This window comes from Haemorhous mexicanus, chromosome 18, assembly GCF_027477595.1.
Source record: "Haemorhous mexicanus isolate bHaeMex1 chromosome 18, bHaeMex1.pri, whole genome shotgun sequence".
NCBI classification, from domain to species: Eukaryota; Metazoa; Chordata; class Aves; order Passeriformes; family Fringillidae; genus Haemorhous; species Haemorhous mexicanus.
In genome coordinates, this window is record NC_082358.1 from 9,975,583 (window position 1) to 10,046,066 (window position 70,484).

The 70,484-nt window shown below is 47.6% G+C and overlaps 2 protein-coding genes across 5 annotated transcripts in view; both read right to left on the bottom strand.

Moving 5' to 3' along the window:
- Positions 1–3,506: 3,506 nt before the first annotated feature.
- On the bottom strand, positions 3,507–55,661 carry COL20A1 (collagen type XX alpha 1 chain). Its single transcript, XM_059862691.1, has 40 exons — positions 55,155–55,661; positions 51,455–51,539; positions 49,059–49,169; positions 47,325–47,468; positions 46,951–47,100; positions 45,854–46,054; positions 44,481–44,636; positions 43,374–43,493; positions 43,051–43,215; positions 41,216–41,380; positions 39,787–39,959; positions 39,091–39,220; positions 38,487–38,632; positions 36,726–36,849; positions 35,692–35,831; positions 34,984–35,113; positions 34,309–34,451; positions 33,148–33,280; positions 28,052–28,194; positions 27,355–27,484; positions 26,810–26,866; positions 23,860–23,898; positions 22,013–22,151; positions 19,694–19,836; positions 19,233–19,342; positions 18,382–18,540; positions 16,383–16,460; positions 15,674–15,760; positions 13,470–13,523; positions 12,548–12,643; positions 11,990–12,043; positions 11,571–11,624; positions 11,192–11,245; positions 9,758–9,829; positions 9,031–9,066; positions 7,689–7,755; positions 6,684–6,872; positions 5,303–5,380; positions 4,334–4,489; positions 3,507–3,841 (listed from the first exon to the last, which is right to left on the bottom strand). The coding sequence occupies exons 2-40, from the start codon at positions 51,525–51,527 to the stop codon at positions 3,828–3,830; spliced, it is 4,413 nt and encodes a 1,470-aa protein (XP_059718674.1). The 5' UTR covers positions 51,528–51,539; positions 55,155–55,661; the 3' UTR covers positions 3,507–3,827.
- A 2,230-nt stretch (positions 55,662–57,891) lies between these two features.
- The window catches only part of LOC132336013 (DEP domain-containing mTOR-interacting protein-like), a 16,989-nt gene continuing 4,396 nt past the window's right edge, over positions 57,892–70,484 (bottom strand). For 3 of the 4 annotated variants that reach the window (XM_059863064.1, XM_059863067.1, XM_059863066.1), the window contains exons 2-9: positions 67,992–68,170; positions 64,368–64,491; positions 62,952–63,130; positions 61,873–62,058; positions 61,382–61,522; positions 61,019–61,089; positions 59,310–59,414; positions 57,892–58,172 (exon numbers count right to left, since the gene is read on the bottom strand). In XM_059863064.1, the coding sequence (XP_059719047.1) occupies positions 58,047–58,172; positions 59,310–59,414; positions 61,019–61,089; positions 61,382–61,522; positions 61,873–62,058; positions 62,952–63,130; positions 64,368–64,491; positions 67,992–68,170 (1,111 nt within the window). In that variant the 3' untranslated portion in view covers positions 57,892–58,046. Of the gene's footprint in view, positions 58,173–59,309; positions 59,415–60,593; positions 60,732–61,018; positions 61,090–61,381; positions 61,523–61,872; positions 62,059–62,951; positions 63,131–64,367; positions 64,492–67,991; positions 68,171–70,484 lie in introns of those variants that run through there. The other variant, XR_009488785.1, reaches the window with a different exon arrangement.

Genomic DNA, 70,484 nt, shown 5'->3' on the forward strand with positions numbered 1-70,484 from the left:
AGGTGTTACTGGTGTCTGGGGAGAAGCTGGCATAGGGCAGGTCCCTGGCATCTTCTGCTTTGCTAATGTCACAGCAGTTTTCATACACTGATAACTACATTTCCTCACATGTTGCATAAGCAGTTTCCCGGGTTAAAGTTCAAATAAATTCTTGTTTTTGCTTCTGACATGCCTCCTTTTAAAGTCTAAGGGGAGAAATTAGGAAACAACATCTACTGCTCTTTCTCAGGCAGGTTATTCCATCTTAGAGGTTGTTTAGGAGGATGCTATCCCTCCATAGGATTCAGTGATCAGAAACTGGAATAAAACTGGGACATGAACCAGACTAGAACTGTAGAATAATGAATAATTGTGCTATTTCAAACCCCTGGAACACAAAGAGAGGTTTTAGCATATGAAAGACTCCAGGAAAATGCATGCAGCCAGACTGTTGGCATTTGTAATGCTCCCGGCTCAGAATTGATTCCCAGGACTTGAGTGAACAAGCTGACATCAGAAAAAGAGTGAGGAAGCAAGAGTGGGACACAACAAGAGCCCTAAAATGTCTTGGAAGAGATTCAGAGCTAAGTAAATGGTTTTCAGCTTCCAGGAGTGCAAAACTAAGCTCAGAGACCCCAAAGGCATCAAAGACAGCAGATATGGATGTTGATCTTTTCTGTCTTACTTGTGCAGGAGAGACTGAATCCTTACCATGGTATTTGATGCTTTCCCTCCAGTACAGCTCCTTTGGGCATGAATGGAACAAAACTGGCTGTACCAACCTCAGTTACCTCCATTGTTCTGTTTGTTTTTCCCCACATCTCCTTTCTCCTGCTTCCCTAGTGCTCACTTTGTCCAGATCATCTTCCCAGCCATAGAGGATGCAGGGTGTTTTATCTGCAGCTGGCTGGTAGGATGAGCTATGTAATCCCCATTTCCCCAGCATTTCCAGGGCTGATTTCCATCTCATTCCCCAATGAGCCAATCCACATAGCTCATAACACCTCCCTTTTGGAGAAGTTTCTCTAGACATTTATGAAGAAATTTGGCTCAAGGAAATTCACTGGTGTAGAGGGAGAGGCAGAGATGCAGATGAGAGATGCAAGATTCATGTGCAGTCCTAAGGAAAACACCCCCATAAGAGCTCCACCTTGCCCTCCCCCACTGCAGTGATGTCCATTAATGACACTTTATCCACTCCCAGGATATCTTTTTGTTTCCAACCCTTGAATTCTGATTCAGCCAAGCTGTTGAGTCATGGAGAAAAGGCTTAACAAGCTCTGCTGCTTATTAACAACATTGGTGGTTACTGCTGTGGTTTTATCTTACTCCTGAGACAGAGATAACACCTCAAAAAATGCTTGTTGCAAAAATATCTGTCACTGAAAGGTCCTCAACCTCTGCCAGAATCCACCTACACCAGGTGGGTCAAACTCTCAGTGCCTAAAATCTCTCAGCAGAAAAGCTCCTTGGCTTGAGGAATTGGGTTGCAAAGCACTGGCACAGGCTCTGTGACACTACATGGACTAAATAGCCTGACTTCAAGTAAATAAAACCACTCATGGGACAAAGTTTAGAAAGATAAATGGACAAGTTGTTTGTGCAGGTGGTCTGTCTCCTAATCAATAGCCCTGCTGGGACCCAATTTTGTTAAAGTCTGACTGCTGCTTTTGGATCTGAAATAACCAGACAAAAGCAAATGTCACTAGAAATTCCACCAAAATAGATCAAATCCCAAGACAGGCAGAGAGGGGATGTGAGCAATTTCCAAAAACAGTTGATAAAGAAACGTAAAGGAGCTCTGTCTCAAATCACCTGTGGTTACTAATTTTAACAGGCAGAACAGCAAATTCAGGACTGGGAATTTGGCTGCACTGGTTTAACTCAGAAAGGACACAGAATAACCTGCAAATGCAGATGTTCCTCATTGAACTGCTCACCTTCCCCACTCTGTGAGCATTTCATGGCAAAAATTTTCTTCCCACTGCTTTCACTGGCCAGTTGTCACAGCTTTGGAGTTTATGCTCAGTGCTAAATTCAGAACCATTCTGAGCCAACTTACTGTAGATTTGGCTGTTTTTTGGTTTGGTTTTTTTTTTTCCCCCCCAAGGAATCTGGAAAGCACAGTTCCAAAGCTCTTTGACCTGTATAAACAGAAACACTGCAACTCCCACCACCTGTGCAGGGTGTTCCTGTGCAGGTGTCTCTTCCAAACACAGTGTTCCTGCTGTGCTGCAGCCTTCAGCTCCTCTGACCTCTCCTTTTTCTTCTCACTGGAGCTTTGTCTGCAGCAACACTTCATCTGAGCTGAAAGGTTTCCATTTTATATGTCAAGGCAACTCTGGAGTGCTCCACAGTGAACAGAAATCAGAGTAGTATTTCTATGCATTTTCCTACATTTTCCAAAGTTATTGTATGTCATGCTGAAAATATTAATTCTTGGGAGTTTCTAGAGAATGAACACACATAAAGCCAAGGATGACTTTAAATACTTACAGGATGCACTAACCATATTTTATCTGACTTTTGTTGTAGGTTGGCTCCCACACAAGTCTGACATGTTCCAATATTCCTTTAGCAGAATTTCTTAACTCCATAGGATTTTTCCTTAATGACAAGAAGAAATAATATTTGGACTCCTTGTCTAAAAAAATTCAGTTCTCTTAAGGTAAACCTCTTTCTCCTTGGTATTGATGTGACAATCGACTCTCTAAGTGTATTTGCTGCTAAGATTTCAAAGGCTGGCTGTATGAACACCAGGCTGCCAGCCTGTATGTCACTGCAGAAATTACACATCTGAATAAATGTGGAGGAATGTGCATGATGCTCCATTTTTAACCTTTTAACAGCTCTGAAAAATCTGTACTGATACTTTTTGTGCCACTCTGCTTTAGGCTTAGGGTTTAATCAGAGTTCAGGAAGGTTTGTTTCTGCAGCAGGGGCAGGTTACAGGCAATGATCCAGCACAGCCTGAAGCAGTGATTGCAAAGAAGGAGGAACATTTTTATCAGTATCTGCATGGTACTGATAAAATACACATCTCAGCTGATGGCAAGGAAAGGGGTGTAACACAACAATTACCTCCATGTCATATGGGTAAAAGCCAGACTCAGAGCTGTTTAATATTCCACCTGATAAAATGCAAAGTAGCTACTCAGCCTGCAGGAGGGAGACATGGAAAAAGCAGCAGGTTAATCTCCAGCTCCTCTCAGCACAGGGTTGTGACTCATGTAAGGCTTTGCCTGAGTTACCAAGCCCCAGGGGTGTTGAACAGGGGTGTCACATCACAGTGAGGTGATCTCTGGCTGCAATGTTTGTGTACAAAACACCCCTGCAAGGAAACCATCAGCATTCTGCCAAAAGCAGATACAGCCAAGATGGTGCTAGACTTTGTTACCTTGGCAGCCAACAGAAAATGCAGCTGTGCTCCAGTGGATTGATTTGCTTCTTTGGTTGTGAGGTGCTGCTTTTCTCTGTGCTGGGGACACAGAACAACAACTGACAATGAGAAACCACAAGCAGACAAATGGGCAGAAATTATCTGTTATTTCTGAGCATTTCAATACAGTATTTCTTTTTCTTACAAGTCTGTCAGCCTGAGTATCCAGCTGTGCCTTTTTCTTGCTCTGGGATGTGAGTTTGAGCACTGCAGTTGTGCAGAGAGACAGCTCAGCCAGACACGGGCTGTGACTGTGGAGTTTGATTGACTTGTCCATACAGAAATGATGGGGCATTAAAAAAACATAACACATCTACTATTTGGGTTGCTGCTTCTTTTGGAGTTGTGGAGTTTTCTTCCAGAGATTTCCAGGGAAAAGCAATGTCTTCAGCTGCCTCCGCCCCAGCCATCAGGGGACAAAATCTGTGTGTGGAAAGGATGAGGCCATTGAGCAAATGAATAAATCAGTGTCAGGGTCTGAGAAGGAATGGCACAGAATTAATTCCTTTCCCTTGTAAACCTTTTGTTCCGTGCCAGTGAAATTCTTCATCACCCAGGTCTTTGTCCCACTGAGCCTCCATGAAATGCAAATGTAGGAACTGAGGAATTGTCCCTCTCTCCATCCCCCATGGAAACATTGCTGGGGACATGAAGAAGTGATCCCCCATGATCCCTCCCCACCTGCTTGACTAGTGCTGCATGATGTGTTAATCCATGAAGGATAGCTGAGGAGCAGCCCATGGAGCTGGCTTTTATCCATGTGGATTGCATGGGAATCACCCTGACTGCTCTGCAGAGGAGGCTTGGCAGGACTGATGGTGCCTGAAGGATCAGCAGAGGTCTCTTCCTGGCTCAAGAGAAGTAACCAGAGACCAGCCATACAATCATCTTTGTACTGACATAGCCAGGACTTACCTCTTCTATCAGCCCCATAACATCCAGAGATATCACAGCCCCCTGGCTGCCCAGGCTGCCCAGGCTGCCCTCTGACACCAGGGAAACCTGGAGGACCAGCATTCCCAGGGAAACCCTTGGGACCTGGTTTCCCCTGCACAACTTCTCCTGGTGGGCCTGCAGAAGGAGAAGCACAGAAAGCTGTAGCACATCTGCTTTAGCAGTGTAATTCCTCTGCTGTATTTTCCTCCAACTTACATGGTAAGTAATTTTCTGAGCATAGTTAACTCATTTTGGTGATAAACAGGACCTGCCTGTTGGAAAACCTGTTCTGAATCCCAGCACCTGAACCCCAGTATTCTTGACCTTAAGGGTGCACAGCTTGGCTAAAAATGGAGCCTGGCTATGAGAAGCCCAAATTCCACCTACATGTCAATGCAGAGAATTGCCTTAATCCCAGGATCCATCCCAGAGTCATTGGGGTTTGTGTCTTTATAGCTCTGCAGACAATTAAATGCAGAAGAATATGTTTGACCACACTCTTTTGACAGTGCCTGGTTTGCTATACCAGCGGCAAACTTCCCACAGGTCCCAAGTGCAGGGATCAGGGTGGAGGAGTACACCAAATCCTCACACATTACTCACAAACCCTTATGTTCCACAAGCTGAATTTTCAGAGCTTCTATCCCCCGAGCATCTGGTCTTGCATGCAAAAAAGGCAGAAAAACTAAAACTCCCTGGATGTGTCTCATGTCCTCAAAACACATCATCCCCTGGGAGTGGGTACCAGAGGGAAGAAGCTGCCTGGAGAAATCTCTTGCATATTAGCAGAGAGGAAACCATTGAGGATGCTGCCAGCAGGGCTGTGGTGGCATGGTGAGTCCAACCCTACCGCAGAGGTCCTTCAGCTGGATGATGCTTTGGATCTGAGAGCTGGTGGCCTTCCCATGGCCTTGCTGGATCAATAGACAGAAGTTGGGGTCACTCTACCTGTTCTGCCTCTGGGTCCTTGGCTGCCTTCCTCACTGGCTCCAGACATCCCTTTCTCTCCTTTGGGCCCTGGGGCACCTATTCACAGATAAGAGATAAGTGTTGCTTCACTGTATGTCGAATTTCACCCTGAATTGAGGCTCCTGCAGTCTCTCCACGAGTCAAAGAGGAGTCACAACCCTTGGCAACACCGAGAAACACCCATTTGCTTTCATTCAGTCTGGGCACCTGCTCTTGCTCTGACCAGCAGGGCACTGACTTCTTTGATCCAAGCAGCACAGTTTTGAAGCCCAGTAGGGGTGGGAATGAACATTTTTCACAGAGAAATTCATAGCAAGAGTGTTACTGCACCAGCCTGAGGGTCATGTCCAGCTCTGTGCTCTCCATGTGGATCAAACAAATCACAAAGCTGAGCTGTCTCTTTGACCAGGTGCTGGTTAGCCAGGTTTGATATTTTCCTGCTAAATTACTTGTGAAACTAGTACCTCTCAGAGAAAACAGGTACATTTTGACAAAATATGATTTTTCATTGTTTTAAGATGAAAATATTTTGATCAGCCATGTCCTTCAGGTGGTTTTTCACTAAGATCCATCTTCTGCCCTCTCCTGCTTGACAGGCTGGAAAAATCTGTTTTTACTCCCTTCTCTCTGAAGTGACATTTTGATGAGCTCTGCAGATACCAGCTAAGACTGACTACTGCAGGAGGAAGGAGTTAAACAGAACATTTCCAGTTACTCCGAGGTGTTAAGACACTGCTGAAACCAATGCTTTTCTTTTTATTTTGACAGACAATTACTTGAACCACTGACAAACATTGTCTGGGAATCCAAGCAAAACATCGTCCCACCTTTCACTCATTCATGTGCAATAACTGAGGCCACTTCTGAAATTGTATTAATTTATTTCTTTAGTAATGTCTGAGTCTTTCATTGTGAAACTACTGCTCCAAACACTTCCCTTTTGAAGATTGCTTCATCTGCCTCATGCCTTCCATCAGTGTTTCCCAATGCTCCTCCTTTCTGCCCAAAGCTGATCTGTTCCACCCCCATGTCTTCACCCAAATGACTGCTTTTCTGTAGAAAAAGCCTCCTGCCCCCTAAAATTAAACTCTCCATCCCCCCAAACCTACAAATGATGCTAAACTGGCCTTTCCTTCCATTCAAAGCTTAAAAATAGAGTGGGCTGCATCTGGCTTCTCCCTACTTGTCGAGATTTATAATTTGGGTGTCTCTTCCTAGAGTGGAGAAGTTCAAAAGGAAAACAGCAATGAAATGAGATAATATCATGGATTATCTATACAGTACTGCTTGAGGCACTGAGATGTTTAGTTAAAGTATCAAAGATGCAGTGAAAAGTGCATATGAACACTTCTGTCCATACCTCTCTCTCCTGGATACCCATCTTTGCCTGGCTGTCCAGGGCTGCCATTTTCTCCTCTTTCTCCACTGTTCCCAGGTGGGCCTGGAGGACCTGGTGGTCCTGGTTCTCCTGGTTTTAACCTTTCCTCCCAGATGGGAACTGGCTTCCTTGCATGTTCATGTATGAATGAGTCAAATTTCAACACATGAGCTGAGAAGGCAAGAGAGAAAATAAACATTTCCTTGGGTGGGAAATTCAGAAGAGAGATAAAAATCAAAGGATTTTGTCTAAAAAGGTACTTAGAATGATCAGCTAGTGCTAAAAAACTGTCAGTCCAAACTGAGAAAGGCAGGAGATGAAGATGGGCAGCTGAGTGATGACCTTGCTGCCTGACCTTGGACAAGGCACTGCTTCTCTCTGCACATCACAGGAGTTTTACAAAACTGCCTTGTCTCAGGAGGAATCAGGGAGGAATCAACATGTATTGCTGAAAGAATAATTTCTCTCAAATTAGTTTCAAGCTCTTCCATTTAAGGAATAAAGGAGGCTTTGCAAAACACCAAAGGGTTTTGCAAATAAATGTTTTGCAGGTCTTTTCTGTGCTAGTGGCACCCGATAAAGCCAAAGTAGCACTTGGAGCTGAGATGGGACATTTGCTGCTGGTGGAGCTGCTGGGATCACTACAGCTCCAGGCTGTCTCTCCTCTGGTTTTCCACCTCTGGAGAGTCTTAGGATCATAGAATCACAGACTGGTTTGGGTTGGAAGGGACCTTAAAGCTCATCTTGTTCCACCCACTGCCATGAGCAGGGACATTTTCCACCATCCCAGGTTGCTCCAAGCCCTGCCCAACCTGGCTTTGAACACCTGCAGGGATGGGGCAGCCACAGCCTCTCTGTGCCAGGGCCTCAGCACCCTCACAGGGATAATTTCAGATCTAATATAAATCCAATCCTTCAGCTCGAAGCCCTTCCCCCTTGTCCCATCACCACGTGAGCAGACTCAGGAGCTGGGTTGGTTTTACTCACTCTGAATCATCCGCTCACAGGCCTGGCTAACGAGCTGGTAAATGGTGGCCAAAGACTGTGGCTCCCCCTAAAAGGAAGCATTAAAAAAAATTAATAAAAATATGAAGTATTAATATCTTTTAGAAAGGATCAATCTCATAATGCATGATAGCTTTCAGCCCATTCATTTTCTCAGCTTGAGTTCCAGAGATATTAATTACTGTGAAATGCAGCTCTATTTATTTATCATGAAGCTCTGAAACCAGAAAATTGAAATTGGAAACATCAATAATTGCCTTTCTCCTGCACATCAAAAGGCCCAGACCAAATCTAAATAATTACCAAAAAAGGGAGAGCAAATTTCACCCTCAAATTTTATCAGAAAAGATGCTAAGTCTGTAACTCAGTGTTCTGTGATATGTAAAACATTTAGTATGATCAGATATTACACATTCCTATCTTTGACTCCATCTTCCATGAATATTGATTCTTACTGTATTTTGAATAAATCATATATTATGGGCCCTTCAGAAAGTTTTTGTAAAGTAGGGAAAAGCGATTAAAATGCAAAAACCTGCTTAAAAATAAACACTGACTGTGAAAATTCATACCTAATGCACCTGCTTCCAGAACTGTTTATAAAACATACATCTCTGGCTGGATCACAGTGCAGATAATCCAGGCTTAAAAAAACTGTTCTGTTCAACATCCAAAGGAGGGGGAAATAGACAGTTCCAATGTAAAAAAAAGTCTACAAAATGAAAACCTGGTGGAATTGGAAGGAAAATGCTCTTAAAAATTATAATTCTGCAGCATTAACTTGAGACAAAAGCACCTCATCCCTGGCTGAAGACAAATTTGCCTAAGTCAGTCTTGGCAATGACTCCTAGAAAGTCATGGCAGTTTAATTTAACCAGAAGTCAGGATGAGAAAAACTTGAAAAACTTCTTTTCCCAACAAAATTACCTTCCCAGGTGGTGTGGATGTCCTGGCTGCCAAGGTCTGTGCTGGGGCATGGACAATGATTATAACAAATGAGTTCCCTTTTGTAACACATTAAACCAGAACAAAGTGGAGCCAAGTGGGTTTGGTTTACCCTTCTCAGCAAAGAATGGATTTGCATTTGACATTTCTGCTTCATTACTACAAGTGACACTAAGGAGCTCCTGACTGCTGTGGGATTATTTATACCCCAGCAGCCCAGCCTGTGCAGGGGAGAGGAAAGGCAACAAGCAATAGGTACAACCAACTCTGGAGAGGTTTGGCTCGTAATTGTAAGTGAAAGTTGCAATTCAGGTTATCACACCCACTCTTTTGAGTGTATGATGCACTGACAGTGTCCCCCAGCACCAGAAAAACTCACTTTCTCTCCTCTTTCTCCTTTGGGACCTGGCAGCCCCTACAGGAAAAAAATAAATAAATAAGTCTAAGGAAAGGAAGAACAGAAAACAAACAAACAAATAAATTCACTGGGGGTGTGGGTTACATTAGTGGGAGCACAGTGATTGTTTCTCACACTCTTGTTGTTTCCTTGACCTCATGGCAGTGATTGTAAGAGCTTTAAGTCCACACTTAAGAATATGAACTCATACTCCAACAATTTGTTTTTAAAGAAAAAGAGTAATAAATCAGTAACTGGAGCAATGGGATAAACACCATACACAGGGATGCAGAAATTTCCCAGCTGAACTCTTAGAACAGATTTCCCAGCAGCACAGGTGGTTTTTAACATCTGAGGAGAAGAAATACCTGTGATATTTAGAGCTGTGGTTTCACCTACAAGCCCAAGGCTGGCTGCTCCAGCTCAGGAGTGACTTTCTTGCTTTATTCTATAATCTTACACCAGAAATCTGTTTAGATTCTCTGTAGCAGGTGAATCTGCAGAGGGTGAAGGGAGGTGGGATTTGTTGAATGCTTTATCAACAGATCAGTAGCCTGGGCTTTGAATGCCCAGACATCTCCTTAAGAAGGATGAGTGTGAATTTAAAACATTCTTCAGACTCTGAGGCAGAGCTGCTGTGGGAACAACTCATTCCCTCTCAATTATTCCATGTCTTGCCCTTCTTTGAGACCCAAAAGCAGAAACTTACTGTTGGCCCAACATCACCTGGAGGTCCCTTCTCACCACTGCTGCCTCGGGTGCCTGTGGCTCCTTGGAAACCCTGCAGACATTACAGATTAACAATCCTGTTATTCCCTAACTTTCTTTTTCTGTTCAAGGGCTCCAGGGGCACCCGTGGTGGGAGTTTAGAGGACTCAAGCAAGGGAACAGTAGCCCTAAGTTTCCTGCCCAGCCACGAGCCCACTGCTCAAAGCACACCGTGTGTGAGTCACGCTCACATCCTTTCCCATCACCATCTCAATTATGGCCAAGCCAGCAAAGCTGAGTTTTGCCAGCAAACTGCAGTGTAGTTCATGCCCTACAGGCTTTTGATCTTTCATTATATATTCAGATTTAGACATAGCCTAGAGCACAGCCCTCTTCTTCAGCCTCCCAACACCACGTGGTTGTTTCCTTTTTCCTTTAAAACCTGTGCTGGCCTCTAATACTTAACAACATCAACAGCAGCTTAGAGAGTGGGAAGTGCCTTCTCTGGTCATCTCCTCTTTGTGAGCTTTCTGTGCCTTTTGGAGCCATAAAGGGAAGAAAAAAATCAGCCAAAAACAACTAGCAGAAATACTTTGGTTTAGAATTTTCCAACTATTACATTTGAATTCAGTAGATATTAGCAACTTTTCTGAACAGTGAAAATGAGAAAAGTTTTCAAGGCAGCACCAGAACAGCTTTCAGAGCCTGCTCTGGAGGTGACAGTGCTTTCCTCATATTTAAAAAGCTGAGGCTCAATGCTGCCAGCTCCACATATTCCCAGGATGAACAAGTCAAAGTTATGAGCCTAATTCAGCCTTGGCTCCTATAAATAACTTAGCACAACCACTGCCAAACTCCTTATAATTCAGCAGTGAGACTCAGCTGTGAGAATCAGTAACTTATCAGGTCCACCAGCCATCAACTACCCCCAAATTTGGTTCAATTTCCCAAGTAAAATGAAGTGTTCCTGTGGTGCCTTCCAATTAGGAGCTGTGAATCAACAGGTCTTAAAGTTCTGCTACCCTGGGCATGACTGAGTGCAAGCACACCCCTCTACATCCAGCCCTGGCAGCAAATGCTGGCTGTGATGTGGGGGGAAACCTTTCACACTGCCTGCATCCTCCAGCTCCTGCTGAGTTCAGTCTAACAAATCAAATCCCTTCCAACTCAACCAACAGCTGGAAAACTGCAGTGTCAGGAAAGTGAAAACAGCACAATAAGAATCTCCTGGCTGGGATGAATCTTCCTCAGGACTTGCCAGAGGAAGCAAAGGATTTTCTTCTTACACTGAGGGGTGGCAGGGAAAGGGGGCACCTGCACCAGGTGTTCCCTGGGGTAGCCTGGGAAGGGGGCTTGCCCTGACACTTCCAGGTGAAAGCATAAAACTCTGCTGAGGAACAGATTTCAGAGTGCATCACTCACAGGGAGTACTCACCCTCGGTCCAGGAGGTCCTGGAGGCCCAGCTGTGCCTTCTAGTCCCCTCACCCCCTGCAAAGCCAAATCCAGTCATTCACTAACAAGAGGATTCTGAGACCTCATCAGCAGTGAGATGCTTTTCCATGTGCTGCTTTCAGCAGGAACTTGCTAAATTGGGTAAGAAAAGCATCTGTTGAGCAGCAAGAGGGGTGGGATCTGCTCAAATTTGGCCGAACCTGACACAATCCCATTTTTTCCCCCCTCAATCCATCTGGCTTTCTGAAAAGACCATTCACTTCTGCACTGAGTGCACTGGGAGGTTTGGGATCTCTGCTGGGATGCTCCTAGCAGAATTTTAGGCACCCATGCATAAAACCTCAGGGGTGAGGTGTTTTACCTTTGCACCTTGAAGTCCATCCCTGCCCGGAGCTCCCTGCACACCAGGAATGCCCTGTAAATCAGAAATGCTGGGTAAAGTCAGCATCTGGTTATCCTTGCCCTAATCCATCTTGGAACAGAGGACAGAAGAGAAAGGCCAAAGAAGAGAGAGAGTTATTCATCACATACACCAAAGACTGTTACCCCAGCTTTAATTCCATCATATCCAGCTTCCAGATAGGTCTATCTGCCTTACACCAGGTGACTCAGTTTCCTTGGGAAAGTGATGGCATTCCAAAATGACAGTTCCCAAGCAGACAAGAGCAACAACTTTTCAGACTTGCTTAAAGTAGTTACTCAGAAGGAAAAAAAAAAAAAAGGGGGTGGAGCAGGGGGCAAATCTTTGGGACAAGCAGAAGGAGTGGTGTTTACCATTACCTGCATGCCAGGGATTCCAGTGTCTCCTTTCTCTCCTTTAATTCCTGGTGGCCCCTTGGATTAAAACAGAAGCACACAGTTGGGTGTGTGGCAGAATCCTTAAAGGCAACGAGCATCCTGCAGCTCCACATGCATGTCCCAGGTTGTTCCTGCTCCCTGCAGTGTTCCAGGGTAATTTACAGCCACAGCATGTGCACAGGGATTCTGCCATCCCAGACATGTGGCAGCCCTTGCCACTACTCCCTGCCAAGCAATGATGATCACTGGAAAGAGAAATGCCTGAATATTCATAGGATATCCTGATTTGGAAGGGACCCCACTGGGCTGCTGGAAATAAAAGCCCATTAAGGAGAGTCTGGACAAAAGCAGGCTTTGGCCAGAATAATTAAGTGCAGGGCCTCGTCAGCAGAAACCCACTGATTGTCATCTCTCCCTCTGCAGCTGTTCAGCTGTTGGTGAGGGTGATGCAAGCACATAAATCACAGCACTGACACCCATTTCTGACAGCTTCTAGCTGGGAAGAATGAGTGGCAAAAGGCAATGGAAGAGGTCACATACCACAGGGCCCTGAACTGTGATTCCTTGGGAGCCTGGAGAGCCTTGCTGGCCACTGGGCCCTGCTGGTCCCACTTGTCCAGGGGGGCCTGGCTCACCCTGAAACCAAAGACAAGGAAACAATCATAAGGGAAGGAAGTGGTTGGTGCCTGCTCTCCTCTTGGGCTTCACTGCATGGCCTGGATCAGCACGAGCCATCTACAGGATTCAAGATTTAACTGGGGTACTGAGGGCATCTCCAGTAACCTCAGCTGCCTTTGTATTTTAGGTCCAAGGTTTTGGTCCATCTTTCATGAGAGCAGACAGCAAAGCTGCAGAGGGTGCTTTGCAGAGCACAATTCACCTTCCAAAGCAGTTATTGCTGTTATTCAAGGTGGTCAGAGAGCAAAGGGAAATCTTCCTTAGCCCGTTTCTGAGGCCTGTGTCCATTCTCATTCCTTTCCCCAAATCCTTCCTCTGCAGCCATGCTGCTTTCCCAGATGTCATCCCAAAAAATGGGACCAGTGCTCTGCTCTGGCTCTGCCCTGTGCTGATCCATGGAGCTGTGAACATTTGCACCAGGGTTTGCTGCAGTCCCCAGGGCTGGGGGATTCAGACCCAGCCACTCCTCATGCCCACCTCAGGGCTGTGCTTCCCTCTCTGCCTCCCTCCTCCCTCTGCTCTGCCCCAGAGCAGTACCAGTGTGTCTGGTCAGGAGATCTGGCAGCACAAAGCCTGACCCTGTCACAGCCCAGCTGCTCTCAGAGGACATTGCTGACCATGTACTGTGCATTAATTCAGCACAATCAGGCTCATCATCTCAATCTCCATAGCCCAACTGAGCATTTAATTAATAATAAGTGATCCCATCCTCCTCTATGTGTTTTTAAGACTCTGTTTGGGCTCAGCTTGGTGCAGTGAGATAATCTCCAGCCTAAGGACTCACCTTGGGTCCTGGCTCCCCCTGCTCCCCCTGAGGTCCTCTCCTCCCAGGGCTGCCCTGCCAGTGGGACACAAAGAACATCATCACATTCACTGCACTGGAACCAGGAGCCTGGGGGACAGAACTCTGTGCACTTCACTGCCCCACACTGAGAAAGGTTGCCTGCCCCACACAGCTCAAAACAAATGGAGACAGGAAGAAAATTAATTGAGTTGTCTAGGAAATGTGGGAAAGGGAAGAACATAACAGCCCAGTCCCTCCATGACCAGCACTGGGAGCACAGCATTTATTCCCAGCAGAGAGGGATGAAGTTTCAACCTATTTAACCTTCCTCCAACTCCCTCTCAGTGGATCCAAGCTGAGACAACATCTCATATGGACATGGGAACACGTTTGAGGAGGAAGAAAAGGGGTGCTCACATCTGCACTCCTTTGGAACTCAGCTGGGTTTTACACTCTCCACCCCAGAGAAGTGACATATGCTGAGACCAGGGACTGACCTGGCTCTGGGACACCTGGCTTAGCTCTGCCTCTGCCTAACTCTGGGTGGGGAGAAGAAACCTACCTCCTGGCATGACCTCATTTTGTGTGAATTTTTGACATCTTAATCTGAACATTGCTATTCTTGAATCCAAAATAAACCACGTGGGTTTGAATTGAGTAGCATAGGCAGGGAATTTTGGGAAAGGTGCTTTCAGAAGGGCCCAGAAACTCATTTCAGAAGCCAGCTGGATCTAGTCAGACACACTCATTAAGGACAGTGATAAATACAAGGTGGGACATGTCTTGCTAACTGGAATTTTAAAAATAGCAGTGAGTGCTGTTGTAACTGCAGCAAATTACCAAGAGTTCAGTGGTGTGAAGAGAAGGTTATGTGTCAAAACCTGATTTCCTCTAATGCTTTAAAGAGTCCTGCTCTTTAAGGCGTTGTCTGTGGAGATGCTTAAACCACAGGGCAATGCAAGCTGCTAATTATGCACTTAGGATATTGGAGCAAACTGTGACAGTGGAGTGTGCTGTTAATTAAACTTCCACCGGAATGAGCAAGTAATTACTCTGCAAAGAGGCACTCTCCCTGCACAGAACTGAACTCACAGTTAAACCACAGGTCAGTGCAGGAAGTGATCTGAGACCATTTCAGTTGAAAAAGGAGGCAAATGTTTCCATTTATGGTTATTTTCCAGGAGAAAAGCACCTGGGGTGGTTGAACTGAGGTGCTCTGGACAGGCTGTCTGTCAGGTTTCAGCTGGCTTGTGCCAGCTGATCAAATATTCTTCCCTAGATTTTCAAAAAGAAAAAAATTTAGAACTGCTTCCTAGTGTTTAACAGGAATATTTTCTCCTGGGATTTAAGCCCATGACAGCTTTCCTGCATCCATAAGGGATAGGGCAGAATTTATGTCCTTTTTGAGCACACTGCATATGTAAAGGCTGTTTTCTCTTCCCCCCCATTTCTTCAGGGTTTTCTTGTAAGTGACATTCACTGAACAGAAAGAGCTTTGGGGACAGACAGGATAGCAAAGTCTCCCCTTTCTCTTTACACTGTCCACCCACACAGACACTCACAAGGCTCCAATTTAACACAGGATCCAGGCAGGAGGATTTTTTTGGTGAGTTGTTTTTTTCCTTAAATTTACAGAGAGTTTCAGAGCCTCCAATCCATGAAATCTCTGCAGACACTGAGGGTGACCTGTCCTCCTCTCCTAAGAGGATTAATGTGGAACCAGGCACTGCTCAGCCTGTTCCCAGCTGCAGCTGTTGCACTGCCAACTCTCCATCTCCCCACTTCACCGCCATCCAAAATCCAAAGGGAAACTCTCAGCCTTGCCCTGGAAAAGCTCCTTGAGTTAGGATGAGAGGAAATGGCCTCAAGGTGCACCAGGGGAGGTTTAGATTAGACATGAGGATAAAACTTCACCAAAAGGGCTGTCAAGCCCTGGCACAGGCTGCTCAGGGCAGAGGTGCAGACACCATTTCTGCAAGGATTTAAAAGTGTAGATGTGGCTCTTGGGGACCTGGTTTAGAGCTGGGCTTGGCAGCCCTGATCAATGGGTGGACTCAATGATCTTCAGGCTTTTTTCTAACCTGAACAATTCTGTGATTCTAAAACCCCACAGAGCCCCAGGAGAGTTACCCAATGCCCAACATGCCACAAAAAATGAAGCAAGAGCAGCACCTGCAATACACTGGGTGGGAGGGTGAACTTACAGGGGGCCCTGGGGGTCCTGGCAAGCCGGGGCGCCCCGAAGTGCAAGAACAGGCAGGAGCCAAGGTAGGGCAGGTGTCCTCATCCCTCTGAAATGAAATCAAGCCAAAACCAGTCATCAGCAGCTGCACAGCAAGAGCAGGATGGATCACAAGTACAACACTCAGTGTTTCAAAATTCAATCTCTTACTTGAATTAAAGCAGAACTTTTTTTCTACTCCACTGAGAGATTTTTGTGAGCAATCGAGTGCTTTATTTTTTCTGTTGAATAACAGATGTAGACAAAAAAACCACCTATGAACCAGCCCTGCCTGCAATGTGCAAAACACATAGTGGAAGATAATTTTCTCCTTTCTACATACTTATACACCCCATATAGCAGCTGTCTGTGTTGAGAGGTGAAAGGAAGAGTGGGGGATGCTGTGCCTTGGGGCTGAGGTGGCAGCAAAGCTCTAGGACTGACAGGGCTCCTGGATGAGGTTGTGTCAGGAAAAATATGCACTGCACCAGGATTGGAAGTTTTCACTCTTTTTGAAGCAAACATAGTTTTGTTTGCTTCACCAAGAAACACACTGATGTTATTCCCAAGAAGAAAAAATGCTTTCCCCCTTAAGTCTATCAAAACAATTTTCAGTGTCACTTCAGTGCCATGGACTTGCCCCATCCTCCCCAGCTTGCTGTCAATGAGCAGAGCAGTGCCCCTTGCCTTACCAGTGCAGGGAGATCACAGCATCTGTCCTGCTCTGCCCCCACACTGCTGCACAAGAGCTGCAGAGACTGCAGTTGGAACTGGGGGAAAAAAAAAGAGAGTTTGATAAGAAAGTAGCATTGGCTCCCACCACCCATCACCAAATCTTATGAAGCTCAAGTGATAAAAATAATCTTCAGGGATGATTTGGCAGGACTCATCTGTGGGATTCCAACCATGGCTGTACCCCAAAAAAGCCACAACATGAGAACTACCCCCAGACTGAGTGTTCCACAAGTCCTCAGGTCCGTGTCTTGATGAGCAAGTCAACAAGGCAGCTTCACATCACATCTGCAATTTACTCACAGCCCTGCAATAGCAGCAGGCTCTCAACTAATTGGGCTTCAGCACCACCAGAATGTGAAAGCAAACTCTGATTTGCTGCCCTTGGGGGCATGGGGAGAAGGGCAAATGTGGCAGCAGCATTTCCCAGGGCAGGGATGTGATCCCCTCCCCAGAAACCCCAACCAGTCTCTCCCTGCCTCCCTCACAACAGCCACATCTTCCCATTCTGATTAACAAAAAAGCACACACTGCACAAAGCCAAACAAAATAATGAGGCAGAGATTAATTTTTCTTGCCTTGACACCATTTCTCATCTTTTTTTTTTTTTTTTTTTTTTTTTTTTTCCTTTCACTCCATGCATTTAACAAGGAGAGAGCTGTACAGCCCAGGGAGGGTTACGGATACAGATGAGCCCTGCAGATCAAGTGGCATTTAAAGATTTCTTAAATTAAATAAGGTTCCATGATAACCAATAATGAGGCACTCTGTCTTCTCAAGGACAGCAGAGCTGTGGAAGATGTGAAATGTTGCTGTGCTTGAAAGGCAATGGGAGTAGGGATGGCACAAGGCTGTTTATTATTTGGCCAGACCTGTCTAGCTGAGCTGCTAGCAGAGAGAATTTGGGAGGGACAAGGAAAGCACAGATTTCTGCCTTGATGGCTACAGGTTTTGATCAAATTACCAGAGAATTTATTTAGGAAACAAGTAAATACTGATTGAACACTCTGCCCCCTGGTTTGTTACACAGCAGACCCCATTCCTTACAGGCAATTCCACTTTTTTCTGGGTGCATCCCAGACCTCTGCCTCTCAGTTTGAACTGGGGATGCACGTGGGACAAAGTGTTTTGAGGCAAGGGGAGCTACAAATCACCTGATGAGCCATTTTCCCCTGGACTTCTAGATCTAAAAGCAGGGCCAAGGAGCAAGACCTTGACATCAGTGGTGAATGATTTCCTACAGCCCCACTAGACCCCTGTGAGTGATGAACTTGCCACTGACTCTGCACATAATTAACACTCCTGCTTTGGGGAGTGAGACTGGAACAGACAGACAGAAGAAGGGTGGTTTTTCCCTGAGGACTGTGCACAGGCCAGGACACCGAGTCCACACATCCCCTTTTCCTGTCCCCTTGCAGGGAGCAGCTCCCTGCAGAGCCGAGTGGAGCAGTGAGGACACACCTTCAGGCCAGCACTCACTGCTGGGTTGGGTTTTTTTCCCCAAGTCGCAGCTGATAAAGAGCCTCTCTACTGGAGATTATTTTCCCCTCATTTGTATTCAGATAGACAAATCCAAACACACTGGAGACTGAGGCACACCCAACTCTGCTGCCTCCAGCCACCAGCACTTTCCAACATCGCTCTGTGTGGGCTGATGTGCCCAAGTTTCCTTGCAGAAGCAATTCCCAAACCCTTCTCTCTGCTTCAGCATCCCAGTGCAGGAGCTGTGCTGCCCCAGCCCTGGAGGATGCAGCCAGCAGAAAGCTCCTCTGGGACACACTCCCATCACAGTCCCCACACCAAGGCAGGAGGGACAGAAACGCTCTCTCAGTGCTGGGAAAGCTCATGAAACCCCCAGGGACCAGCCCAGCAGTGTGGGGAGGAGTTCAGGTGAGGGTGATGTGGCACCCCTGCCCACTGCCAGCCCAGCCAGCTGCAGCAGCACGTCCCAGGACTCACGGGCACGGAGCCGCTCCGGGGCCCTCTGGTGCGCGTCACTTTTCCCAGCATGATGAAGCCAGCAGTGGAGATGCTGCCCAGGGTGTTGAGGGGCTTCTCTGCTGTTTTCTTACAGTCCACATAGAGCTTGACCTTGGAGTGGCTCACGGCCACGTGCACCTGGGCAGCAGGAGGACAAAGCCATGTTGGAGATCCGTGGTGGGATGAGGGGGGCTCCTACTGACACCAACACTTTCTGCTCCATCCACAGCCTGCTGCTGGCACACCTGGGGTGTTTTTAGTGAGTGAATGGATGGAGGGGGCTCAGGAATAAGGTTTAGTATGGCTTTGCCCTGTTGATCCCTTCACTTCTCCTTGGGAGAAGCCTTGCTGGAGGTGAGTAATGAACCTGCCCACAGATACCCACAGAAAGAGCTCGTTGCTCATTTGGGTGCAATCCCTTTGCTATGAGGACATAGATAGCCAAATCTCCACCCTAATGTGAGTGATAAAGTGTCTTTCTCACAAGGCTGGATTCCCTTTTACTTTCATCCAGAACTAAATGGTTACCAAAATTCTAAATGCTAAAAAAAAAAAAAAATTTCAAAATTTTTCCTGATCATAAAGATCTAAAAAACACCTCAGTTTTTGGAGTATGGGGGAAAAGGGAAAAATCAATATGTGGAAATCATATTTCGATCACGAGATCCACCTGAAATCTTTACAATTATGAATTTCACCATATCTAAGAAGTTGGCCACTTCTCTGGCAACCAGGATGCAAAGCATTTGGATGATCGCCCCTCAGTTTGAATGATACTTCTTAACCAGAGTGAGATCATGAGCCACATTTCTCCCTCTCTTGTTAAGGACCTTATGAAAGCTCCCATAGAATATCTTCTTCACTTCCTGCTCGTCAAAGGAGACTTCCTGTAAATCAGCCTTGTAGTCATGGTTGAAATAGGTCAAGGATTTCTTACTAGCTGCAGGGAAAATAGGACAAATAACAGCTTAAAAATTGATTTCACACACACATACAGTAGTAAATAATTAGCCTTGAACATGGTGGAAGATTTCCTATGTTATCAAGAAGTACCTCTAAACAATGGAAAAAATATGTAAAAATAAAGAATATGCTACAAGCAGAATAAAAATAAAAACATGTCTTTCAATTGCATTGGGCAGTGTTTTAAATGTGAGGTTGGCAGCCACAACAAAGCTTCCCAAGAAACTGCTGCTGTGCAAGGAAACCATCAAAACATTCCAAGTGAGTCCTGCTGCTTGCAAGATGTATGGAAGCACCCGAATTGAATGCATTTAGCAAGAAATCTTACGGTCCAGGTTAAGCCCCAGGAGGGGCTGGAAGTCCTCGTCCGTGACCTGCCACACGGCAAAGGGCTCCTTGGGCGTGTCGGGCAGCAGGCGCAGCAGGGCCACGATGGTGTGCTCGGGTGGGATGGCAAACTGGTGGACGTCACTGCAGCGACACAAAGCAAGGGAACATCGGTGATTTAAACCACCAGAAACATCCTGCAGCTTCATCCCGGTGTTTGCTGGGCAGGGGGGCTGGCAAAGAATTACAGAATCACAGAATCACCGGGTTGGAAGAGACCTTCAAGATCATCGAATCCTGCCCAGCGCCAACGCCTCAACTCAACCCTGGCACCCAGTGCCACATCCAGGCTTTTTTAAACACATCCAGGGATGGTGACTCCACCACCTCCCTGGGCAGCCATTCCAGAACTTTATCACTCTTTCCATAAAAAAAATTTTCCTAACATCCAACCTGTATCTCCCTTGATGCAGCTGGAGGCTGTGTGCTCTGGTTCTGTCAGTGCTGCCTGGTGAAAGAGCCCAACCCCACCTGACTACAGCCACCCTTAAGGAGCTGTAGAGAATGAGAAGGTCACCTCTGAGTCTCCTTTTCTCCACGCTGAGTACCCACAGCTCTCTCAGTGGTTCCTCACAGGGTTTGTGTTCCCAGCTCCTCTCTGGCCTCGTTTCCCTCCTCTGGACATGCTCCAGCATCTCAACATCCTTCCTAAACTGAGGGGCCCAGATCTGGACTGGCTTTGCTCCCAGGAGATGATGGTGATATGAACAGAAAGAGCCTGGACTTGCTGTGCCTGGACAACCCTGTGGTGAGTGATGAGCCCTCGTGGGGCTTCTCCTGGTGCCTGGGGGATGCTCAGCTGGAGCAGCTGGTGTCAATCCGTCACTGCCAGAGCTGCCCCAGGGAATGCCAAGCCACAGCGAGCGCAGCCTCAATGTTTTTGAGATGAGAGCTCACTGGAGGCTTAAAAAACATCCCTGCCAGGTTCCAAAGCACTCCCCCAGGTCTCCTCTTCAAGGAGGAGGAATGGTTGCCATCTATCATGGGGTAAATCTTTAAACCCTGGCACAAAACTCTTGGCCTAGGGATGTGGTTTAGTGGCAGACCTGGCAGCATTAGGGTAATGGTTGGAGTCAGTGATTCTTCCAGCCTAAATGATTCTATTATCTAAATCAGTGTAAATGCCCTTCAGGGATAAGCACTGAGCCCACAGCAAAGCCCCCTCTGTGTCCCCACATCCCAGCTGCAGGATTTAGACTCAGCAGCAGTGAGAGGATACAAGGCAGTAAGGGAAGGTCAAATTGGTTTTGCCTGAAACACGCCTGTAATCTGAAACAGAACACATTGGCACGGCTTAAACACAGCCCATCAGGCATCTTTTCAGGACTGATTCATAAATAATACAACTTTTTTTCTTTCTCTCAGTTTCTGAAGGGGTAGTGTCCTTGGAAAGGCATCTATAAGAGCTGAACAAAAGGATTTGCCCATCATTTCCTGAGTATTTAGACCAAAGGGTTCTCTGAATCTCCCCCACTCTGTTTACTCTAAGAAGCTTTGCCTCTTTAACTAAGATTAAGTGGAGTCAGTGGCTCAGTAATTAGGCTTTAAACAAAGTAGCAGTGAATGTCAGGAGTCAAATCACTCCTGATTCATAATCATAAAAAAGGAATGAGGTCACGGGAGCTGCCTGGCTTGCTTGGGACCCTGTGGAGAAGCTTCATATGCAACGGAATGAGGTCAAGCCACAAGCCAGAGCTAATGGTTATTCCCTCTCATCAGTGCAGCCCAGACTGCAGAGAGCAGCTATGAGACTGATATTTTCTACAGCAAAGATCTCTCTCCAAACCAGAGATATTTGGGAGAAGGGATTGAAGATGAAAATGTGACCTCAAACTGCCATCCCTGAAATGTAGGTGGCTGTGGACAGAATGCCTAAAGACTGGTGCAGTGTCCATACGTGACATGATCCTCATGTCCATCACAGCAACTAAAAAGCTGGGAAAAAGAGATTTTGTGGAAATCAAAAACAGCAGTGTGAAAACGTTTGACTCTACTAATGTAGAATAAATACTATTATGTCCCCTTAATTTCTACATGACCACTCATCTTGAGGAAAGTCAGGGGTTTATTTATTAATACATTAAGTAAAACCCCTCTGGCTATTTTTCCAATCTACCAATGGCTTGATTTAGCTCATCATATTTATCATTTCATTAGGAAGTTGTCAGCAGGGCTGCACCATTCCTCCCCAAAATGACCTTCCTTTGCTGTGCACATGGCATGAGGCTGAGGATGGCAAGAGCCAAAGCTCTGCTCCCACCTGGTCCTCTGGGTGAGCTGAATGTCCCTGAACAGCGTGAAGGTGCGGGAGCCACTGAAGACAAAGGGCTCCATGGCCACACCCTTAATGGAGGAATATTCCTTCTCTACCAAGCCAAAAACTTCCATCATATCAAATCCTGGAACAAAGGAGAACAGAGGAATCAGTGGTTAGGCAGCAGTGCAAAAGAAGTGTGTTTGAAGAGCAGGTTGAATTAGCACAGAGAAGGCAGCAGGAGAAAGTGCCCTGCATGACACAACATCAGCTCGAGGGTACCCCTCAAATGGCAGCCGAGGAAAAGAAGGTTGTGTGCACATTTCTTGTAATCTCTTCCTCTTGAAGGAGAGTGGGCAAAAGATAGAGGCTTTCACAACTGTGTTTTCAAATCTTCAGGATGAGAAAAACCCCAATGAGAAAGATGTTACTCCAACGATTTCTTCCTTTCAACTACACACAAAGTGTTATCTTCAAAAGGCATGGAATCAGTCCAGTAATTGCTAGCAGGGAGAGAAAATTATTTCTATTCTGAAATGCCTTATGTGTAAGAGACAGAAAAAACCTTTAAAATACAAACTTTTCCATTTTTCTCTATTTTCAGGAGACATCCATGGCTGACCTGCCTTGTGTGGGCTACAGATATTCTCCTCTGACACCTCTGACATCTTTGCCTCATGCAGCTTCTTCTCTCTCCCCCAGCTCATCATTAAAGCTCCAAGTCATTTTCATTTCAGTTTACTCTTCAGTCAGACAAGATCTCACTGTTTGGGTTCTGTTTGAGTTTATCTGAGTTTGCAGCACTGGGATGAAGGAGATGGTTCCTTCTTGAGCAAAAGGAAAGGCTTCATTTCAGTGGGGTGCTTTCAGTCTGGATTCCCTCACCCCTTCACCATTCACAGTCTTCTGCAGTTTCTTGGCTCGAGTTTTTATTTTGCCTGGGAGTTGGACCAGGGTGCTTTTATTTCATTATTTTTTCATATCCCAGCAGTACAAGGGAGTTTGCCAAAATAAATGACCTACTTGAGGGCCATTTATCTCTGGTATGGAGCTTCTGACACTGAGACTCCCTTTAAAAATGCACAGGAAGAGAAGGTTTGAGTCACAATTAAAAACATATTGAAATATAATCCCATTATTATCACAGAGTCATGGAATCATAGAACAGCTTGAGTTGGAAGGGACCTTAAAGATAATCTAGCTCCATGGGCAGGGATGTTACCTGCAAGATCAGCTTGCTCACATCCAGCCTGGCCTTGGGCAAGGTGAAGTGACTCAACCATGGAGTAACCAGACCTGAGAACTGCAGCCAGTCCCTCAGTCCCTGTAACTCAGAACTCTAGGAAGGAGGTGATACCCCTTTCTAAGCAGAACTCACTGCTTTCCCAGGAGGCAACACTTGAAACAAACCCAACAGCAGGAACAGCTCTCATGGCACAGACAGGAGAAAGGGGAAATTCCTGCCCCCAAAATTCCTGCCTGAGTGCAGAGAGCTCCTCTGGCTCTGGAGAATGCACAGAGGATCCCAGGGACTGACTGGCAGGATTGGAGTTTGATTGTCTGAGGAGCCTTTGTGAGATAGGAGTTCAAACCCTCCTGGAATTCAAGGGCTGTTTGAAACTTCACCTCCTTAAGGCTGGTGAAAATCCTGGTGTTCAGCACTAACAACTCAGGTGCTGCAAAATATTCTTCTACCTGATAAAAGACATGTTCCAATTTTGGTTCTCACACTTCTCCCCTTTTCCTTGGGGCATTTCCCCCACACTCAGCTCTTGCATGTGTCTCCAAATCAAGCCCAGGCAGTGTTTTCACTCCCAGCCCAGCAGCACCAGGGCTTGGATCTGCTACTGTACCTCTTATGGAACCTTCCATGGAGGTGATGGTGGGGCAGGCTGTGAGAACAGAACAAAAGGGGAGAACTATTAGAGGAAAAAAAATCCAGCAGGGAATTATGGAAGCAAAATGAACACAGTTCCTTTAGACAGAGCAAAGGAAAAACATAGCAAAACTTAGAATATCCTGCAGCTCCATTCAGAGCTTGGACTTTAACCTTGTTTACATATATATGAAGAAGGAGAGAACTGATTTTTATGCAGTCATAAAAGTTGTTTCCTGGCCTGCCTATCAGCAAAATAAAAATAGCATCTTTCATCATCAAACATCTCCATGATCACTTTCTTTTGACTAACTCAGCTGGCACCTGATGATATGCAATACAAGAAAGCATCATCTTGGCAACTTTTTTTAAAAACAGACATCAAAACATCTATTTTTCTTTTAACAGTGCCTTAGTAGTGTGGTAAAATAAAGATATATGCAGTTTCAAATTTTGTTCCTGCAATTAAAAATACCCACAGCAAAAAAAAAATGTATCTCAACTTGGGAGTCTGGCTTTTGATTTCTTTCAGAAAACAAAGAGTTTTGAAAATTTTTGCAGTTTGTCTTTCAGAAATCCTCTTGATGAATCCTTTGAGATGCCACAGGATAAAAAGCAAGACCAGAGAAGAGCTGGGGATGTGAAGCTGGAGCATGAGGCACCAGGGCTATGAGCACTCTCTTTAAAGGCTCAGGTAAAGGGGTGTTTTAGAAAACAGCTCATGAATGCTATTTTCAATCATCTGCTGCCACATAAATCCCAGGCCATGGGTGCCAGATGGAGCTGGGACAAAGGGAATGCTTGATGCAAGATGAGAAATGTCCCTGAAAATCAAGGACACTTGGACAGGATGGGCTGTCTCACAAGGGGTTTACTCATTCATCAGGATAATAGAATCTAAGAGATCATTGTACTGAGGCTGCAGCACAGCCTTGCCTTTCTTGCATCAATGCCATTTCCTACCTCAGCAGCAGCCCAGCCTTTGTAAAATGTGTAAACATTTAAAGGAGGTGACTTACTTGCCCCAAAAGACCTGAGATTCCTAAGCCTGTAAGAGTTTCAATGCCATTCCTCATGGTGAAGAAGGGGCACCCAAACCTATGACTCTGATGGCCACGGGACCACAAAGACTTACAAGGTGCTGTGACCTCTCTTGTTCCAACTGATGCCTAATTTTTGATATAATTCCTGTAGAACTGGGTGTAAAACTGTGGAAGGGATCTATGGAAATCCATTTAAAAATCAGTTTCTGAAACTTGAGCCTTGCAATGCTGAGCCTGACCAGCCCTTGCATGCAGGATCTTCAACCTATACACTGCTCTTTCCCTTCTCCTTCCAGAAACCAACTTTTCTCAATCTTAGAGAATGGGTTGGGTTGGAAGGGACCTTAAAGCTGATCCTGTTCCACCCCTGCCATGACAGGGACACCTTCCACTATCCCAGGCTGCTCCAAGCCCTGTCCACCCTGGCCTTGGACACTTCCAGGGATGGGTCAGCCACAGCCTCTCTGGGCACCCTGTGCCAGGGCCTCAGAACCCTCACAGGGAAGAATTTCTTCCTGACATCTAATCCAAACCTGCTCTCTGTCAGTTTGAAGCCATCCCCCCTTGTTCTACCACTGTTCACATCTATCACTTCACACCTTGTGAAAAGTCCCTCTCCAGCTCTGTCAGAACTGAAGCATGGTGAATGGAAAAAAAAAAAAATCCCTAAAACAAGCTGTAAACTTGTCCATTTTCCAGGTATCTGACTTTCTTGTTTGGGAGTCAAGAGAGCTCATTCTGACCCTTGCCCAGGCCCCAGAGTCCCTCTTGCTTCCATCCTTGGCAATTCTCCCCTCCTTCCCAGCTGGCAGCACTGGGATTGCTCACAGCTCTTTGATCAGGCAATGCTCAGCTTGTGGGAAGCCTCTCAGAGTCAGGGCAAGGATCCCTGACACTGGCAGTTTCACTTCTGCTTTGAAGATTTTTCCCTAGACTTTCCAGCCTAGGATTCCTGCTGTCTTGTTATTTCCTTTGTTTTTTGTTTTTCTCCCCAAATCCCAGCCCAATGCAGTTATTCACTGTTCAATGAACATTCATTCCTGCAACATCAGATCATTTCTCTCAATAATTTGGTAATATATCAATATTGGAGCCATTATTGCACATCCAGCTGTTTTCCCAGCATTGTTACATATTGTCTCTCCTTCTTCAAAACAAAGGTACTTTATAAAACATAAAGAACTTATTATTTCTTCCATTGTCTTTTCAGTTCTCATAGCCAAACAGCTATATTAAATTCTACAAGGTGACTCATCAGCCCTTTGAGAGGTTGCTTTCTGCTTGAAAGTTCACAGGACTTTTCCACTGTGATCTGAACACCTCAATAACACTTGAAAACTTAATCTGCTATGTCCTTTGTTGGTTATAAACTAAATTTTTTTTTTACATCTAAGCTGCCTCATTCTTCAATCTTGACTTCACTCAATAAATTTTAAAACTGAAATTCTGCTTGGAATAGTTTCAAATAGTGCCAGCAGTGCCACAATATCTGCATTGTGATATTTACTTATTAAAAACTTTTTATAACCTCATTAATCCAACATTTCTCACTAATCCATTTCATAGTTTGCTTTCTATCAGCTATGAGAGCATATGCTCATTAAATTTAATAAGGGACTTTACAGGGAATTTTAATTTAAAACATGTCACACTTCCCTGCACTACATTTTGGTCAAGTTGTGCAGAAATCCTCTAAAATACTGTTGGTCTCTTTACTGAGCCTGGTGTTAAGAAGTTCTGTGGTTTCTGGCTGTCCTTGGGTTGTCCCCAAGGGCATCTGTCAAGAGCTGACCCTTCCTGCTGCTCAGCAGAGCCCACGCTGCACTGTTTGCTCTGAATTAAAACCAACACCAGCCAAGCAGGGCTTCAGAGGAGATGATTTACCCTCTGCTTTAGGTGGGATGAATCCTCGGATGGAAGGGAATTTAGACAGCACTGGAGCTGGAAGAGAAAGCAATCATAGAATCAGAAAGTTGGAAAAGACTTTGAAGAGCATCAAGTCCAACCTTAGACCCAAAACCTCCACGCCACATCAGGAATGGCCACATCTGCTTGGTTTTTAACTCTTCCAGGGAGGGTGCCTCTAAATGCTCCTTGGGGAGCGTTTTCAAATGCTTAACCACTCTTTCAGTGAAGAAATGTTTCCCAGTATCTGATCTGAACCTCTCCTGGCCCAGCCTGAGGCCATGCCTGAGCTGTGTTATCCAAGATTGTGATAGCCCAAAGGGCCGCCAGCCCCTCGCACTCATCCCGGAATTGTCAATAACTCACAGGAGTACAGAAATTGGGGCAGGATTTTCACTTTTCAAGGCTAATCTTCTATTGCTGAGCAAAACCCTGGCTTCAGGCAGAGTGTCCCAGCAGAGGTGGCCTCGAGGTGGCAGCTGGAGGGTGATGCAGGCAGTGCCCACTCCAGCTGAGCCCTGTACCTGTCCGGCCCGTGGTGGAGGTGCTCTCGCTCTCTCCCGTGTAGTGGATGGCAGAAATGGTCACCTTGTAGGCTCGATCAGGCAGCAGGGACTGCAGGGTCACACTGCTGCTTTTGCCTGGAGCCATGATCTGCAATGGGGGAGAAAAGACCCCAGTGATTGGGGCTCTCATGGCAGCTCTCACTCACAGCCCAGAGTTAGCTGGGGCTGGCTCTCGGGTGTGAGGCTCAGAGCAGCATTCCTGCTCAGCTCAGCCCAGGAAATCTGGCTGTGTGCTGCTGTTGGACTAGCAATAGACAGAGGAAAAGCATTTTCCCATATAAAGGCCCCAATATTCCCCATGGAAATGCAGCAGCAGTGCCTTATAACAGGATTATCAGGCTGTTTAAGTAGAAAATCTTTTAAAATAATTATATTTAACCTCCATAAGCCAGAGAGACAGTAGGTTTATCCCCCACCCCTCTGCCTCCAAGAATTCCCTCTCCAGTTCAGGGAGCAGAGAAAGCTGTATTATTTGTGGCTTTGATGGAGAAAAATATCTTAAATACAAAAGAGTCTCAGAGTTCTGTTTACAAAGCAACACATCAGCAAGAAGAGATCTGGGTTTGAGCCCTGATATCCTAAACCTCACCGGAGTGAGCAGAGTTCCTCTGGTCATATTGTCCCCCTGTCCCCCACAAAGGAGCTGGACACTCACAGTTTGCTGGGCAGCAGCATCAGAAACAGGGCTGTAGGTGATTTTGTAGTGCTGAACTCGGCCATCAGGAGGGGTCCAGTGCACCTGGAGGCTGCTGGGGGTCTCGGAGCCGATGAAGAGGTTGGTGGGTGGGCTCCTGGAATCTGTGACAGGGATGGAAGGTGAGCAGCACAAAGAGCAAGGAGAAGTCTCTGTGAATGGAGCCAGCAGTGTTTGCTTCCAGGCCCTTTTCTGAACGTCTCAGTGCTCTGCTCTGCAGGTAACCAACACCCAGGGCAGCCACAAGCACCCAGGCAAGAGGGAAAAAAATTCTGGAGGGATGAGGATTGCCCAGCTGCAGCACAACACAACTCAAACATTCAGCAATTCCAAGCCTAGGACATGGGAAAGAAATTCTTGCAAAGGTGAAAGAGTCCTGGAAACACAAGGCAAAGAGACCCATTGTACACATGAACAAACACCAAGGTTGCTTGAACTGGAACTGAATTTCATCAAGCTGGACAAACAGCTTTTCTGGCAATTAAACCTGGATCACACATCAGAGTTAATCCATCATCATTTCTAATACTTTTCATCTTTTTCTGTTTTAAAATTACTCAAATAAAAACCAACAAATCCAAAGCATCCAGCACACCAGAGTTCTGTCTAGAGCTCCTGACATCATCATCATCAACACCCACAGCCCTGGAATGGGTCACACAGTGCCTGAGCTACCCCCTCTTCTCTGGCCCTGTCCTAAGGTGGCTGGATGGATTCCAAACAGGTGATGGGCTGAGCCAGACAACCAGAAAGGAGTTTGCCAGAGACCATAGCTGAGCAATTTTTAATTACATAAATGCATTTCTTTCCCTGGGGTCCTGCTGTGCAGCAGACTGGATCTGACGACAGAGGCCCTTCTGCTGGAGGGATTTCTCTGAGCAGAGGTTGAGGGAGGAAGGGAAAGGCAGAGGGGGCTAAATCAGGTCAAAAAGAGGCTCCAGAACATGGGGTCATCTGCTCCTGTGGCATTTCCAAACATAAAATCATGTGTCTGTCCTTGAACTCATGCTGGTGTGAAGGCACAAAAGTTCTGGGCAGACAAAAAGAATTTATTCAGAAGACATTAAAAATGATGGGTGAGCCCTAAAGCCAGTCAAAGAAGCACACTAAGGATGATGAGGATTTCATTCTGCACTTTTCCTGTAAGGATGTTCTGCCCACCCAGCAAAGCCTGGGGTGACCTTATAGCACAGGTTGAGTGAAGATCATTTCCATCTTCATTGATTCTCCTTCCTGGTTTTTTTATGAAATGAGATTTTACTGAGGCTGAACTGAGTTTGCAGCAGCTGAATCAGGCTGGAGGTGTTGTTGTGCACCACCACAAGGTAAAGCAGAGAAGAAAAGAATAAACTCACTCCAGCAGCACTTTTATCAGTCAGAGCTGTATCTTTGCTGCCTGCACTGGCTGTTTCTTTCACCTGAGGGTAGGGGAGGCTGCTGAAGTGAACTTTAAAGGGAGAGTTAGGAGAAGTCTTTAGAGTCAGGTTTATTCTGGAAAGCCCTCAGGCCTGGCAGAATTTGATGGCATGGATCTGACAGACAGGGGACAGGCCAACTCCTAAAGCTGCCCTGGAGGATAGAAGCATCCCTGCCAGCATCTGTGTCTTTGTTTGCCTCTTCACCCTCTGCTCCTCCACAGGAGCAATCCCTGTGTGCTCTCAGGTCTACCCAGCACCACAGGCACACAAATACTCAAATAAGAATAAAACCCTGGGCTCACTCCATCCAAACACTCACCTGCAATGATTATTGTGTATTAGCTACAAGCCATGTGTTTTCCTGCCATGGGTTGAACCTTCATTCCCACATTTCAATCTCCTTTATTTGCCATGCATACTCTGTTAGGAGCAGTGCATCCCCAGAGAGGAGCTGGATAAAGAGATTTCCCCACAGCTTAGCTGGAGGAGCAGGGCACACAAGCACTTTGTAAAACACTTCAGTGCCAAGCCAGCCAGGGTGGCTCAGCCCAGTTTCAGCTGCAGTCCCATCCAAACTGCCCTCTCCTTGTCCTTCAGGACCATCAAGGGGCTCTTTTCTTCTGCTCAAGTTCTTTTTCCCCAGCCTGGATGAAAGAACTCTCCCTCAGTACAAAAGAAGGTCCTTGTCTGATTCTCAGCAGGACCAAAGCCACCCCTTCCAGCATTTCCCAAGGATCACCATTCAGCAGCACCTCCAGGTCCCAGCAGATTCCTTCTGAAAGCATCTGCACCCCCTGGGCTGGCTGGGAATGTTTGTGTTTGAAGTACCTCTAAAGATGTTCATTAGTGTGACAAGTGATCACTGTGAAAGCCTTTGGTCAAGGATAAGGACTTTGCTACACTTGCCAATTTATAAAACAGACTGAAAGGAAAGCTCAACTCAGATGAGAATTCAGTCTAAATATAACAGAGAAAAGAAACATCAGAACCGTGGGTAAGCAGCACATTTTGACAATTCTGTTGTCTGTGGGAAATACATCAGCATGATTTTGTTTCTGCTCTGCCTCTTAGAAAGTCTGCAGGGAAAAGTTTGCTAACTGGGTTACTGAAAAATAATCCCAAACTTTTTTCTTTCCTCAAGTCAAAACAAAGAATTTTAAAAAATCCAATATCTCCAAGACAAGAAGGAGCCTGTACCATATCAATGTCTGCAAATTTTCTTTTCCAGCTAAAGCTACTCGCTGATTTTGAATTAATAAATGACAAATCTCAAACCATAACTTTGAAACAACTTTTTCTCCTACCAGAAAGATGAGTGACCTCATCCCAGTCCTTCCAAATGACCCATCACAGCGATGGTTGGTTGTTGGTTTTTATAGGAGGATGATTTTTCTGGTGACCTGTACTTTGTGAGGGATTGGTGTCTGCAGGGTCCCATGAATGTAACACATTTGGTCTCAAAGTGGGATTTCAGGTGAGACAAGAGGCAATACTGGCCCTGAATAAAATGAACTTGGTGTTTTTCCCTCACCCCATGGGCAGAACTCGGTTCCATTTCACAAAACCATAGGCAAAGAGCATTGCTCTGACCTGGCAATTTTTTCCCTTGACCTTCAAAGAAGAAAGAATTGCAGGGAGGCTGAAGGACAGGGAGAGGATCTTGTGTTACCAGTTCCTGCTGAGTTTCACTTCAGTCCTTGCCCTTAAACTTCAGCATTTCTTGGAAATTCTATCAAGACATTTTTAAGGAAAAACTTCGTGACTTGACCTATCCTTACATAAAGGGATGTTGCCAAGAGAGAAAAGGAGAAAAGCAATGATGAAAGCAAAAGAAAGCACTTCCTCTCTCCCTCCCTCTCACAAACCTCCTCTAGCACACACTTTTGGTATTGTTCAGCACAGCCTGATCAGTGCTGCTCACCACCTAGCAACCCAAAGTCTGCCATCCTCAGGAGATCCAGACAGCTTTCATCACTGATTCAGCCCTCAGAATTCCATTTCATAATGAAAATGAAGGGGGAGAGGGCCCAAAAATCAGACCAGGAGGTCTGTGTTTTCAGATAACATCAGAGATTTCCATGCTGTGTCTGAATGAGTCATTATCCACCAGCTCTGATGGTAGATTAACACCACTGGACATCCTCACCAGGCACAGTACAGGGTGGCAGCTTCTGCTTGAAACACTGAATATTTGAAATACAAATATCCCAGGAGTTCCCAGAATCCTGCCTAGTTCCACATCATCCCATACATTTATTGCTCAAGCCTTCAGCAATTTCCTGGCATCCCCAGGTTCTCCCTGACCTGCCCCAGAGCAGCTCTGGAAATCACCAGCCACCCCTTCTGTCCCACTGCTCCTCTGTGGGCACTTCTTACTTCAAACACTAGAAAAGAGTTAGCATCAAACCCATTGATTTCACCTGCAAATATTGGCTGGGAGGAGTGTGGCAGTGTCCTGACTGCTCCTGCAAAGGGAGCAGCAGCACCCAGGCACTGGACCCTGTGCTGCCTGCCCAGCTGCACCCCTGGCTTTCTGGAGAATTCTATGTTCTTCACACAGAAGGCAGAGCCTGACAATTCCCAAGGCTCCTGCACAAGGACAGCAGCTGACAAGCAGAAATCAAATTGCTTTCCCTGCCCTGCTGGGGTGCCAGCAGCAGCAAGGACTGGCTTGTGCAAACGTGCCCAGAAGGGCACTGTCACGTGTCATTGTGTTGGGCTGAGAGAGCTCCTCTGACACTTCATCATTCATAGCTCAAAACACTGTAATTAATTTTCCTACAGCCTCCAAACAGCTCTAATTGTCCTCTTGTCATCATGTATCATTAGGATGCTTGCTTTTCTTTTTTCTTTTGTCAGTATGCAGCTCCCAGGGACTTGTCTGAGGTCGTTTCCTATAAAAATGGTTTTATTATTTATTATTAATAAAACCTGATCTTCTTATTCCAAGATTACCATTTACTTCAAGCTTCATCAGCTCAACATCAGCGTAAATGAGTTTATTCTGCAGAGGAGGATGAGATCTGAGAGAGGAGGGAGGCCTGCTGGTGTTGAAGTGTTCCATTCACTTCCAACAAAGCCATTTTACAGGCCATATTAATTACCAGGACCTGTGGGAGTGCCTCTTTTTAACCTCATATCCTGCCTGTACAAAGCCAGATTTAGACAATGCTTCCAAGTCAGAGTGTGCCTGCAGGATTGCCTCCCATATTTGTAAATGCCCTCAGTGAGGCCCAGCTCAGCAGGGACAGAGATCAGGAAACCCTCACCCTCCCTACAGGCAATATTTTATTAACAAGAACCATTCCTTAGGCAGCACAGGGACACATTCAGCTGGACACCCTCAGAATTCATTTCCATCCATGCACTACACTGAGGCAGGGGAGGGATGAAATGTGCTCCACGTGGAACACGTGCAGGGATTACCAGCTGTGCACCTGCCTGATGGGATTGTCCAGCTCCCAGGACACATTGAGAACATTTTCAGACAGAAGTCTAAATATCTCTAGCTTTTTCAGACATTTGGGTTTGTGTTTTCAGAGCTGGAGGAGACCAGTCTGAGCTGCAGGTGTGTGCTGGGTTGTGAGGGGTCCCCTGCCCTGTCACCCCTGGGCTGTGATGCCAGCACTGGTCACTTACTGGTCCTGTGGTGGACAGACACAGTGTCACTTCGAGCACCATCTTTGTAGTAGGCCCAGATGGATATTTTGTAGTCAGTGTTCTTCTGCAGGCCGGGCAGGACAGCTGTGGCCACATTTCCAGCCAGGGAGAGCTGCACAAGGAGAGGACAGGAGTCAGCCCCACTGCCAGGCATCCCCAGGCTGGTCCGTGCCACCCAGCTGCTGGCTCACAGGGTGTCCCTAGGCACACATGAGTTATCACCAGGCTTTGGGGACAAAGTTTGGGGTTGCACATGTGTAAGCAAAGGCAAAATTCCAGTGTGAATAATGCAGAGCAGCTGCCAGTCATGACCAGCAGCTCCTGCAGCACCACAACACAGAGCTCTGACACAAGGCAGTGCCTGCCTGGAGCACAGAGTCCCTCTGCTGAGTTTCCAGCTCCTAGGGGAGCCCTCTGTTCCAGCCCAAACAGAACTTATTTGGTGTCACTCATTGCAGGAGAGACTTGGGTATTAAGCCTAGATTTAAACTGCTGTTTGACCTCATACTGAAAATAGGGGCTTCAGATGGAAGAGGGCACCTGGTCCATCCTTGCCACACCTGCACCAGCTCCGTCTCTGCTCATTCTCCTCTGAGTGCTCCTTACTTGGACCTCATCCTTCCCACAGAGCAGTATCCCAAAAATATCAGTGATTCCTAGCACTGAGGAGAAGAGAAAATGCTTCACCTTCTTAGAAGCAATGCCAGCTATAAATACTTGAGTGCTGTCTTTTTCTTATCCACAACATCTTGACATTGGGGACTGGTGATCCTCTGCAACCCCAGATCTTTTTCTACTGAATTGCTTCTTAGCTCTTTGTTCTACATCCTGTATACCTATGGTTAATTATTCCTGCCTAAGCTTAATACTTTCTGCTTGTCCCTATTAAATTTCATCCTTGAGGTTTCCCAGAACACTTCTGCAATCTTCCCAGAGCCTGCAGGACTCTGCCCTGCTGTCCCTCCTGCCTCCAGCCCTCAAGGTGACTGCTCCACTGAAAGCCAGACCCAGGAGGGATCCTGCTGAACTGTTCAATTGCTGCAGTGCATTTCCCTGAATAGTTTTACACTGCTCTCTGCCACTCCAGCAGGTGAGCTCAGAGCCAGCCCAGCCTCCCCAGAGCTGTGTGTGGGCTCATACCTCCTGAGGCCTCTCTCCACTGGCTGTGCTCCACTTGATCTGGTAGACAACCACGTCCGAGGCAGCGACAGCTTCCCACTGCAGGCGGAGGCTGTTCCCAGAGAGCTCGGTGACCTTCAGGGCACGAGGAGGGGGGACCTTCACTGAGGGCAGCACAAGGAACAGGAGCTGAAGTGCAGGCTCTGACAGCACCTTGTCAGAGCCAAGGTGGGGAGCAGATGGCAGGGGAGCAAAACATCACCCAAGCAGATGTCTGAGGCCAGCCTGTCTGTCGCTTCTTCAGACCCATATGACAACAGTCATCAGGACAGACAGGGCAGGGGTAAAATGTTTTTAAAGCACTAATTAAGACAGGTTATCTTGTTTCTGTGGAGCACAGATATCATATTGGTTTTGTAAAGGGAAGAAGGCTAGGAGGGCTCTCAAGGATGCAGAGGTTAGGGATACATCAGGCTTTTCTTCATTTGCTTCTTTTCTTTATCCCTTCCACCTCATTTTGAGCATAATACAGTTGGACATATTCGACACACAAAGAACAGCAGCCATCTGTACTCTGTGCAAGAGTTTTGGCCACAAGCTGCTGGGGCCAGTCTTCAAAATATCCAAGTTCAGAGACACACAAACCAACTTTATCACCTCTTACTGAGACCAGAAGTATTTATATTCCTTACTTACAGGTGGTGACATTGCCAGTAATTGGAAAGGAGTCCCCTTCATCATATGTGGATCTGACACTGATGAAGTATTGTGTGAGGGAGGACAGAGGTCTCAGGACAGTTGATGTTGCAGTGCCAGGAACTTCCACCTGCAGTGGGGGAGTTGTGTGAGTATTGTAAGCGGCAGGCTGAGACACCTGGGCTTGTTCAGCCTGAAGAAAAAGAGACACTTCATTGCAGCCTTTCAGTATTTAAAGGGAGCTTGTTAGAAAGATGGGAACAGACTTTTTTAGCAAGGCCTCATGCTACAGGACAAGGCGTCCTGGCTTTAAACTAAAAGAGGTAGATTTGGAAGAGGTATAAGGAAGAATTTTACAACAAAGGTGGTAAAACACAGGCACAAGTTACCCAGAGAGGTGGTGGATGCCCCATCCCTGGAAAAATTCAAGGCCAGATTGGATGGGGATCTGAGCAACCTGATCTAGTTGAAGTTGTCCCTGCTCACTGCAGGAGAGTTGGGGTTGGAAACCCAAACCATCCTGTGACTCTGGAGGGTACAGCTGCAGAGAGGTCAGCACGTGGTGATAACTGCGCCAAAAGCGCTCATTTCAGAGTCACAACTCTGCCAGCACACAGGCTCTCCCTGCACCACTCAGCTGAAGGAGAACAGGGAGTTATCCAACTCCCCAAGTTTCTTTCCCCCCCCCGCCAGCCCTTGAGGACTCACCTGTCCAGCATTGCCCCCTCTGCTAGAGACATAGGTGAGGTGGTGAGCGCGCACGGCCGGCGCTGCGGGCTCCCAGCTGACCCGCACGGACGCGTGGCTCAGCTCGGAGAAGCTCAGGTACCTGGGAGGACTCAAGGCCACTGCAACAACAGTTAGTGACAGCACTCCCAGCCTTCACAGGCTGCACAGATGCCACCCATTGCCTTCTGCTGCTCTTAGATGATCCCACCTTGAACTAAGAGGTTTGTTCATTATGCAGGAAAATATTCCCTTTATTCACTGTGATGCCTTGTGAAGGCTGACCTAGAACAGAGGCTAGGCAGGGTTAAAGAATGAAGTGAATAAAGTAGGGATTTATCAGAAGGCCTCCATGGATACACCAGCTAGGGCTGCACCCAAGATGAACCAAAATGGTCACAAAATGCATGACGGGTCACGGGGTCTCTCACTTTTATAAGTTCTGCTCCATTTGCATATTGGAGTTAATTGTCCAATTATAGCTTTAGCTTATAAAGTCCCAACCTTCTTGTTTTTCCCTCTTCAGCCCATTGTTGTTTATGCTCTTGGGCCTGAGATTTAGATCATTTGTCCTTGGTCCCCATCTAGAGAAGGAATTGTTTTGTCTAGCTACTCTGTGAAGAGAGCTTACTGTTTCTTAATATGAAGCTCAGACCTACACACAAAAGCAGTACAGAATCTAAAAAATATAAAAGCTAAAACATGAGGCATCAACTACCACATGCACATCTGGAAGGCTACAAAGGGCTGCCACAGATTTAGGTGAGGAAACAGACAGATTACTGCCTTTTCTCCCCCTTTCAGGGGTCCTTTATTACCAGGGGAGCACCACTTCTTTTCACAGCTCACCTTGCGACTAGAGATCCCCTTGGGGACCAATATTCACTTCAGATCCAGCAGAAAAGAGGCAGCATGTGTACAAGCCACATGCACAATATGGCAAGCACCTCACTGAACACATCTCTCCTGCCTTGAGTGTTTAATAACCGCTCAGTAAGCAGCAGCAGCACACTTACAGGTGGTTTCCTGGATGCTGGCTGGATCACTGGCATCGTCCCCATACATGGCATACACTGCCACGGAGTACCCAGTGCTGGGGGACAGCCCCTCCAGCAGCACCTCGGGCTGGGTCACCTTCACCTGCCAACAGAGAGGGGGTTTAGGGTATCCTTCAGCTCCAGGGTACCTCCCAATGTATTAAAGAGAGCAGGACCTTACAGAGACACAGGCCAAGGGCGCTTTGGTTACACTAACAGGACATCTCCACTCTAGAATGTTCTTAGAACCATAGTATCACAGAATATCCCAAGCTGGAAGGGACTCACAAGGATCATCACCATTCAAATCATGTTCCTGAACTGGAAAACCCCAAGTACCCCACCATGTGCCTGAGAGTGTTGCACAAATTCTCTTTGACCTCTGTCACCCTGCTGCTGTGACCATCCCATGCCCACCCACCCCCTGGGTAAGGAACCCTTTCCTGATCTCCACCTAAATCTGCCCTGACACAGCTCCAGCCGCTCCCTCAGCTCCTGTCACACAGAGCAGAGATGGGAGCTGCCCCTCCCTTCCCCTCATGAGGACACTGCAGATCTCCATGGTGTCTCCTCTCCTTCTCCTCCTCTCCAGCCCCTTCCCCACCTGGGCAGGTGCTCTGCAGTGCTCTGCCTCTCTGACACCCAACCTTGGGGACGCACAGCACCTCCTCCTGACCCTGCTCTGCAGAGCCCTGAGTCTCTCACACCAAAACGCTGCTGCTCTGGGTTGGACCGGGGGGCATTCAAGAGCTGTGATCCCGCTTTTCTCAGAGCCATGGGAAGCTCTGGCAGGAGCGCTGCCGGGCTGCTGCCATCTGCTGCCAGCACAGCACGGGCACAGCCCTTGTCCCGCAGCCTGCGAGCCGCAGACAGCCACCACGGGCACATTTAGGAGGCTGCACCCATTGGAGCACAGCTTATAAGAAGGTGGGAACATTTTAATGCTGGTTTTGCAGACATCCCATAGGTCTGGAGCATTGCACTCCTGCGGGGAGTAGGTCAGGTAACTGTGGAAATGTTTTAGTACACTGAAATGCAAATTCGACTGTTGGTGTTGCTTCAAGTGCTCTGGATCTTATAAAAATCCCATGATTATGCCCTGAAAGCAGAGTATTAATTGTCCTGGTTTGAAAGCCATCCTGCAATTGTCCCTGTGCAATCAAAGGGAGAATCTTAGTCAAAGAGGCAATAAATGTTCCTCCCCACTCACTTTGGTTTTTTAAAATTCATATCCTCAGTCTACAGGTACTCCAGATAAGGTATTAACATGCACAACAAAGGGTTCTTAGATGTTTCTAAGGATTTTCCATTCATCAAGCATTGTTTCATTCATCTACAGTGTCATAGGTCTGGTTTCAGATGACAGCAAAATCCACCCTAACACATTTTCAATTAACATTTAAGGATACACACAGTCAAGATGTTTATGTACAGCCTCGAGGACACAGTGATTACACTTGGAGCTGCAAGGATGTGAGTTCAGTGCCTTGGTTTCCAGGGCTCCAGGAGGCAGCCAGACCTCTCCCTTGACTTAATTTCCCACCAGAAACCCTAGCAGTTAGAAATCATTTTGAATCAAACCATAAAAAAAGGAATCGTCTGTGAAAGCTGTTTCTGGCAATAATTCTGATACACTCTTTTCTTTGACCACACGACACCAATTGCCAAAGCTTAGAGCTAGCACGAAACTCAGCCCAGACAGAGAAAAAACAACGTTATCACTCTTGTCACAAACTCTACCTCTGTTGTATAGTCCTCTGCTCCATCAGGGGCTGCAGAGCAGAGCACCAGGTAGTGTGTGGCTCCCTGGGCTGCTTCCCAGCTCAGCCTCAGACTGTTGTGGCTCAGCTCAGAGACGCGCAGGGAGCGAGGGGAAGACAAAGGCACTGAAGGGAAAAATAATGCACAAAGGTACCTTCAGTGCATGAGGTCTGAAACAACTCAAAACCCAGGGGACACCTGGCTTTACAACAGCTACAGCAAGCTGGTGGGCACTTATCCCATGTCTAACACAGTCTCTGTGCTACAGAGAGTTTAATTCACTTGGAGACCATGGATTTAAAATTTTTAAAAAGCAGCAAAGAGTTGCAATGTATTCCTAGCAGGGTGTGTTGCTGCCACATTCTGCCTTGCAGAATGACATAGGTGGAAAGGACCCCCGGAGGTCTCTGGCCCCACCAGCCGCTCAAAGAACAGATTGCTCAGGACTCTTTTCTGGCTGAGTTCTGAGCATATCCAAGATAAAGAGAGCTGTAGGCAGGCTGAACTTGAGCTGGGAAATACCCAAGGCAGGCTCCAGGGTGAGATGGCCAGAGCAGCCATCAGCACAGCTCTCTCCACTCACGTGTGGAGGTGACTCCTCTCAGCCCGTCCCCCGCGGCGCTGTCGTACACGGGGATCACCGACACCAGGTACTCCGTGTGCGAGGTCAGGTTGGACAGCTGCAGGGAGGACACTGCTCCCTCTAAAACCACCTGCAAGCACAAGGCAGGGCTCTCAGGGCAGAGAGGTGCTGCTGCTCTTCAGTGGAACAGCTGAAGTGGCTCCCCCATGGCAGATCTGTGCCCAGAAACATGAAGTCCTGTTCCCTTGGTGCTTTGTGCTAGCTAAATCTCTCCAAAACAGAGAGGTGAGAGGCAGAAAGGATTGCTGTCCTCTAAGCCTGGGATTTGTGCAAACACTGAGCACAAAACTCTAGCCACGCTCTCACTGAAATCAATGGGAAATCATCCACAACTTGGATTTGCTTTTTTGAATCATATCCATCACAGATGAGTATCCTTGGACAGCTCTCTGTACCCAGGTGTTTTCTTTGAGTCAAAACACATGATTTAGGGAGGGGATAACACTGGCTAAGAGAAAAATCAACCTTGTCACCCTATTACCTCATCACATTTACACTCATTGTACATCGAATTTAATCTCTGACTTAACTGATGTTCCACTCCCACCCTCTTTTTGTCCACCCAAGCCTACTTAAATTCCCAGCCACCATCTGGGAGCTGAGGCAGTCTCAGGTGTCCAGGGAAAGGTCTCTCACCTCTTTGGGGGTCCCACCCTTGGATGGATAATACACAACCCTGTATTTCTTTGGTGGTCTCAGAGGAGGGCTCCAGGCCAAGTGCATGCTCTTGGAGGTCACAGCAGATATTTTCAGGTCAGTTGGGCTGAGCTGGGGACCTGTGTTCACAGGGGTGTCTTTCACGGCGCTGCCTAGGAATTAAAAACACAGTTATTTTCTTACATTCACTCTTCTCATGCCAAACATACTTTCCAGCTCATAAATATGAGTGACATTTTTCAAATCAAGTTGCAGTCTCCTTCCCTATAGAGTAGAGAAACTGTTCCAAACTGCTCTGAAATAAATATTTTAAAACTGGATGTGCAGAGAACATAAATACTCCATAAAGAACAGGCTGTGTATTTTGCTGGGTATTGCAAATAGTTCTTCAACACAAGTTGGCATTCCTCAATCACAAAAATTTGCCAAAATTACCAAGCAAAAATTACTTTGGTTTCTTTTTGGAGAAACTAATTTTTCTTCAGCCTAACCTTCACCTTTGTAAAATGTCTAATTATATCAAACAAATCAAAAAGAATAAATTAATTTATTTACATGAGTGTCCAGAGCATTCAAATAAAATTATGTTTGAAATTTAGATGTTCCTATTCTGCTTAGGCCAATCTTAGAGCAAAAAGAGATAGCAATATGCACACGATATTTCTCCTAAGGATCTAACATCTGGAGGGGTTCTTCATGCTCTTCATCATGCAAACTGTTCCCCAGCAAAGATAAGAAAAGGCAGCTTTGTTTGAACTTGAAAATACCTCAGAGATCAAACATTCAAAGTTTAGTGGACTAAAAAAAGTGTATAGGTGTTTTTTATCATCTCCTTATCCTACTTCCACATTTACACCACACTCTTTCCCTGTATTTTCATACTAGTTCTTCTGCTTTTTCTGCCTCTTCTTGTTGGAAGAAACTCAGAAATGAGATGGATACAACACATTTATCACACCATATGGTAAAGGAAGAGGGAAGTAACATAATGGTAATTCCCTATAATGGTAATTGCTGTCATTAGGTGATTTTCTCCTCCAAGAGGAAGGGACATGGTGAGCAGCAGTGTGGGGGGATAGAATATAAGAAAAATAAAGATAGTGCAGAAAGCAATCTCACCTCTAAGGAGTTGCAGCTGGGCCAATTACCAAATATTAGGAACAGGCCTGATTTTAACAGGCCACAGCTGTGACCAGTGCGAAGAAGAGCGCTATAAAAGAGTGGCATGGCTGGTTGAGAAGGCAACTGGAGTTGGTTGGCTACTTTGTGGAGAGGAAAGAGTCAGTGCTCTAAGGAGCTGCCCACAAGAAACACCAAGAAGGTGTGAAACTTCTGCGATAAGGAGACAACAAGCATGGAACCCCTGCCATAAGATGACAACACAGCAGGAAAGGAGGCCCCACTTCACCTGTGGTTTCCTTGTGGCTCCTCTCCTTGATCCTGGTGCACAGGACCCGTGTGAGTTTGCCCACCAGGGAGCTGAGCAGGGGGAAGTCCAGCACGTTGTAGACGGTGAGCTCCAGCGGCTCCGAGGCCACCTGCCGCAGCTCCGCCTCGTCCGCGTTCTTCACCCCTGCCGCCAGAGAGCCAGGCTGCTGAGCTTGCAGACAGCAGAGCCAGGCTGCTGAGCTTGCAGACAGCAGAACCAGGCTGCTGAGCTTGCAGACAGCAGAGCCAGGCTGCTGAGCTTGCAGACAGCCCCAGCGCAGGAAGAGACGAGAATCTCAACTCCATGTTCCACAAGGCTGATTTATTATTTTATGATATATATTATATTAAAAGAAAACGATGTATTAAAACTCTACTAGAAGAATACAAGAAAGGATTTCATCAGAAGGCTAGCAAGGAATAGAAAGGAATGATAATAAAATCTTGTGACTGACCAGAGAGTCCGAGACAGCTGGACTGATTGGCCATTAATTAAAAACAACCACATGAGACCAATCATAGATGCACCTGTTGCATTCCACAGCAGCAGATAGTTGTTGTTTATATTTTGTTTCTGAGGCCCCTCAGCTTCTTAGGAGAAAAGATCCTAACAAAAGGATTTTTCATAAAATACATCTGTGACACCAGGCTGAGAAACGCCCCACACAGGGCTTCACCTCCACCCTGCTCTCCCAGCACAGTGGTGTCTTTTCCTGCAGCAACCACCTCAGCCCAGCCTGGGAAGAGCTTTCAGCTCAGAAGACTTTTAGTGGCCTGGGGACAGCCTGGTGAATTTTCCTGCTGTTTTCCTGCCTCCACACCACTTGCAGACTTGGCTATCAGAAAGGTAGATGTTTTTCAACCCAAGAGGCAGTTGGCATAAACAGATGAGAGACTGAATAAACAAATAACCATTTTATATTTATGAGATGCCAGCGCTCCCCATAGAGAGCCTGTTGTTTGTCAGAACATCACATTGCATTTCAATAGTCAGGGATGAGTAAAAAGCAGCCCTTTTATGTAACAGAATTTCTCCATCTCACAGCATCCTCCATCCCCATCTTTCAGCTCCCCCTCTTCATTAACTCTCTGCTGACCAAGCTCCACAGTACAACTCATTTTGCTTCTCAGAGCTTGGTTCAAGGTTCCCTAACACTGTCCAAGGAGGGTCAGCAGCTCTCTTCCCTCCATAAATGCCACTTACCTGCATAACCCTATGCAATAAACCCTCACTTTCATGTTCCCAACATAAATTAGCACTTAAACTTTTGGAGATTGCAATTTTAGGAGAGTTTTTATGTAACTGTATTGCTCATGTATCAGTCTCCAGCAGACCTCATGTGATCCTCAAGGCCAGAGCTGCTCAAGGCCATTCTGTGTCTCGGTGTTGCTGGCAGACAGTGAAAAGCAGATAATGCTGTTATTCAGAGAAATGGGAAGTTGTAAGAGGCAGTAATTATACAGGAGGTCCCCTGCCATCCCCAAAACAATGTCCTCTTACCCAATTCCACAGCTGAGAATATTGTTTTCATGGCACTGGTCCCTGAGGCTCCCAAAGGTCTTTAGATGAGAGGTGTGAAATCTCTCATGTGAATACTTCCTCCAAAAAAATACATATCCTTTCAAGACACTGCCTGGGCTGAATAAATGAGTTAATTTTCATCTGAGCCACAGTGTAATGAGGTCTCACCCACCACCTGAGTTTTACAGCCTCAGGATGCTTCTGTCAAAGCTGAGGGAACATAATCTTCAATTTGAAGATGACCAAAAATAGGTTGGCTTTGTCCTACAGCTTATCCATGGCTGTGATCTTACCAATGGCAAATATCTCTATGCCCAGGTTTTTCAAGGTCTGAGCAGCCAGGCTGGCATCATCCTGGGACTTCCCATCAGTCAGGAGGATTACCAGCTTCTCAGCCTCCAGCCGGGCACCAGCATCTGGTTTCAGATTCTGCTCCAGGACGTGGGTCAGTGCCAGACCTGGGGAGGGGCAGAGATGGAGGTTGTGCCACAGCCTTCCAAAAAACCCCCATGCCTTTACTGTTTTCTCTGCTCCCCAGTGGCCACAGTCCCCACAGAGGACATTATCCATGGGCACAGCTTCCCCCACTGTTCAGAGCCCTGCCAGGTGGAGTTACCTGTAAAGGTGTTGCCGCCCTTGTACCGCAGATTCCTCACGGCCTCCAGCAGCTGTTCCCTCGTGGAGTGAGTGCTCAGATCCCACTCTGTGCGGGGGTCACTGCTGTACTGGGACAGCCCTGGGGAAGACAGGACCCATGGGCATCCAGCCAGCCCAGGTGAGCTGGAGGAGGCCCACTCTGGGAACCTGCGTCAGGACTGGCAGGGAAGATGACACCAAAGAATGACAGGGACTGGGGGTGAGCACATGGGGCTTCTAACTCCACTTTCTGCATGGTTCTGAGAAAATAGCATGAAGTTGAGTCAGGGGAGGTTTAGGCTGGATATTGGGAAAAGGTTCTTCCTCCAGAGGGTGGTGGGGCACTGAACGGGTTCCCAGGGCAGTGGTCACAGTCCCAGGCCTCACAGAGCTCAAGGAATGTTTGGATAATGCTCTCAGGCACAGGGTTGGATCTTTGGGGTGTTCTGTGCAGGGCCAGGACTTGGGGTCAATGATCCTTGTAGATCCCTCCCAATGCAGGATATTCCACAATTCTGTGATTCTCTGGTCCTGTCACACTGGCAGCAAAGCAATGCCTCAGACCCCATGGGGTACAGGGGTACACACCCCTGTCATGATGATCACAGCACAGCTATTTGATAAGGTGTCAAGGTGCATGCAGGTCAAACAATCATCTTCAAGGGCTGAGAAGGATTTACACCATCCTATTTCATGTACAGCCTGGCTGTCAGCATCACTCAGAGCTGGAAGCAGCCCCCTTCCCTGCTGAACTCACAGCAGCCCCCGTGGGGCATTGCCACTGCACCCAGTGCATTGGTGGCTGAGCACCTCGGCAGAGATGGCAGCAAATCCCAAAAGTATCTCAGCATCACCACCCCACCTAGGGCTGCCCAAAGACAGCACTGCTGTTCACTGTGCAGATATTTTTCACAGCCACTAGAGGCCAGAGCTTGCTGCCAGATGGGAAAAGCTTCCAAGAGCAGTTCAAGGACCCCATCCTAAAGAAACAACAGCTCCCAAGAGGAGCACATAACCACGGGGACAAGACACCAAGGTCCATTCAAACATCAACATCCCAAGGGCAGGAAACAGGAGCATGTCCTACCTACTCTGATCTTGTCTTCTGCAATACTGAATGGGGAAATCAAATTGCTCAGGAACTCCTTAATGAGCTTGAAATTGTTGCGCCCGATGCTCCAGGAGCCATCCACAAGCAGGACGATGTCAGTCATGGCAGGTGTGTCACACTGAAACTGGGAGCCTGCAGGGGAAAGGTTGGACACTGAGAGAAGCAGTTGTGAGGAGGAAAACCTGCTTTGGTTTTAAGATAAAAATCAAATCTGCTGTGCAAGGCCTTGTCTGGATGGTGGAATGGACCATCTGCCAGTCTGGCACATGTCAGCATCCTGTGAAAACCATGGAGCCAAGGATAACCCATCTCAGCACCTCGAAATGGAGTAATGGTGTGCAGCTGCACCTCTGCAAAGAAGGGGTTAAAGCTGTCAGGAAGCATGTGCTAACCCAAGCACTGCTCTCTGCAAGCTGTCAGCTCCATTCCATCTCTGCCCCAGCCCAGTGCTTCCTTTTATCTAGCTTAAGTCTCCAAGAATTGCAGGTGATTGCTTAATTCCATTCCATCACGAGATCCCCCGTGGGCTACAATTATTTCATAGCTTTATATTAAATCCAATCTCTCAGTAAAAACCTGCTGGCACCATGGATACCCCAGCTCTGCCTTCCTCCCCACCCCAGGACTTCAGCTCAGCAGAGGGTAAGATAAGGCATTTTGCTAATTGGATGCATCTTCCTTGAGTATTTCTCAGATGGAGAATTTTCCATCTTTGGTGGAGGGGAAACAGATGATCCCACTAAGATTTATCAGGTTCCAAGGAGGTGTGTCTCCTCTCACAGATATGGATTTCTACTGGGCCAAAGAGGATGCTCTGGCCCATCCCATTCCCACCATTTCAGCAGAGCTGGGAGCCATCACAATCTCTGCTGAATCTGAAGGATCCTCATGGATCTGATATGTGTGAAACACTAAGAACAAGCCCAGAAGGAGGAGCAGGCAGGGTAACAAACACCCCTGGTGCTTGGAAAGGAAACACCTTGGAAACGTCCATGGCTGGGGGTGCTCTGCTGAAGAGCACAAATGTTTACATGAATCTGCCAGAAGCAGGGGGAGATGACAACATGAAGAGAGAAGGGTGCCAAATCAATTAAAATCAATAAATTAAATCATCTGGAAGGAATTTTTGGCCTAATTCCAGCTTTCCTGAGAATTCATGCTGTTCTACAGGACTCCAAATTTCTCCAGTGAGCTCTGACAGCTCCCAAAGCATGACCTAGGGATTGGAAACACAACCAGCAGCACTGTACTCTGGGGAGGCAGAGGGTGGGCTAGAAAGGTTGAATTCAGTGAGTGTTAGGGAAAACAGCAGGGAAGAAGGAGCAAGACATGTTTGAACCCCCTCTCACCTCGTCTCAGTGAATCCTTTGGGGGTTTTTCTTTTCCTGGAGACTCTCTCTCCACATTTGCAGGAGTGTGCTGGGATGATTTTGGGTTTGTTGATGCTGTTTCTGTCCCACTGGCCTCCACACTGGGCTGGTTTCTTGTCACTTCTCCTGAGCTCTTTGGCTGAATCCCCTTTTGTCTTTTCTTTTCAGCTCTGTCCTTTGCTGTGCTCCAAAGAGAAAAATCCCATTGTCCCTTACTGTGCTATCCCCATGCAGACCCACAGCTCAGCTGATTTAAGGCACATTTAGCACAGGTGTGGGGGGCTCAGAGAGGGTAAAATTCCTACAAGTTTATGGAAATAGGTGGACAGACCTTCATTCATACCTCTCTGAGAGGGCTGCATGTGTGCTCAGGAGCTAATGTTAAAGATGGATCACATCAACAAGTGGGTCCTTCCCATTATCATCAATGATGAAAAACAATGGATGTTTATAAAATACAAATCAGGGAAAACATCCCATGGCACCTCATACCCAGTTGCTCTCCAGAGCTCAGTAATCTGTGGCTTACAAACACCCTGAGCTAGTGCAAGACTTTTTGGATAATGGCCCTGGTGGATCTTTCTTCCATCAACAGGCAGAATTCCCTTTTGGGCCCATGAATACATGAGACTCTGCAGTTACATACAGTCCTCAGCCAGGGAGGTGGAGGAAATCCTTCTTGTAGAGCACCTGCAGCCAGCCCTGGGACCCAGAGCTTAGGGGAAAAAGCACCATCAGCCCTAGTGCTGAGGGAGCAGCTTGCTCTCAAAGGATCCACGCTCAGTTAAAGGATGAGTTTGCATCTGCTGAATTTGGGTACCTGGACATGCACTTTCAGCTTGGCTGGAATGAGGGGCAAATATTTTTAGGTGGTTTACTGTGTTTCTGTAGCTAAGAATTGTAAGCAAAGGATGAGAGCAGGCTAGCAAGGCTCACTGTAAGAAAATCTCTGATGAAGGGAGATTGTGGTGAGAAAATGAGAATGGTTTTAGGGACAGCTGAATGCCATGTTAGTATGGCACAGGCCATGGCTCAATATCAACTCTCTGTGACTCCAGGATGGTGAGAGCACCCACCTGAGTGTGACAGGGCAGTGTTCAGGGGTGGTGGGGTGGCCTCAGCCACCCCACTGTGCTCAGCTGCAGAGGAGGTGAGATTCTTCCCTGACACAGCTCCTGCGTTCCTGCGGTTGTTTCTAGTCTGGGATGCATTTCTGAGCTCCTCTACTGTGGGAAGAGCAAAACCAGAGAAATTGCACATCTAGAGAGGCCTGTGAGTAACAGGCCCTCCTTCATCCCCTGGGTCTTCCCCATTTCCCTTTCTAACCTTCCAACCAAAATAGTACCAGGCTCTGGGATTGCCAAGCAGTCTGCAGGGTGTGTGCCAGAGCAGCCACATGCCCCAGACCCTCAGGAGCTCTGAGTGGCAAAATTTAGCCCTCTCCACTTACTCACAAATTTCCTCTTGGCAAACAGGGCTTCCTGGGAGCCATTGAGCACGTAGACCTGCAGGGTGTATTCCTTGGTGGGGCTCAGCCCTCCCACTGTGGCTTTGGGAGTCTTGGTTTTCAGCATGACTTCTTGCTCCGAGTCCCCTGAGGTGGGATGAAGCCACAGTTCAGAGCCTGTCAGAGCTTAAATTTAAGTTGACAGTAGCAAAAGCAGCACTGAAATGCAGGGAATGTCTGCCTAGGGACTGCAGTCAGCTCCTATTCATACTTTAAATTTTGAGGAACTCTGATTTTTACTCTTTTTCTTCAATGTAGAGTGGGGGAGATTGAGGTGAATTTTTTAAATCCCTGGTACGTGCCCAAATTAGAGAATTACTTCCTACCCAGTACTAGTGCAACTCTCCCCAGCTTCCCAAGGAGTTGTTGAGTGAAAAGCTGGTGTTCAGAGTGAAAAGACTGGCAACTGCTTATGAGAACTCCCAGCTGGTTGAGGTCATGTGTGACAGAATGAGGAAGTGACTCGGAGTCTCTGGAGGTCACCACTGGCACTTGGACTCCTCTTACCCCAGCTGTGCTGCCTCTGCCCCATCTGTCTGCAAGGACAGCTGCTGCCTGCAGGGCACAGCTCATTTCTGGGGCTGGCACTGCCTCCAGAGCCTACCCCAGCCATGTCCCGAGCTGTTGGACCCTGTCCTGGGACTGGGATGCCTTGGGCAGCCAAGAGCTGGGGCATTTCTGTGCTGGCAGGGCAGTGAGCAGAGGGAGCAAGGCAGTGACTGCTGCTCAGCAGAGGGGCACAGCAGCTCCTAAACCCCTCCAATAGGAAAGGTCTGAAGCTTTGAATGATGGAGATGGATGTGCTCCTGACCCAGCCATCCCTGTGCTCCTGCCTGGGGCTGGAAACTCCCCAGCCTGAGAGGGAAAGCCTCAGGCATGTGCTGTGGGGATTCCCTGCATTCCGGGGATGCTCATCAATCTCTGCTGAGCTGAGGCTCTGGGGAGGAGCAGGACAGGCAAGGAATGAGAAACCTGCTGCTCCAGCCTGGGAAACAGGTGGGGGCTGAGCTAAAACCGGGTGGATGATCACAGGAGCCGCCGCCCGCGCTCCTGCCCCGCAGTTCCCTTTTGCGGCTCACTGGGAAAGCCACCGGGAACCGAGTGCCAGCCACGACCGAGGATGGCTCAGCCCCTCCTGCCCGCTGAGGGACATCGTGTCCTTCCAACACAGCCAGGCTCAACATCTGAAATCAGGGAGCAGGGCTAGGGAGCAGAGGGATGAGCCTACTCATACAAATAGGGTCAGAGACTTCCCATGCCTCGTCCCTGCAGTGATGGCAGAGCTGGGAGCTCCACTGCAGAGCCAGGCAAGGAACCTGTTTCCTTTTTGTCTCAAAGAGTCCCAAAGAACAGGGTTTCTGGCTAAACTTTTCCCCCAGGGTGAAGAGGGCTGAATTTCCTCTCTTTCCTGTGAAGGAGTGAAAAGGGACAGTGCCTGTGTTGGGTGGCACTACAGACTGCTCCCACGGTGGCCAGAGAGGCTCCTTGTCACTGCTGCACGTGCAGCCCAGTGAAACCACACCCTGGAACCAGAGCAGGCTGTGGGTAACTCCCTCTGCCTTGTCTCTGTTCCCTTAAGGTCTCAATAATGCTCATTTTCAGGTCCTGCTGTGCTCCAGGTGGAGCTCAGTCCCGCTGAGCTCTGCTGGGACTCGAGCCCAGGGTGTCAGCACGTACCTGCCATGGGCTTTACCCGAACTTTGTAGCCACTGATGTTCCCCTCAGTCTCCTTCCACTTCATCTGGAGCCTGTCTTCTGAAAGGACAGTGAGCTTCAGCCGGCCCGACCCTGGGGAGGAGGAGAGGTGGCCGTGCTGTTGTGGGTGCAATTCCTGCCACAAACCCCCTGTGCTGTCTCCCCCAAGGACGTGGCAGTGGCTGTGGTACAAAGGGAACCTTCCCCACCCCAGGCAAGTCCTCAGCATCCCATGGCAGCTCCTGCAGTCCCCTTGCACCTCTGCAGGCCTGGAGCCTCCCGTGCAAGGAGGAGTTTCTCAGGTGCTCATTTTTATACCCCTGCAGAAAGGTAAAGCTGCTTCCCCACAGGTGGGGGCTTTCTCTGAACCCTTCATGTCTTGAAGGGCTCTCCCAGGAGCTTTCAGGCTGAATGGTTTTTCCAGCATGTGTGTTCAGTGCAAACACATGAAATGGGAGGGCAGCAAATGGCTCAAGCAAGGCTCTTCAATAGGCTTGGGATGCTGAGAAATACAGGAATTCCCCAGGTGATGGATCCCACACTTTCAGAATGATCATTTCAGAGGCAGCTCCAAGGACCAGCTGGGTTTAGAAAGAAGGAAAGAAAAAAAGAAGAAAAGCTGATAAAGTGTAAATAACAGCTCCTGGCAGGACCATAACTCATGGGCACCAGCTTGTATCAGTTTGCTGCACGGAGCTGCAAGCTAAATGACAAATCCTGAGGGAGAAAATAGTATCAGACAAGGAGGTAAAGAGAAGAAAGAGCCCATTCCTTTATCATCTCCAGATTTCACAGCTATCTGTTAACCCAGCTAGATGGCTGAGCCCATGTGTCACTCCTTGAATCCATGATTCCTGTCACACAAATGTCACCAGATGAAACTTTTTCACTCGGCTGGATGCAGGATGGCAACTCAGCAGATTTCTCTCCCCTCCTTCTGACACTGTGCCCAGAGCTGCCTTTCCAGCAGGATGCCCTAATTTGCAGTGAGTGAGCACACCATAAACATCTGCACCCAAGGGCTCCCCCTCATTTGCAGCTGTCACCAATCTTTTTCCCTTTACAATTACTCACAATAAATAATTCTCAGAGTGACCTGGAGTTTCTGCTCAGTGCTGCCAAGCTGTCACCCAGGGCTCCTCAGCTCCCTAATCTGGTTTTGCACGATGCCCTGACACCTCCTGACATCCCTGCCATGATGTCACCCCCCAGGAAAGCAGTGAGAGCTGGCAGTGAGGTTCCTGCTTGTCTCAGGCCAACATCTGTGCCTTAACCTTTCCTTGCAGAGACTTCCTGCAGGCTGCCCAACAAGCAGATAACTATTTTGGGGAAACAAAGCTCAGATTCACATCTCACCCCAGGCAAATCTGAAGAGGAAGAAAGAAAACAGGGGAAAGAGGGGTGAAGGGCAAAAAGCAAATCCTAAAATCATGCCTAAGAGAGATGGTAAAAGATCATGGAACAATGAGGGGAATTCATAGTTAGATTAAACATGGAGCTGTCTTCTTTTGGCCGAGTGTGGTCCAGCTCCTTGGGCATCACTCTTGGAGCCCAGAAGCTAAAAAGACAAGAATGTCCCCAGATGGACCAGAAAGGACATCATCCTCTAAAGCACCATTATGTGCTGGATGCAAATGATCCCCAGTGCCATGAAAGCTCCACTGTTTCCTTGCCCTGTGTTAGATGTGCACTGTTTGATGCTGTAACCTTGCTCTCCAGCTCACAGGGAGTTAAGCCCAGACTTTGCAGAAGTCTGGAAGATACACAGCAGGTATCAGTCCCAGCCCTGCAGTGCCACCACCTCTCTAGAAACCTTTATGCTCTTCAGACATAACCTAAAGGTGTTTCTTCCACATAAGAAAAGCAGTGCTGAGGTGCTGTAGGCATTTTCTGGCCACTCTGGGGAGCAGGATGATGCAGGAGGAATGACCTCGTGCTTTCTCACCCAGATGTTGCACCACATCTCACCACAACCACCCAAAGCAGGAAGGAGCAGTGTCTAAAGAAGCAACAGCCTTTTTCTTCCTATTCCTCAGGCTCCCACAGATCACACAAGCCCCTCATTGCTTGCACAGGCTGAAGTGCATCCCTGATGCAGGGGAGTGGCTGAACTGCTGCCAGGGGTGAGGACAGGCCAGGCAGGGTGGGGAGGGATGGAGGGGCTCTCCCAGATGGGCCCCCTGACCCCTCAGTGCTCTTCACACTTGGGAAAGGCTGTTTGGAGCTCCACCAGCAGACACCAGAGCACAGCAGCCCCCTGGAATGCTGCCTGGCTTTGGGAATGCCCTGACAGTGTCACTGCCAGCAGGAAGGGCTGGGCTATCCCAGGGCAGACAAACCTTGGGGAGCAGCCCCACCAGGGCAGGCAGGCTCCTTACCTTGGCCCACTCGTCCCCAGACATGGCTCACCACAGGCAGGCAGGCAAGAAAGAACCAAGTGTGAATCAACATTGTGAGCAGGACCTACAAAAGGGCAAATGTCAGGAAGGAGAAGTACAAGTTGTATTTCACCACATCAAAATCCATCCAGGTTTTGTCCACCCTCATTTAAGGCACCACAAGCTCTGGGCATCATGGATGGCACTGAAAGGATGGTGGAGAAGAACACACAGACTTTCCTGCAATCCCTACACATTATTTTATCTTTTTAGTCTCTCCAATATAGCTGTGCCTTGGACTAAACTGTGTTTATAAACCTGGTGGGGAACACTCCTCTCCAGCCCTGCCTGGGGCTGGGCACTGCTCTCTGGGCAGGACAATCTCAGCACTGGAGCTCCCAGTGATGGGCTCTGCTCTGATCATGGAATCAACAACACTGGCACATGACTGGACAGAGAGATTCCAGAATAACCTCTGGTTTAAACTGTACAGAAGTAATTAATTCTGGTTATCATGACCACAATCATTCCAGGTATGCAGACAGCACATTTCTCATGTCCCTGGGATGCACACACCAATCACAAGGGGAAAAGCACAGAGAGGAGCACTGCAAACCACAGATTGAATGACATCAGTTGCTGTGATAAAGCAATTTTGCAGCAAGAGGGATCCACAGACCCAGTGGAGTTTGTATGTGAACAGCTTACAAAGAAGGGGTTTATTTCTTATTTCATTCCCAAGAAGTTATACCCAGGATTTGTTGGGATAATTTTGCTTTAATTTGTTCACCTGAACAGACTGAAAGCCAACAGGACAGACTTACCCATGGCAGAGGATCAGAATTCTGAATCAGTTTGATTCAGGAATAACTCCAGCAGCATGGCCAAAGCTGACTGCCAGCCTCAGCCCATGGACCTTGAGCACTCAGAGTTGGCTTTTCCAGCCCGGATTTCAGTGCTGGTCAGTTTGGGTCAGGAATTTTGGATCAGCAGAAAACCACCCTGATGGAAGCAGTGCCACCCCTTCATCTGGCTCCCAGCAAACCAGGTTTTAAGCACATTTGTTGGCCTTGTGTCATCTCTGTGCTCCACATTTCAGCCTCACTGCTTCTGGCACAACCAGCCCTGCACCCACTCCTGCAGTGACATTTCCCTTCCCTTCACCTTGATGGACAGGTATGCAGAGGCTCCTGGCAAATGCCTGGTTCCCCTCAAACACAGCAGCTTTGCAGCAATTTCAAGGAAAAATAAATATGCACGTGAGTGAGTGACCCAGGCATGATCTGTTTAAATCAGATCTAAATTGCTGGAAGAATGAATGGAAAAACCTGCAAGTTGTAACAGGGAGTTGTTAACCACCCTTCTCTGTCTGTGCCTTTTTTTTTTTTTTTCTATTGAAGATGAATGGAACAACTGCAGTGTAACCAAAGCCTTTAGCCACGGGAAACACTTGCTTTATTTTTCCAGCTAATAAAATGAGGTCATTGTTTATAAAAAACAGCAAACATTTGATAGGTGGGTTTAGAAGCCTGATTGGCACCTCCAGGAAAGCAGAGCCTGCCCTGGCTACAGAGGTGTGTGTGCCAAACAGCAGCAAAAAGTCTGCATTTTTAAAATTCCTTGAACTAAAATTTCATTTTTTGCTATTTTGCAATGCCACCAAACTGCTCTTGATTTCCTTGAAACTTCTGTGCAACTGCTGACAAACAGGATGCCAGACTCTGGCAAAAGCACTGAATAGTGTGGGATCTTTTCATGTTAGCCAGGGTTATATGGGATCCAAAGTCCAGAAAAATAAACTCCTTCAGCCTGTGCTAATCTGGGCTCACTGCAGGCTCTGATTCAGGCAGGAGCTTCCACCCTGTTGTGTCAGTAAGGATGAGTTCAATATTATCAAAGAATCACAGACTGGTTTGGGCTGGAAGGGACCTTAAAGCTCATCTCATTCCACCCCCTGCCATGTGCAGGGACAACTTCCACTGTCCCAGGTTGTTCCAAACCCTGTCCAGCCCGGCCTTGGACACTTCCAGGGATCCAGAGGCAGCCACAGCTTCTCTGGGCACCTGTGCCAGGGCCTCAGCACCCTCACAGTAACCCTGGTTTTAATCCAGACTGGGCACAGTTAGACCCCAGGCTGTGGATCTTTTCTGTAACTAAAGCAAGAAACAGGGACTTCATCTCTTCTGCTGTCTCAGAGGCAAACCCATCACCATTCTGCCTCTTCTCCAACATTCATTTTCCTACCTGTAAATCAGGAATAAGAAATGCACCTGTCTGAAGTGGTGGAAGTCACACATGTGGAGGAGTTCCCTCTCCACAGCTCCCCTGCCACATCCCAAGCCCCAGCTCCAGGACTCCGTGGTCCCTCCCCATCCATTTCTGCCACCAGCGGTGCCACCAGCCAGCCAGGCTGAGTGTGGACCCTGGGGCTGAGGGGAGCACAGGGACAGCAGCCTGCTGGCAGGCAGGGAGCCCACAGCACTCTGGTGCCTCTCTCCTGTTACTCACCCCCAGGGAAGGAATGTGGAGACAGCAGCACATGGAGCAAGTGGTGAGTATTTCCAGAGCCTGGAAAATAGGGGTGTGTGGGGAGCACACCACTTTCCACTTGCTCCAGTTGTGTGCTCAGAGGAGATTGGGAGGTTAAGGCAGTCAGAGGAGTCTTTTTTTGTACAGGAAATTTTAGAAGTAATTGCTTTAGTCAAAGAAAAAAAATGTCAGCCACATATTTAAATCATCAGGACTAAAGGTGATGATTTGCAGGCACTGTGAATTATTTCCATCCTCCACAGTCACAGTTTGGGGACATTTCCTCATGTCAATGGTCATCACTGTATCTGCACAGAAGTGCTGGCAGAAGCAATGTCACCTCATGTCCCACTCACTGCTGGGCACATGAGCAGTGCCAGGGACAGCCCTGCAGGAGACAGAGACTGCCCGAGGCAGGCAACTGCAGGGAATAAATCTGTCCCACATTCCCCAAGTGCTTTGCTGATTAAAGGACCTAAAACAGACTAAAAACCACAAATTCATCCAGCCCTTTCTAGTTTCTCTTGGAAACTTCCTGTATTTCAGTTCCACTATTGAACAAAAGTGGAAGCAGAACCAGACTAAAAAAAAGTCAGGAAAAAGTTCCACTTGTAGGCTGAGCTTTTGCAGCTCCCCCAGCCCATCAGGCTGAACCCACCCACACCTCCAGGTGGGAAAAACCCACACAGGTGACAAACCCTTCCAAGCACTCTCTGCCAGCAATATCCTACAGGAAACTAGAGGACAGTACAGTTTTTAGAGGATATCCTAAATAGTGGAGTATTTTAGATAGATAGTCAGTATTTTAGAGGATATCCTACAATAACCTAGAGGATAGAATGGTTTTGTACTATCAACCATAAAACAGAAGGAAAAAAAAAAAATCAAACCAACAAACAACGTGCATTTCTCACAGCCACAGCCCCTGAGGAGTTGCCAGATCCTGGCGGTGTTTAGGCTGATGTCAGGGAATGTGCCTTGAAGCCACTTCACCCTAAAGGAGGGGACCTGTCCCCCCTGCCCGGCACCAAGCACTGCACCAGCTCCAGGCTGCCCAGGGAGCAAAACCCTGCAGAAATTCCCTCCTTGCCGTACCCACACATGGCCCAGAAGAGCAAACCCCTGCTGGGCATCCCTGCGAAGGCAGCCCCGAGGGGAAGGAGGCACAGACCTGTCGGAGTCGGGCGGCGGCTCCGGCTACATCCTGGGACAGGGGCAGGAGCTGCCCTGGCGCCTCGTCTGCTCCTCGGCGAGATTAAAGATCGCAATTCCAGCCCTCGGGAGGGAGAAGGGAGGGGAGGGAGAGCAGAGGGAGAGGGATGGGATTCCCCCACCTCCCTCTCCGCACGCACGGCTTGGCCCCTTGGCGCCGCCAAAAAAAGCCTGAAAAGCAGGAGGCTGCTCCGATGGGCAGGAGCACAGGGATTTTAGGGGATTTGCTAATGAAATAAAATAAAATCTCCGTCCGGGAGGCTGCAGGCTGATTTCCTAGAAGGCAGCAACAAGTGCTGGCTGCCGCCCACCCTGAGAGCGGCCGGGATGAAGTCAGCCCAGCCTCGCTCACTCCCATCGGCAGCTGCGGGAGCTCCGCGTGTGCGCGGGTGGGGTTGTGCTCCTTTGCTTTAGGAAATCAGGCACATCTGTCAGTTCTGCAGGGCCAGAGCTGAATCGTGAGCTGGAGCTCCTCAGCTGTGAGATCCAGCCCTGCGAGAGGGAGCCTCAGCACCAGGAGCTCCTGGGAGGGACCCCCAGCTCCCCGCCAAAACTTCTGCGGGACAGATTTTGTCCTCGTTGCCAGGAGGGAATGACTGACAGCGACATTTCTCGTTACAGGGGCCAGGTTTTCAGCTGCAACTGCAGGGACTGTCAGCATCAGTCTCCCATCACAACTGAGGTTTAAGACACTTGCTTTGCCATTCAACTGGAAACACACATAATTTTGGAAGCGTCAAGTTAAATGGGAAAAAAAAATCATCATTTTCAAAATACTTTGCACATTAAACAAACACTTGTTAGCTCTTTGCAGTTTTGTTTCATAATCTTGTAAGTACTTAAAGCATCACAATACCCAGACCAAAGGATAACACCCAAAGGAAGCACCTAAATAATGGAACTAAGGAAGGATTTGGGTTGGAAGTGACATAACAGAGCATGTTATTCCAACCCCTGCATGGACAGAAGCTCCTGCCACTATCCCAGGTTGCTCCAAGCCCCATCCAACCATGGAGCAGCCACAGCTTCTCTGGGCAAAAAGCAGGCAACAGATCTTCATGAAACAAAGCACAGAGCATTTTGTATCCCATGGAGAGAGGGTTGTCACTGCCCTTTGTGTAAATACCTGAAATTACCTCTTCTGTAATTCCTGCTGGCTTTCTGATGTTGCTCAGAGCTACAGTTTTCTTTAAAAGTTGGAGAAAGTTATGAGCATTTATCTCCTGTGCTTTCAAGGAATTCAGATCCAGAATTAAAAATTCCTGCTTTGACACAGAAAATCTGGAGCTGTTTTCAGTGCTCATGTTCAGGGTGTTGTTTCCTGACCTGCCTTTCCCAAGGTGCTCACACCACGCCTAAATCTTCTGGATTTGACCTTAGTGCAAGCCAAGCACCCTGGGTTAAACCTTTGGGACATCACAGACATCCAAACTCTCCCTAAAGAGAATTTAAAAAGCAAAAAGGCAGAGGTTGCTGAACAGACACACTGAAAGATACAAGTAACAACTGTGAGATTGTTGAGGAGATGGTCTGGTTCCACTTAGGGGCTGGAAGGACCCCAATTATCAATGCAAACATCTTGCCTGGACCCTGTTCCAGGAATTCTGTGCTCCAAGTTGTCCCATTACCTCAGCACCAGCACTGGGGGAGCAGAAATCTCTTTATACCAAGGGAAAAAAACCAGCCAGCAGTAGGGCAATACCTGATACATAGCTGACAGCAGATTCTCCAAAAAAGTCAACCCCATTTTAGCACAAATCAAAATTACTATCTTTGGCATTTTTGGGGTGTTTTTGAGGTTTGGTTTATGGCCAAAGGAGCTGCACTGAGGACCCTGCCCTAAGCAGCAGTGCTGGCAATCATCCTGTCCATGCACAGCACAGCAGGCTAATCACAAACAGGATGCTCTGTGAACTGGAAAGAAGGAAACCTCCCTAGTTTCTTGTTATTACCTGTTTTTCTATATTTAGTTCACTTTCAGGGTAGTTTGCAGGGAATATTTTGCACTGGCTGCAAATACAGTCATCCTGCAAGCAGCAGGGGACAGGGGACTGGATTTTGGTGGCTTTTACTCATTTTTGTTCCTTCCCAGAGCCAGATTCAGACCAGGACACATTTCCTTTGGGGCAGTCTCTGGTTTTGGTCCCTCCTTTACCCACTGCTCCCCACTAGGCTGGAAGCAGCCTATGGCCTTGGGGATCTCTGCCTGCTGAGGTGAAGCTGATTAATGAAATTAAGCATTATTAAGGGTTGGGGGCACAAAAAGCACAATCATGGAAGATTCACCTTTTCAAGAAACAGCTGGGAACAGCAACCAGCCCTGGCTGTGAGTGTGGCTAAGCCAAGAGAGTAGCAGGAGCCTTAGACTTGACAAGGAACACACATTCCTGTATCCATTTCCTTATTTTCTTGACAGAGCCGGTGGCACAGCTTATGGGGCCATCTGGAGAGCACATTGTGCTCCTGGAAGAGTGCACAGACAGCTCAGGGCAGCTCAGACAGACTCACTTGGTATAAACTCCTTGCTGCTTACCAGCTTTGCCACCTGCCTCACAGCTTGGCTGGTGAAGGCCTTGCTCTAAGGTGGGCTTCATTAAGTGCTGAGTTCTCACACTGGCACTAGAAAGGAGCTGCAAGAGCTCAGACACTCGAAGAGCAGGTAGAGACAAATATTTCAAGAGCATAAAAATCCAAGATTTGTCCATTTGAATGCATTTATTTGAAAATACATCAAAATGCCTGGGTAACACATCACAGTGAGTGGTCGAGCTTGGTCCCTCCCCACAGTCCATCCCTGCCAAGTGGAGCCCTGCCCTTCCAAGCAGCAGTGGCAAGAGACTCCTCCTCCTCCTCATTCAATGGCTTCCATCACTTCCATCACCAGAGTCCGTGGTCCTGTCATGATGAGGCTGCTGATGGTCTGATAGTCCAGGTGCAGAACATACACCCCATTCACTGAGAACACAAACTGGCACACCTGCAAGAGAGGAGGGACAGCTCACCTCCAGCCCCACAGCACCTCCTGCCCGGGATTAACTGGAACCAGGGGCTGAGGTGCAAATAACTCATGTCAAAATCCTGGAAAGCCTCAAGCATCACCAGCCTGTAGCTACACCAAGAATCACAGTCCTGCAATCCCTGTGTCATAAAAATGGGACCAAGGGGATTTAGGCTGTGAGCTAACAGAGGAAAAAAGGACTAGTTTATGAGCAGGGGCTCATTTCACAGATGGAAATGAAACACAATATTAAAATCCAGCAATTTGGTAGCAAATGAGATTAGGTAAGTAGAAATTAACTGGGCTCTTGAGTAAATGAAACAAATTCATCTACCCCCTTCCAATCCTGCCTGAAGCAAAACTCTGCCTCTAAAAAATTCCATTGTTTCAAATATTCATTTGTCTTTAGACTTATATCAGCTTTTAGAAATTACTCCCTTGCTGCTGGGGTTTCTGTAGGGAAACAACACTCCTTTCATTCATGCCTAAGACTGCACACCAAACTCACATGCCTGGGCCTAAAGTGAGTGTCAAGCTCTTAAGTTCATTTCTCCTGAGCTGTAAATACTGGAAATTACTTGATCAATCAAATCAAGGCTTCAATTTGATGTTATTAAAGTTTTGTGTGCATGGAAAACAGCTCAATGGAGAAGTCCATTGCTAATAGCAGGGAAACAAAATGCTCAGGACCTGAGCATTTCAGGAATTGTGATTCAGGACAAAGCTCTGCTCCTTCCTTGTATTCCTGGGGTTATATAAAGTCACTGGAATTGAACTGGGAATTCTCTGCTTTGTGTTTAGTGGCTCAAACCATTTTGACAGTTCCAAGGTCTGGCACAGGGATGGTTTACTTCTGACAGAGGTTTTTGAGTTTCAGCTGCCCACAGTCCCTGTGCTGCCTTGGAAAAGGAAATCCTCCACTCTGCCAGCACACACAGGGCACTCTGCCTGCAGACAACATCCCTCCCTCCATCTCTCCCAGACCTCCATGTGCCATTCTACCAGTCTGATCCCCAGGGCAGCAGGTGGGACTATCACAGAGCATGTGTTCAGCCCAAAAAGCTCAAACACGACCCAGATCCTGTCTCCTGTTTATTCTCCATGGGTAGGAAGTACCTTCATCCCTGCAGCAGCAGCAGGTCCTCCTGGGTCCACTGCCTGGATGTGGCAAGGTCTTCCTCCTCGAACCACAAAGCCCCAGCCCACTGCATCCCCCACAATCTGCAAGGAAAACAAACATTCCTTTAAAAACCAAGGAATGGGCTGCAGAGAGGAGAGGCAACAGTTCCCAGAGGGACAGAGAGCTCATGATCCTAACCTGTTATGGGCAGGAGAGAAAAGGCTGAGCACCAAGTGAGATGCAGAACTGATTAATTGCTCCCTGCAAAGCTGCTTTCTGATTGATTCCCTGCCAGCTTGTGCAGGAAGGAGCATCAATGGCAGCATCAAGCTGAAGTGCAAGGCATGCACCACAAGAATGCTTGAGAACATTCCCACGGCACACACACCTGCTGTGCCTCTTCCTTGGCACAGCAGAGCATTTCCTGGGTGGAAGGGGCTGCTCTTGCCTTGACACTCTGGTGTCAGCCTGCCAGAGCAGCTTGCTGTGGTACTGCAGCCCTCTGAAGTGCCCAAAAGAGAAAAGGAATTCCCAAGAGACTTTGCACATGGCCCATATAAATAAACAACAGCAACTGCAGAGCTCAGCAGGAGGAAATGAGCCATGAAAGGCCCAGGCTGGCAGAGTTGAAGGGCAGGGCAAGAGCACATCCTCAGATGGGCCATGCCAATCACCAGCTTGATCTTCCTTGCTCTTTCCCATCACTTTGTACAGCACACTTAATTTGGGAACCTGATCCACATTTCCTGGTGCCAAACCAGCATGGCAAGGCAGCCCTCATGCTTCCTACACTGCTCTCTATGAGCTTGCCCCTTTCAGAGGTGGGCAGTGAAGGGGTGAGACACAAAAATAGCCAAGTGCAACAGGATCCACAGGGCAGGAGCTGCCTTGCAATATTTCCACCCACCAGCCCTGACTTGACCAGTCCTACAGCTTTAGAAATAGTTTAAAAAGCAAAATCCCCATTCTTGAGTTGTTGGCAGCATCCTGGAGATTTGTCCATGTAAAAAGCCCAACACAAGGAAGGAAGGAAAGAGTGGCCCTTGGATGCTCCCTCCACCCAGTGCAGCTCCATCAGATGCTGATGGATCAAATCAACCCCTGATCTGCAGAGGGACCTGAAAGATGCATAAGCTGTGCATAAAGTGTGTGACAGATGGTGAGTGTCACAGTCCCAAGTGTCACAAGACTTACTGATCCTACAGCCTGCATGGAGCTGGATAGAATAAAAATCACAGAATATTAGAATGGGTTGGATTGGAAAGGACCTTAAAGATCACCTTGTTCTACCCCTCTGCCATGGGCAGGGACACCTTCCACTATCCCAAGTTGCTCCAAGCCCTGTCCAGCCTGGCCCTGGACACTTCCTGGGATGGGGCAGCCACAGCTTCCCTGGGCAACCTGTGTCAAGGCCTGACCTATGGCAAAAAAAAATCCAAAATGGGAGACTTTTTCTGGCTGGAAAACATTTTTTTTCCTGATCTACCTCATGGATATACATCAAGCTCTCAGAGGGGCTGAGCACATTTCCACCCACAAGAATGTGTGAAGACATTGACCCCTAGAGAGTCACCAACAAAAAGCCACGATGATGTGACAAAGCTTTAGCACAGAGAGGTCAGAGCAGCCAACAGAAAAGCACCAAAGAGCAGGCAAGGAGCTGGGTACTGCTGCATTAGCAATGCCACTCCCAATGGTCACTCACAGTCAGTGTTTTCTTGACATAGGGGGCCCCAGGGGACAGCAGCTCCTCAGTGGTGACAGGTCTCTTTAACACTAGAGCAGAAGGTGACAGATTCCATCAGAATCAAGGGGTTTGTACAGGAAGGTGCATAACAAGGCAGCCTGGGGATCACCCTGGGCTGGAAAACAGATGTAAGAAGCACAGGTCCTGCACACAGAAACCTTTGAGTTCATCTGAGTGGTTTTCCAAACACATGCACAACTTTTCAAATCAAGGTGCAGAGGGGAGCCTGAAGGGTTTAATGGGTTTGGGCCTGGGCTTGAGCCCGTGCCCTGAAGGAGTAGATGTCTCCCATATAACAACAGGCAATGCAGAAGCCCAGACCTGATTTGGGGTTGCACTCAGCCACAGGAGGGAATACCAAGGTAGGAGGAGCACTGAAGTAGGTGTTGGAGTTTCCAGAGAGGGAAGTGATGCTGCTCCTCCGAACTGCTGAGACAACTTTGATCTCCTTGTTGGTCTGGACTGAAAGAGGCACATAAAATAATTTCTATGTAAAAACAGACTAGTTTAAAATAACAAACTCCCCCCCAAACCTGACTTACACTTGAAAGGTATGTGTGCACAGAAGAAGGTATTTGAACTGAGAGTAAAACCAGCTTCAAAGATCAAGAGCTGACCTGATGCTAAGCTATTTTCCCGGGACAGGGGGCCATGCTAGAGACTGCCAGTGCATTGTGACATCCCCCACAAACCAGTGGGATGGGTGTTCACTTCCCGCGGTGCCCAGAGGAACCTCTCAAACTCTGCTGGAGCAACATCCTCACCCCTGGGGTACTCTGGTAATTAATCCTTGCTTTCACAGCCACGGTTACCAGAGAGGAAGCTGGTGTTGCCTGGCTCTGGGTTGAGCTTGCGGAGGCAGAAGGGGCTGTCAGGGCTCTCGGAGAGGGCACGGGCAGAGTTCTCATTGAGCAGCTCCGTCAGACGCCGCCGCCGCCGGAAATTGATCCAGAAGTGGTAGAGGATGTCACTGTCAAAGAAGTGATGCCTGTTGGAGACTAGGAGAGAACAGGGGAGGAGGGAGAGGCTGAGGGGGTGGAAAAAGATATAACAAATATCCTGAGGGTGTCGCCCTGATTTTTTAAGTTTTTCTAAGCCTTCTGAGGTTTACATTCTTGTAAGGAACTTTCTCACACACTTTATGTAAATAACTTATTGTTTTGCATTCTTATATGGAGGAAGAGAAATTTGATAAACTGTTGGTTTGTCCAGTGTCATTGGAGAGGTGGCACTGCCACCCTCCAATCCACTGTCACTTTGAGAAATCTATAAATGTTAGAATCAGAAATTCAAAGTGCTTTTTTTACCTTAAAAAAGCTGCGTGTGCGCGTCGTGTTATTTCGTGTCCTGTAGTGACACTGAGGGACCTTCCCAAATTGCTTTTAATGCCCCTGTGCTCTACTGCAGCTTTTCTGCCTGTTTGGGAATGCTGCCTGCAGGGAGGGAGGAACAGCAGGGCCACCCCCCTAGAGGTACCATCTCCCAGGGGTGCACTCAGTGTCACAGCCCTCCACCTGCCCCTGTCCCAAGACACTCAGAGGACTCCCTGCCTTCCGAATTATAGTTTAATTATAGCAGATGGATAAGGTCTCCAGCCAAGAGGAGCTAAACTTGACATCCTCACGCCCCAGCCCTCCAAACCCAGGGGTGCAGCCCAGCCCTGTGGCCGGTGGCTTTGAAGAACTGAAGAGCAAGAGCTCAGATTTCATCTCAAAGCCTTTGAGGTTGGTAAAGATTGCTCCAGTTTCAAAGGTCACCAGCTCCAAACATAGAACTCAAAGGCTCCATTGCCATCTCCAAGTGGGCACTTGACCAGCACTTGTTGCATGGCATGAATGGGGATCTGTTCCTCCACAGCCACGCTCATCCCTCGCTTCCCCGCCTGGCTCACCATGCTGAATGATCCCGTGCTCCAGCAGTGCCCGGCCCAGCTCCACTGCCTCCTGCCTGTTCTCCACCTCTCCCTCCTGAATGAGCCAGTCGATCATCTCAGAGCCCAGGAAAGTCCTCTGGTACTTCACCGAGTTCTCCTCCCTCACCTTCAGGATTGACTCCTCCACGCTCACCAGCCTGGCACAGAGGTGGGACAAGGCTCCCGTGATGCCAAACATCCCTGCCAGTCCCCAGGGGAGCTGCAGCCGGGTGAGACAAGGCCGAGGGAAGTGGGCAAAGCATTGCAGCCAGAACATTCCTGCCGGGGAGCAGCGGGGAGGGAGGGAGGAACACGGAGCTGCAGTCGGGCACCTTTGTAAATCTTCAGCACAGCGAGGCAGCGGCTCCAGCAAAACCGGGTGGGCTCTGAGCTCAGCTAAAGATCGCAGGGAAAGCCAAACAAGCGACTGAGTGTGGGTAACAGACGGCAGAGAGTCCAAAGGCAAGGACAAGGTGGGTTTCAGTCAGCAGGAGCTCCCTGGCAGCGTGTGAGAGCTGAATCCACGGTCTCCACGAGAGGGTGCAGCCGGCTCAGCCATCAGAGCGCCGGGATGCGCTCCCCATCCCACGGACACTGCTGCGGACCAAGAGCGAAGCACAAGGGATGCACATCTGGCAAAGGAGCAGGGACACGCCCAAAGTCACCACCCGGCCGGATGGAGGACTCTCCTTCAGGGCCAGTTTGTGACTCTCGCTGCCAGAGTGGGGAGGATGCGAAGCTGTGAGGAGGCTGGAAACAGGTCCAGAGAGTGGGCTGGGGTTTAACTCTGGAAAGATGGCTTGGACTTAGAACCAGAAACAAGTGACACAATGAAAAGGAAACACTTGGAGGTGGAAGGAGTTTTCTCTACTCTCTGAGAATAACCTTTTCCATTACAAATTTTGCAAATTAAGATAAGAAACAGCCTAATTTAGGGTATGAATAGCCTAAATAGGCAAATAGGCTGAGAAAGGGGCAGGAACCCAGGCCCACAAGGGTCCTGAAAGTCCCATACTTTGCTGATTTTGGTAGGACGTAAGTCCTAATACAGCTGCTGGAAGCAGCTCACACGAGGAGGCTGGAAGAGTGCAGGAATGGCCACTGGATGTGCTCATTCCAGGAGAATCAGACTGCACTTCCCTGCAGCAGATCCCAGATCCTGCACGTGGGCTGGAGCCCTTGGAAGCACCCATGAGTTCATAGTAAAACTCCAGTCCCATGCCCTGGCTGTCCTGCAGCTGTGGCAGGGCTCAGAAGCAGCATTTCCCAGCAGGACAGCAGGGAGTGCAGAGAAGGAAAAGCAGAGCCAGGGGCTCCCAGCTGCAGGGCAGCAGCAGCCAGCACAGCCAGCAGGGCACAGCCCCAGTGCCCCAGGGCCAGGGAGGACTCACGTACTTCTCATAAAGGCTCTGCCCTCGCAGGAACACCTTCACGTCCTTGCTGAGGGGGAAGGTCCCGTCGTCCTTGCGGAAGCGGTAGAGCAGCTTGGCATCCTTGTAATCCGAGTGCTCGTCACAGACTGCAGGAACACAGGACACACAGGGCTCACCTCAGCAGGGTGTTGTCTCCAGGCTAAAAGCTGTCAGGGATTCGTGCCACGTCCCTCCCTGTGCCCCTCCTCCCATGGAACAATCGGCATCCAAGCCCTCGGTCCCCAAAAATTACCTGCCCATGAACACCTGAAGCTCATGCTGCTGGGAGAGGCCAATCCCAAAGTACAGACCTTGCAAAGATGGAGTTTGGGGCTGCACTTTGTCCCAGACATTAAAATATTCATTAGAAAAAACAGGACTTGTTTTTAAATTTAAGTATTAATATTTCAATTTAGACTAAAAGAGGATGAATAGAATTGCCTCAATCAACTTTAAAAAAAAAGCCACAGCCACATGTAAGCAGACTTAGAGGACAGAGGAAACAAAACCACACTGCATTCAAACCCCCATAAAATCACCTCTGTCTATCAAAAATACTCAGAAGCTAAAAAAATAAGGCACAAAATTTCCACATAATTTTGTGCCAAGCCTGCCCAATTCATTTGCATGGCAAACTGACCTCAAGAGAAAATCTCCTTCAAAGCCAGGTGTAATACAACTGGAATAATTAAATCTGTATGAAAAGCCTGGGATTCATCTTGGGGACTGGCACACAGTCTGTAAATGCATGGCTTTATAGTTCATGTAGCCTTTAGCAGGTAAATATTTGGGATATCAAATATTTAAATAAATGAGTGAGATAAACCTGCCTGAAACAGACTCCTAGGCTACAAGTAAAAACAACAACAACAAAACTAAAACAAAGACTAAAAAAACCCAACCCAAAAATCATAGTTCAGCTCTTAAAGTCAGCCTGCCTTCAGCTGCACCCATCTGAAGCAAGAAGAAGAAAAGGAAAAAAAAACCAAACAACAAAAACCAACAAAAACCAGAATAAAGAATATGCCTGGAAAGCAAAGAAAAATAGTCAAAGGGAAAAAGAAAAACCGCAAATGTTTCCTCACTAAAGTAACACCATCCACTAGAGTGAAATTGTGAAATTCAAAAGATTCAAGAAACTTCTTGTGAAAATTTTAACTCTTTTCCATCCTTCTGAGCAGACTGGCAAAACCACATTCCCCTTCAGGTGAGCAGCAAAATGCCAAAACTTGTCAGATTATCTCTGGCTCATCATTCCTGCAGAGCAGCTGTCTCAGATGCAATCAGGACTCTGAAGCCTCTGACTCACCAAGCACAAGGGCAGGATGAGAAAGTTGTTTTAACAACCTTTTTCTTAAGTGAAAGTTTGCAGCCTCATAATTCCAAGGAGCAACTGTTCCAAAGCCATTGCAACCAGGAATAGAACAAAAAATCCTACAGGACTGTGCCCACAGAAAGCCAAAGCAGTTTTCCTATTTAAAGATCAATTCCATGTGTTTCCAGTGTGTAACAGAACCAAAGCTCAAAGCACACCAGACAATTAAGAGGCAGCACGATGAACTTCATGAGATAATTATCTAGATGCCAGGGGAGAAGAGGGCAAACAGTTCAGCCAAACAACTGCCAAGCACCCAGCACTGTGCTGGCAGCCCTGTTTCCACAGGACTAACAAAATTAATGGACACAAGGCAAGTTGGAAAGTCAGCTTCTGTGTCCTGCCAGGAACTGTCACAGGAGCAGGAGGGACATGTCTTACTATGCAATCAAAACAGTGCTGGTACCCAGTGCTGCACAGGTTTAATTAACTAATGGATTTATTTGAAACTGTCAGCTGGAGAGATGGAAAAATAATCAGGTGTAAGTGTTAATGGTTAACTGAGAACTCCCTGCTTCAGCTTTCTGTGATAAAGCCCAGCAGCAGTTTATTTTTATTCTAGGCAGTTTAATGTAAAGGGCATTTCTCTCAGCAAGGAGCAGATGGCAACAGGGAGTGTTTGCATTGCAGTGCTCAAAGGCAGCTATTTTTGGACCCCAGAGAAGAGGGGGGAGCAGAGGGTTTGGTTTGGAAGAGATGTTTTGGGTTTGGTTTGGTGTGGCCATCATCTGCTTCTGTCTCCTCAGCTACATCCTCGTGTGACAAACCAGCACCCAGCTCCAGGCAGCCCCAGCTCCTGCCCCAGAGCCCTGGGATCAGGAGAGCTCAGCCACAGCCCTTCCCACCCATGGCAGAGGTGTCCCAGGGCTGTTTGATAGTCTAGGGGTTTTGTTCCTGGCTGGGCCTGAAAACCACATGGACAGGAATTGTTTTTTGCCCATCTGAAGCACAGCTTGTTTTCTGTTGCTATATCAGGATGAAGGGCTGGACCTTGCTCTGCAGCACAGAGCTGAGTATGTGACCTGAGTTTATTCAAAACTCCTGAAAGTTCCAAAGAAATTTTAAAAAGAAAAAAACCTGAGTACTGCTAAGAGCTGGGCTTGAGCATCAAGCTGCTTTTTCTCCACACTTCCTTTTTTTTTCCTTCCTTTTAAAATTTCTTTTTAATTAGGTTCCACTGACAAGCCTTTGTAATGATGGCACTCACTCCAATCCCAAGGGAGGCTTTCCTACAGGATTGCTTCAGCTTTAGGTTCACAGGTGACAGATGAAATTTTCCTTGGACTGATGTGAACTCCACAGCTCTCTTTGTCCCAGCATGAGGAAACTGAGGAGTATTGGGGTCTTATGGTGCAGAGGTGAAATGTGCTATAATTCAGCTTCCACTTCTGCATGACGCAGACATGAGCCAGACCAGCTGCTGTACAAACACCCACCTGCCTGGGTACAGAAATACAGGGCAGGTGTTACTGAGCTTGCTTTCAAAGAGGAGACACTTTAGATGTCATTTACAGCCCAAGGCCCTTCTGTGGTGGGCAGGGAACTCACAGAATTCACAGACTGACCAGGTTAGAAGAGACCTTCAAGATTGAGTCCAACCCAGCCCCAGCACCTCAACTAAACCCTGGCACTCAGTGCCACATCCAGGCTTTTTTTAAACACATCCAGGGATGGTGACTCCACCACCTCCCTGGGCAGCCATTCCAGAACTTTATCACTCTTTCCATAAAAAACTTTTTCCTAATATCCAAACTGTATTTCCCTTGATGCAGTTTGAGGCTGTGTGCTCTGGTTCTGTCAGTGCTGCCTGGAGAAAGAGCCCAGCCCCAGGTGAGCACAGGCACCTTTCAGGAGCTGTGAGAGTGATGAGGGCACCCCTGAGTCTCCTTTTCTCCAAGCTGAGCACCCCCAGCTCCCTCAGTGGTTCCTCACAGGGTTTGTGTTCCCACTCCCTCTCTAGCCTCGTTGCCCTCCTCTGGACATGCTCCATCATCTCAACATTCTTCCCAACCTGAGGGCCCAGAACTGGACACAGCACTCAAGGTGTGCCCTCACCAGTACCAAGTATCTGGTGCATCCCCCAAAGCAACACCAACCCAGCCCCATCCAGCCTCCCCAGGAGCCCTCACCCACGGCAGGGTGGCACACAGGGACTCCTGCCTGCTATGCTGGGTGACACACAGGGTGAGCAGGCACACAGCCCTCCCTGGGGGTGGCAGGAGCCCCACACACCGTGGTGGATGATGTAGTGGTCCATCAGCTTCTGCATGAGGCGGATGGCGGTCTCGCGGTCGGGCGCGTCCTTGTGCTCCACCAGCCAGTCCGTGAGCTCCTTGGCCACGAAGCAGTTGGGGTACGTGCGCAGGTGGAACCTCCTGTCCTTGATCAGCTTCCCATCGTGGAGACGGAGCCTGGGGGGAACAGCAGCCACTGAGCACAGCTGGGCTCTCAGGAGGGTTGGAGTCTGATGGCCCGGATCTGTCCAGCCTGGAGAGACCCCTCTGGATGTGCTGGGGCTGTGCCAAGCAGGCAGGGACTGATCAATTCAACCAAACCCCTGGCACTGCCAGACTGCATCAGCCAATCCCAGGGAGCCTCTCCACCATCCCCTTCTCTCCTCCTGCCACCACTCAGTTATCTGAGCAGATGCAGTGTGACCTGTACATGTCTTTTCATTCTAAACCAGCCTCGAAAACCCACAGCAGCCAACCAAAGAGAGTGAAGAGGGGACAAAACTCAGAAAATAAAAAGTATATGTACATGCATGTACAAATAGCACATTTGTATTTGTATATGTCTCTTGGCATGATTCTGTGTCCAGTTCTCCTTCCCCATGGCCACGAAAGCAGGAATAAAGCTGCCCCCAGGACAGAGCCTTACTCATAACTCCAGGTGGGAGCAGTAACAGGAGCCTTCCTTTCTCCTGTCCAAGCAAAGAGTGCCAGGTAGATCCTAGCACCACCTGATCCCTGTACCCACTAACCCACAGCAGCAGTTGAGAACAGTCCTGGCATTTTCTGGTTCCAGCTGGGATTGACTGGGATAGAGTTTACCCAAAAACAACCCTCCTGTCCCAACAAACCCGATGTTAAGGCTGGTCTGCAGCTCTGACGGAAAGGCAGATGGGGGAAGGTTACTCAGGTGAGCACAGCTTTGACTTTCAAAAGGACCTTAACAACTGGGTGAGCCACAAGGCACTGAGTTCCTCTGTGCTCCAGCCAAAGCCAGCCCACTTTGGCAGCAGATCTGTCCAGGGGCCAAACTTCTGCCCTGTAGCCATGACTGTTCCCAAAACACCAGTGCTGGAAAATGCCCAGTGTGTGCAGCAGGCTCTGTGGGGAAATATTAATTAAACATCTCTGTAACTCCAGGGTGGTTTTTGTTTCAAATTATTCAAAACTGGCAATTCCTGGGTTTGCCACAGGCCAGTGAATTTTACTAGGGCATTAAACACTGCAGCCTTTTGTTATTTCATGCCTCAAGTTCTTTTGTTCTTTTTGCCTGTTGGACAAAACTTTTAGGTACCTCACAAGAAGTTTGAATACCCTAAAAATCTCTCAGCTAATAATGGATGATCCTATATTGTAGGATTTATAAATTCTAAGTTCCTAAAAGTTTTACCATCAAATGTTTTGTTAGAAGAATAATTAGTAATTGATTGTTGCAATTAATACTGAGAAGCTGACAGAGGTTTTCAGACCTTCCTGCTAATTAAAATACTACACTAAAGATTCATGCAGAACCAGCTCCTGGCCTTGCCTTGCACAGACCTCCCCCAAATCCTGAGGTCCATATCCAGCCTTTCACTCTTTACCTGTCAGGCTGATTCCCACATGTGACCAGCTCTTGTTCTGCAGATGGATTTTACCCAGAAAGAACACTCCACAGACAGCTGCCTGGCTATTTTTAGAGTTTTTGTCTTTTTTCTTCCTTTATTTCATGGTCCACTGTCAAAATGCAACCAGACACAGTCAGCAGTGACTGCAAACAGAGGATCCCCACCCATGGAGGAAGACACAGCCAATTTTATGTTTTCTCTCTTTCACAATCACAAAGTGGGGAGGCACTTCAGAGGAGTATTTGGTAAAGATAAGAAATGTTCCAAGAGTGCTCTTCTGCCACCAAGAGTCAACAGGAGTTTATATAAAGAATATAAATAGTCTATATATAAGAATATATATATTTTTACTCTTACACACACACACCCTATACATATAATAATACATAGACCATAACCACACAAGGCTTGAATAGAAACTGGTTGGAAGAACACTATTTTCCCTATTTTACTCCCTTTATTTGACCATGTTTCAGAATACACACAAAAAAAGCACAGATTTTTAAGGAGATAAATAAAATTTAAACAGAAAATATTTTTAGGAAGCAATGCTGCTAAGGCCTAAGATTTAAAAATTTAAGAAATACATTTATTCTGAAAATATTTGATTGGGAGCAACTGCCAGGACAGGAATTAAGTGGTAATTCAGCACCTCTGGAGCAGCATCTTGGACCTTTAAGGGCTCTTTTAAACTTGTGACGAGTTTTCCCTCTGTCCTGCAGACTCAGGGCAGCGGAAGAGGCTCGACTGGAATGTCCTTGCAGACTTTTCACTTTCCTCTTGTTTACTGTTTCCTGTCAACTCTGAAGAGACAAACTTTGTCCTTCAGGCACAGGATGTAACAGCTCTTGTGTGATGTTACAAAAACAAAGCTGGTGAAGCCATGA

What these genes read in the sequence shown, in the direction of transcription:
- COL20A1 (XM_059862691.1), bottom strand. Translation starts at nt 51,527, where the DNA reads ATGTTGATTCACACTTGGTTCTTTCTTGCCTGCCTGCCTGTGGTGAGC. An exon ending in GTCTGTCCACCACAGGACCA is followed by an intron (nt 28,195 to 33,147) that starts GTAAGTGACCAG and finishes TCCCTGTCACAG; the next exon opens with ATTCCAGGAGCCCACCCACC. An exon ending in ATGCTGCTGCCCAGCAAACT is followed by an intron (nt 27,485 to 28,051) that starts GTGAGTGTCCAG and finishes CCCCCATTGCAG; the next exon opens with ATCATGGCTCCAGGCAAAAG.